The 72,089-nt window shown below is 28.7% G+C and overlaps 3 protein-coding genes across 3 annotated transcripts; all 3 read right to left on the bottom strand.

Moving 5' to 3' along the window:
- Positions 1–32,019: 32,019 nt before the first annotated feature.
- LOC145841080 (uncharacterized) lies at positions 32,020–34,480 on the bottom strand. Its single transcript, XM_082948452.1, has 5 exons — positions 34,439–34,480; positions 33,542–33,684; positions 33,020–33,244; positions 32,632–32,773; positions 32,020–32,319 (listed from the first exon to the last, which is right to left on the bottom strand). Exons 1-5 carry the CDS (start codon positions 34,478–34,480, stop codon positions 32,020–32,022), a joined length of 852 nt encoding a protein of 283 aa, XP_082804578.1.
- Positions 34,481–40,949: 6,469 nt separating this feature from the next.
- LOC145841071 (uncharacterized) lies at positions 40,950–43,553 on the bottom strand. Its single transcript, XM_082948441.1, has 3 exons — positions 41,932–43,553; positions 41,472–41,784; positions 40,950–41,000 (listed from the first exon to the last, which is right to left on the bottom strand). The coding sequence occupies exons 1-3, from the start codon at positions 43,551–43,553 to the stop codon at positions 40,950–40,952; spliced, it is 1,986 nt and encodes a 661-aa protein (XP_082804567.1).
- Positions 43,554–44,692: 1,139 nt separating this feature from the next.
- LOC145841063 (tRNA wybutosine-synthesizing protein 3 homolog) lies at positions 44,693–45,451 on the bottom strand. The gene has a single exon (XM_082948429.1). It carries the CDS (start codon positions 45,443–45,445, stop codon positions 44,693–44,695), a length of 753 nt encoding a protein of 250 aa, XP_082804555.1. The 5' UTR covers positions 45,446–45,451.
- Positions 45,452–72,089: the final 26,638 nt, after the last annotated feature.

The raw sequence follows: 72,089 nt of genomic DNA, 5'->3' as shown, positions 1-72,089 counted from the left end.
TATTTATATAAGTATACCGCTTTTTACTATAATATTAGTTAAAAATAGAAAAAAACATAAAGTTATAACATTTTTATATGCCACTTTAAAATAAAATTCAAGTATAATTTTTTTTATTTTAACATTTCACTGCTTTAAAAGACTCATTTATCATATAAGAAAAAAAATTTTTTCAATAAGAAGTTATTTAAATTATAAAACACCTCTAATGTGATAGTTGTACTGTTGCATTCTACTGTGATGCGATAGTTGTATTATTTCTATCCACTGTGATGTGATAGTTGTATTGTTGAGATTTACTGTGATGTGATAGTTGTATAGTTGCTATCTACTGTGATGTGATAGTTGTATTGTTTAAATCTACTGTGATGTGATAGTTGTATTGTTTAAATCTACTGTGATGTGATAGTTTTATTGTTGTAATCTACTGTGATGTGATAGTTGTATTGTTGAGATTTACTGTGATGTGATAGTTGTATAGTTGCTATCTACTGTGATGTGATAGTTGTATTGTTTAAATCTACTGTGATGTGATAGTTGTATTGTTTAAATCTACTGTGATGTGATAGTTTTATTGTTGTAATCTACTGTGATGTGATAGTTGTATTGTTAAGATTTACTGTGATGTGATAGTTACATTGTTGCAACCTACTGTGATGTGATAGTTGTATTGTTGAGATTTACTGTGATGTGATAGTTGTATTGTTGAGATTTACTGTGATGTGATAGTTGTGTTGTTGCAATCTACTGTGATGTTATAGTTGTATTGTTGTGATCTACTGTGATGTGATAGTTGTATTGTTGCAATCTACTGTGATGTCATAGTTGTATTCTTATAGTGTACTATGATGTGATAGTTGCATTCTTACAATCAACTGTGATGTGATAGTTGCATTGTTGCAATCTACTGTGACGTGATAGTTGTATTGTTGTGATCTACTGTGATGTGATAGTTGTATTGTTACAATCTACTGTGATGTCATAGTTGTATTCTTATAGTGTACTATGATGTGATAGTTGCATTCTTACAATCAACTGTGATGTGATAGTTGCATTGTTGCGATCTACTGTGATGTGGTAGTTTTATTATTGCTATCTACTGTGATGTGATAGTTGTATTGTTGAGACCTACTGTGATGTGATAGTTGTATTATTGCTATCTACTGTGATGTGATAGTTGTATTATTGCTATCTACTGTGATGTGATAGCTGTATTGTTGAGATCTATTGTAATGTGATAGTTGTAATATGATATGATCTACTGTGATGCGATAGTTGTAGTGTTGATATCATAATTTGAAAATTACACTAGATGTTCTGGAGTTCATGGTGAAAGAAAAATAAAGGTCTTAGGCTTATTTAATTGCAGTTTTAAAACACTTGTACAGATATTATCCAAAAACTAAGAAATTTAGAGGCCCGTAAGTTGTAAAAGGGGCCACAATTTGAGACTTGTACTAGATACTCTTTAGTTGATGATGAAGAACAAAAAATAATTTTTAGGCATAACTCATGGTAATTTTCTAGGAAATTATGTCGGAGGAAGCCATAGTTTTTTTTTTTCTTTTAAAAGAGGGCCTTTAAAAAAAGTTGTGGAAGACTTGGTTTGAGTGGTAGTATAGATGGTTTGTAATATTTAGGAAATAAAAAAAGGTAAAATAAAATTAATGTTATAAGAAAGTTTGATCTCTTTTTTATTTACTTGTTGAAAAATTTCGTAAGTACGCAGAAGTTTAACTATTTTATTTATTCAAACATAGATGGATATAAGCAATTTTAGTTATTTTTAAGAATGAATTATTTACCTACTAAAATAGTATATTGCTTTTTACAAAGTAATTATTAGTAACATAGTCAAAATGCTGGTACTTTATTAATCATTAAAGGTAATAATTACTATGCTATGATCTATGTAACTTGGTTGATTATTATTTATAACTTCTCTTGTTTTAAATTTTTTATCTTTAGTTTTCAAGTTTTTAACACAATTAACTTTATATAATTTGCAAGTTTAGCTTAATGTTTTTAATTCGATTCGTTTTATATTTAACATTAACTTCATTTTAATTAAATAAAGTTGGATTTAACCTAAGTTTAAATACATATTTCTATTAAGATAAAATATTATTTTAATTTAGTCTACCCTAAATTTAACTTTGTATCAATAGTAATGCCATATTTTAAAGTTTGCTGCACACAGCAATAACAATAAAAGTTTGTTGAAATTTCAGTTCAACAAACGAGAATTAGTTGTAGCTATAAAATAAATACTTAAAAATTATTAAAAAATTTAATTAAACTAGTACTGTATAAAAAAAAAACCTTTATCAAAATTAACTTGTTAGAAACAAATCAAAATATAAAACATCAGTTTAGAAAAGAAAAAAATAAGAAAAGTTTAAGTAAAATAAAAACAATTAAAAACATAAAGTTTTTAAACGAATGCAAGTCTTATAAAAAAAGTTATAATTTATTAGCTTCCATTTAATAGAAAAAATACTTTTTATAAAACATCTACATATTTTTTCTAAATTTATTTTTCTAGTTTAAACATAAATTTATTAATTTTTAGAACTACTAACGTACCACTTGCAACGAAGTATGTAAACAAAATAATGAAATAAAAACAGCATAATAAATTAAAAATGTGCTTCTTTAATTATGTCTCATGTAAACAATAAAATTTGAAAAATTTAAATCTGTGAAAACAAAATTTAAGCTGTTGAATCAATATATAAACTGTTAAATAAACAATTTACATTTATTTATTTGTATTCGTTGTTAATAAGTTTTAATAAAACAAGTTTTAAACCTTTAGACAGTTTTTGTATACACTTACATTATAAGTTCGAACAATAAGATTTATAAGTTGTATAATATAAAAGAAATATCATAAACAACTACTGCTTTTAATTACATTTTAACCTTACCAAAAGAAAAAAAAAACAACTTATTTATACAAATTACCTTTTTAAAAATAAAGACATTTTTTCAGAAAAAAATAAAAAGGAATTTTATAAAAAAAAAGTAATTTAATTTACCGTTTTTTACTAAAAATTTATTATTAAACCGTAAAACTGCTTTTGAAAAAACAGCATTTAAATTTTTTTCAAGCCTTAAAAATAAATCAATAAAGTAAAAACAATTTCCAAGTTATAACAAAAAATATTCATTATTATAATATTTTTAATTTTTTATATGTTTATAAACATATTATCATGCACTTTGTTAGAGACTTATGTTAGTTGTATGTTATTTTAAATCAAATAGAATTACGCTTTGAATAAAAAATAAAATTTCAATTGGCTTAAAAAGTATACTTTACGTTGAAATATCTTTATGCCACCATTTTACTTATTTTTCTAATAATTAAAATATTATATGCAAATACTACTAGAAACTTATCAAATAAAATTTTAATTGGTTACTACTTTTTAATAAACTTAGTAACAATTAGCATCAATTTAACGTAACATAAGGCCTCAAAGAAACTCAACAATTTATTTTTGGAAACTTTTTTTTTTAAACTATTCAATTGTTTACAAAACAACAAAGCTTTCGGGCAAACCAAAAAATATCCTAGCAATATTAAAACGTTTCGCTCCAACTCTTCTACTCTGTTACGTCACAACCCGTCGGCTTTCTTCTTGGCGTCCTTCCTCATTTGCCTCCTCATCGTGCGAATCGACTCGCTCGAGCTGAACAGGTCCGGATGCCTGGAGTAGAGCACCGTGGAAGGTTCCCCCGAAGCGACCAGCGACCTTCTGTAATCTTTGATCAGCTGACCATGCACGCACGAGCATGGCACCGTGGGCTTGGTCCCGGTGAAAACCGTCAAGCTGTGGTTCATGACGTAATAAGTCACTTTGTTGAAATTTGGCGCGCAACCGCTGCGCTTGACCGCTTCTCTCCTCAGGCGCGCCACCGTGTTCCCGCGCTTTTCGTCGAAGCCGTACCTGGACACGAACTCGTTGAATTCCTCGAATATTTGCACGTCCCTGATTTTCCGACCTTTTTCGCTTGAAAAGTACAAAAAGTTAACATAAAAATTTAGACAAAGCAAAAACTTAAAAATGATAAAACATTTGAAAATATGGTCCTGTAAAAGCAAAAAAAAAATACTTGGGTTTTTTACTTACAATACAATAAAGAAATAAATTAAACTTTAAATGTTTTATTTGTAAAAAACTACGCCTAGGTTTTTAAAGCATCAATAAGCTCTTTAGATTACTTATCTACAATTTATATCTAGAACAGGGTTTCTCAAACTTTTTCATTAACACCCTCCCCCTTTAAAGAAATAAAAAAAGCAATGGTTCTCCTCCAATAAGATTTTTTTTAAATGTACTGTGTTCACTGTTTTATGCACTTTAATCAGTGTTCTACCGTTTGCAAAAAATTGATATCCAGCCAGATACGGATCTGAATACTTTTAATAAAAAACTCCCTAAATATCTAGTGCAGGGTTTCAATTTTTTTTTATAATGCCCCCTTCGATTAGTTTTTTTTTCAATTTATTTTTGTTTGATTTTAAAAACTTTATCTAATTCTTACACTTATTCTAACTTCATTCTAAACACATAAATTAAGTTCAAGTACAAAAAAAGACATTTAAGAAATTGTGACCAAATAAAAGTATGTGGCAAAGAAGTTTGATTAAATACAATTAATCTATCAAACTTATATGTTATTGTTTTATTTCAAATGCATAAATTAAACTAGAAATGAAGATTTTTTACAAAGTTTAAGTTTATTATATAGTAACTTCTTAATTAAAATCAACAATATGTACAACAGAGAAACTATTCATTTTTTAATTTTCTTTTCGAAAAAAAACTTATCAAAATTGTGTAAAAATTAGCAGTATACTCAATTTTTTGAACTACCGATTTTTAAAAATGGTCAAATATATTAAAAACATTCTTTTTTTAACATTTTTATCATGTGTGGTACACCTTCCGGCCTTGGTTTATGACGAAAACACCCAAAGTTCCCCACATTGAACTGAAAAGATAGGTCAAGCTTTTTAACTTAATTTTAATAGAGGGTTAACTTTTTTATCCAAATGTGAAAATTAAATCAAAAATTTTACATAGTTTTTTTAGACGGCATCTTTTTATGTTTGGTTTAATAGTGAAGTGTATTTCAACAATATAAAACTCAAGTACAGTTAAATTTTTCTGTTTTTTAATCCAAATCTTATTCAATATTTTTCATATTTAGCATATTTAGTTTTTGTCAAAAAAAGGCATGTAAAATCTACGCAAAAATACTTGAAACTCTTATTATAAGTATTTTTCACAGTTTTTATTAATTATATTTTTAATTTTATCAAAAAGTATTAAAAAATGTGTTAAAAATTTAAGCTTTAGTTAGAACTTATGATTTATTTTTAAACTGCTACTTTTTCAAAAAAGATTTTAAAATGCTGACATTCTAAAAACCTAAAAAACGTTTTATATGCCACTAATCAGATTTTTATAAAATATTTTATTTGACTTTTCTATCGCATATGCTCTAACCTAGTAATAAAAAGGTGATGTTTCCTAGTTGAATTTGAACTATATGACATTCAATATAACCTTAAATTGCCCTTTTAGCACTTTAGATATAAAAAAGCAAAAGCTGAACATATGAAGTCTCAATTTCGAAAAGCACGAAAGAGGATATGTTTTAAACAAAATTTAAACTTCCAAAAAGTTGACAAGACACTTTATAAAGATGACTAAATCACAAGAAATAATTAAGTTTTTTATATCCTAAAAAACTTGCTTATAGTTCGTACTTTAAGCTTTCATTTAAAAGCCAATGATAAATGTTTTTGGCAAATTTTCTACAGGTTTTTAAAATTTCTTCCAGGTTTCAAAAACTATTTTTTAGGGTTTATTTCAAACTTAAAATTAAGTTTAAGGTAACAAACTATAACGACATTAAAAAGACTAAGTAAAGTTTCTTTAAATATGTTTTAATAAAAAAATTTTTGATGATGACAAAAATTTTTTATTCATACGAAAATTATTTGTATCAATTCGAAGCTTTACTATCTAAAATGTAAAAGTTGTTTAAAATTCCAGGCTTTCCCAGGTTTTTTAGTAATTTTTATTTAAAATTCCAGGTTTTGTAAAAATTTCTGGAATAGGGTTTTCCATATTTTTTAGCCTAAATTGTTAAATTCCATGTTTTTCCGGAGTTCGAGGATTTTTGAAAACCCTGGTGTAAAATTTTTTAATAAAAATAGGTAGGAATCCCAATATATCCTTAATGTAATATTATTACTTAAAAATCTCCAAACCATCTCAAACAAAAGTTTCAAACTTGGGACATTCAGTTTTTATTTTGAACTCTGTGCGACCCTTACCCAAATAACAACACATCGCCACTGGTAAAAAAACACATTACAAGAAACTAAAATTCTTCAACAATGTGTGTTTAATACTATAAACAGGGTTCCGACTAAAATTTCACAAAAAAAAATAACAGAAAATTCATAAAATATAGCAAGTTTATAGGGAGACTATTTAAAAACAATGTTTTTTAAATGTTACAAACATATTTTTAAGGTGCATAAGGTAAAATATGTCATAAAACGTTTAAAAGCACAGTCTTAATAAAAAAAAAACGAAAGTTCGAGGGTTTTTGAGCTCTAATTTTAGTAAAATAAATCAAGTTTAAATAAACTGTATTAAATATAAAAAAGTAAAAACTTTACCCGCTAGGTGGCACAATATAATCACAGCTTTGTTCTAAGATTGCAAAGATTTTGATTTAAAAAAGTAATTTTAACGTGCTTTTACCTTACACGTCGTCCCAGTTTTGGCTTTTTAATTTCACTCACCAAGCAAAACAACGTAATTCACAGGAAGTGTGTATCAAAGCTTAATCTTACTAAAGCTTTTTAAAATACACTTACTAAAAAATCCCCCAAACTATTTCAAAACAAAAGTATCAAGCTTGGGGAATCATTTTTTACTAAGAAATTCTGTTCAACCCTTACCAAACGCATCCCTAAAAGTAAAATGAAATAGTTTACAAATGAACCATGAGGCTTGTTTTTACCAAAGCTTACTCTTACTAAAACTTCAAAAACCAACTTGATGTTCTTCCAATCGCACGACGTGTTGTCGGAACCCGTGTTTCCCGCGCTCGCGAACACCCACCGGCACCTGGGCCTGAACTCGCCCATGCCGAAGTTGAGCAGCATCTCGCAAGCCAGCCGCATCCCCTCCATGGTCTCGTGCACGAACGTTGCCGCCGCCAGCGACATCTGGTGGTTGCCGTCAGGCACGTTCCTGTATACGTACATGACCCTAAAATGATATACTGAAATTTAGCACCTTTTACCATTGCAAATGCAAAAGGCCTACAAACTTGTCCGCAATATGTTGTTTGTTTGCATATAAATTATTAGATATATCACAAAGAAAACTGTAGTAAATAGTTGATTTTAAAATTCTAAAGTTAATTTAAGTAAGAGTTTAAATTTTTGTGGTTAAAATTATTTGAAACATTAGTATCAGAAAAGCACAAATTTAGCTCTAACTATTTTCTTTTACAAAGTAATAAACTAAAACTTATCACTTTTAAAAATTTATGTTTTGTTTCAGGTATCAAAATCATTAAATTGGCACTAAATTACACTAGCTTTTGACTGAACCAAACTTTACAGCAAGAGCTACTAACCTGTCATTTATTCTGTAAGTCGCCTTGGTGCAACTTGGATACAAACAGTTAGATTTGAGCTCATAGTGGCAGACTACACCTGTCAAATTTAATACAACTTTGAAAATAGTTACAATTAAAATTTTGTTTATAGTAAATAAAAATTTTGTTCCCAAGTGTATGCATACATATCTATTTTGTTTCGACCAGGGTTTTCCAAACTCTTGTTCATATGGCCTCCTTCGAAGAGAATAAAAAAGTTATGGCCCCATCAGACAAAATTTACCAAAATATTTCTTTTTAAATACGCCTATGACCTTTTTTTTTTGCTTTTCATCATCAACTCAAGAATGTCTAATGTAAGTTTCATTCAAAGTCTAATAAAAGGGCTGCATGGCCCGGCCCCCCAATGGCTCCTAAACTATTTAAGCCCCTTCCACCTTTGCAGCTTATAGCCTTCTAAATTTCTAAAATGGTCCGATTTTGGAAACTCTGGTTTAGACCAATGTTTCACAAAGGAATCTGTGCACAAAACTATGATGGTACATAAAACCAATACAAAAATAATAAACACCTTTTCAATATTTTACTTCAAAGTTGTTTTTTGAAAATTTACAAGGTATAACTTATTTTACAGCAAAAAATCTTACAATATAAAATACAACACTACTTTTTAAATTATTTTTTTTACAAACATATATGCACATAATTTCTTTGTTATTAGTTTATTCATTATAAAAAGAAAAGTTTATACTATTAATATTTTATTTCTATTTTAAATACTGATTTATTGTTTTTCTAAAACTTAAAACATATATTGATAACTACTGACTCTATAAAATGACAAACCTCTACACACAACGATCTGCCTGCTCTCCACACCATCCCACTTGCCTCCGAAATGCTCGGCAAAGTTAAGCAGGTGGTCGGCAACAAACAGGCAGTCCTCCTCCACGTTAACCATCCTGGACCGCACGTGGTCGCACGCCAGTATGTACTTGAATCTGTCAGCGTCACCGTCAAAATTAATCACACCAGATACTCCGTACGCCTGGCTGTCAACACTGCTGTCAATGCGAACGTCGCCTCTCAGCTCGGAAGCCGTCGCCTCACTAAGATCCAACTGCTCCCAGAGGACTTTGTTTGGCACGAAATGGTCTAGGAGGGGTCGAAAAAAGGTTGCTCCTAATTGGACTTTGTTGGTGATGGAAAGTGGATTTTTCGTTTTGTTTTTCATCTCTTCAAGCCTCTGGAGTTTTTCAATCAGAGTGTTTGGTATTTCGACCTTTCTGACTGTTGGGTCCAAAAACTCAAGTTTAGGTTGAACAAATTTTGCCTTTTCAGCTGGTTCATACTTTAAACACTTAACTGGAATCTGTAAGTCTGAAATTGAGATTGGAACTTTTCTTTTTAAGCTATTAGTTGAATGTCCACTCTGGCCAACTTCTTCACAGCTGTCTGTAAATTTTAGTATGAAAATTGTAACTAGATTTATATATTAAAAAAAAAATTATCATTGTTCACTGGAAGAAACTTTTGGTTAAAAAACAGTACTTATTTTCATTTTGAGCACAAAAATTTTGGCTTATAAGTTTGTAATTCAAAAATAATTCTCATATTCTCAAGCAGAACTTAGCTGTACATGGTTTTAAAAATCAAAAATATCAAAATACAAAAAAAAAAAGATATAAAAAATCAACTTATGTAAGTCAAAAAGTCAAGGGTTAAAAAAAGATCAAAATTTTTGGTAATTTTGTTTAATTCAAGAATTCCTAAACTACTTAAGATTTATAAAAAAGAACTGTAAGTAGAATTCACACATATCATATTTAGTATAAAAGTTTGTTAGTGTTATTTTTAAGCTATAATACTTTTTAAGTAAATAACTGGTTTAATATACAGGGTTTCCAAATATTTTTAGCAAATTTTCTTCATATTTTGAAAATTTTTTCCAGGTCTATAAAACTACATGTTTTTGGGACTATTTTAGTTTAAAATTTAGCTTAAGGTAAAAAACTGAGTTAAATAGTTAACAACATTGAAAAGATATCTTAAAACTTCTTTAAATGTGTTTTTTGTTAAAAAAAGTTTTGATGATGACAATTTTTTTTTATATATACAATAGATTTTTTGTGTGAAATCAAATTTTACTACTTAACATTTAATATTGATTAAAATTCCAGGTTTCTAGTGATTTTCTGTTTTTAACTAAGATTTTTTAGTGATTTTTCCTCAAAGTTCCAGTTTTTTTTCTCTCAAATTTCAGGTTTTTTGGCAAACCAGTATATACTGTTTTTTTCCACAAGATATATAGTAAAACCAGTTTATACAGCAACAAATAAACTTTTGAATTTTGTAAAACTTAATAGACTGGTTTCAACACAGTGTTTGTCAATATCAAAGTTCAAATACAAGTTTAACATAATAAATAATATTATACAAACAGCAAAATGACTACTAGTACTAAATAAATCTTAAGTGCATAGGGGGGTCCACCTTGATTTTTATAAGTTGATCTTATTTTATAGAGTTTTACCAGAGCTATCAGATATTTTTAACTGCTTGAAAAAAGATCGAAACTAATTTTGAGATATGAGTGCTCAAAGTTGGTGACCTCAACAGGTTCCTAATTAAAGGCGCAAACCAAAAAGGCAAAAAAAGGGTATTTCATTACAAACATATTTACTCCTTAATTTATTAACCAATCCTCTTAAAATTTAACAGAAAGTCTATAATTAAGTTTCAAAAAGATTGAACGCAGGATTTTTTTTAATTAAAAAAAAAAATTAAAAAAACCACCTAGTTTTTTTCTTTTTTTTATCTAATTTCTTTTTTTTGATATTTTAAAATCGCAACATTGGAAGTCTGTTAAACTATAAAATGAACATTTCATGAAAATTTGAGGTCTCTAGCTTAAAAAATTTTGGTGATTTTTTTAATTTGAAAGAATTTATAGCAAAATAATTTGCACTCCAGGAAACTTTTTACAAATATCTAAAAAGTTAAAAAAAAAAATATTTAGTTTTTACAAAAACTTGCTTGTAGTATGTACTTAAAGCTTTCTTATAAAAGCCAATGTTATTTTTTAAAAAATGACCTCCTATGCCCTTAACATGAAGTAGTATACTTATATAAATCATTAGTAACAAAATAAAGCTAGCAACTAGTCAATAATTCTTAATGTTTGTATTATTCTTGGTTTTATAAGTTTTTTACTTAAAATAGCATCATACTTTTAAGTTAACATGCTTAGTAAATATATCATATTATCAGGTTTCACTATATCATTTTAATAATTTACAGGTATTAACTGTTATTTTTACATTTATACACTTGTCAAACTTATCATTTGTTCTGATACAGCTCTTTTACATCTAAGCAATTAAGCGTTGTTAGTGTTAATGTTTATTTGTTATTGTATTATTTTATAATAATATTTAAATAACTTAATTCAGTTTGTACTTTGACAGTGACTAATGTCATGTTTAAACCAGTCAATGGAGTTTAATAACATGTAAAACTTATGTGTTTCTGTTTGAACTGGTACCTGAAAGTTAATTTTCACCATAATTACTTTATATAAAAAAAAAATGTAATTTGATCATTTATATCTAGGTTCAGAAAACTTTTTTATTTTTAAGTAACATGTGAAATTAAATTGTTAAAGTGAAAAAAAAAGTCCTAATCAATTTAAAACTTTTGATTCACTAGTGTATTCAAAAATACCAATTTTCAACATCTTTAACAATTTAACCACTCTACTTTTTTCATTCTGAAACTCACAATGATAACTTGCATAAATGTAACAATTAGTAAAAAAATATTTTATTATTAAAAATAGTACTATACTTGCTTTCAGTAAAAGATTCAATTGTGCTATTTCCAAGCATATCAGAAATCTCACGGTGGAAATTCAAGTCATTAGTCTCTCTTTTAATCTCCATTACATCTTTTTTGATAGCATTTTGAACTTTTTTGCTGAAGTTAAAACTTGCAGAGTCTGTAAAATTGATTAAAGTCAAGATCCTGCTGAGTATATTGGTACTGACCAGTTAATTAGCTGTAAGTAAACTTATGTGTATTATAATTTTTATTTTTTCATAATTGATGTTATCTGTATTGGCCAGACGGTGAGTAAAAATGTTTTTTTTTGTTTTACATATATTTGAAGAGTTATTAAAATGCAAAAATAATTAATTTTCCCTTTAAAAAAAACCTTTACAAAATTTTTGTATGGCAAATATATCTGTAAACTTCAGCGTAGATGAATGAAATAAAAAAGCAAACTGAATTAGCTGGATTTCAAGAGTAAATTGTTATAAACAAGTTAAAGACTACTGAAGAAGTATCAGTTATAAATTCAAATACTAGCTACAAATTATATTTTGTAATAAAAAATATAAGGAAGATGTATTACACAAACTTAAATATTTAAAAACAAAAGAAAATTTTCAAAACAATATAGATAGAAAAAAATATAATTAATAACAAAAACCATACTGATATTTTAGTAAGATTCCATATGGCCTGATTTTGCAAAGTACTTCTGTGTAACAAAAATTATCAACAGTTTTTTCAAGACTTCAAACAAGCTTTTAGTAAGTTAAATTGTTTAGAAACTAGCTTGTCAAAACTATTCAATTAACCTTATTCTGTTTATACATTGTAGTCATAAAAAATTGTCAGCTTACTTTTTTTATAAAACTTTTACTTAAAAACTGACTTATAATAAACATTTTGTTCTAACCACATGAAAAGTTCAATATATTAATTTTTATTTTATTTTAACAAATGCAACCTACTAAACCTATGTTTTGCAAAAAAAAAAAGTTGAAAACTTTAATTCATATATTTTATCCAGCTGCACTCAAAAGTTTGATTTTATAAATGTTTCTGTGAACTTTTACTTATACTTAAAACTTTTTGAATCCTCACTGTTTAGTAAATCAAACTTAATTAAATCTTTGTGAACTGTATATGTAACTATATATTTGCTCAATTTGTATCACTAAAAAAATATATAGTATCATTGTAAGTAGTTGCTACTTTTCTTGTGTATAATATTATGTTTGAAAATTTGCAATAATACAAGTATTAAAATTCTTATTTTCAGATGAAAATTTAACTCATTTTGACTAGGATATCAACTTTTTTGGGTAGTTGTAGAACAAATAAAATTGTTGAAATTTTTGTTTTAAACATAATAAATCCCTTAACTTATTTTCTATACCACTTATAGCAGTTAAAACAAAGAATATTTAGTATACTATCAAATCCACATGCGTTCAAAATCCACCCAATTTTGTTTTAGTCTCTTTATTTATTAGTTTATTTTATACTTTTTTTGCATTTTTTTATTTATTTTTCTCTATCACTGTTTTCCCTAACCCTTACTATTGATCCGTAAGCAGTTCTCAAAATTGACTGGGTTCATTTTGATCAGGTGGATTTTGAACAAGGCCCCGAAAAGTTAATTATAAATAATAAATTACTTGTTTTTTGCTCTCCATTTCTGTTACAATGTTGTGATAGTTCAAAACTGTTAGAGGTACCGTCAGTTTGTTCTGAGAAATTTTGACCAATTTCATCTGGTTTTATTTCAACATGACTTTGCTTTTCATCATTATTTTTGAGAGAGTTGAAAGTTTCAGCTAGTAAAATAGTTTAATTCAAAAGATACCTTAAGTCACTAATCAATTTTTTTAACTCATCAGAAAAATATTTTTTCAACTTGAGCATTAAGTACTTCTATTGTGCATCATTTTTTTTTAATTTGCATTGATATGTATATTACAATTAAGGATAAAAATAATTGGCTTTGGCAAGGTCAATAACTTATTTAGGTATTTCTAGAAGTAAAAAGGAATCAATTAATATATATGTTTTCAATGAAACTAAATAAACATTTGATGACTTTATTTGAAATATTCGTAGCATAAAAAAGAAAACTTTATATCAAAAATTACTTGTGTTTTGAACTCCATTTTTGTTAAAACTTTGTAATAATTTTAGACTATTTGAAGTAAGATCAGTTTGTTGTAGTAAATTGTCATTTGGTTCTAACTTTATTTCAGTTTGATGCAAATGATCTTTATTTACTTTGTTTTCTGCTGCCTCTAAAAACAACAGTTTCAAGTTAGAATATAATGCTACAAAATTTTTAACCTTTAGAAAGTTTTAAAAGAACAAACCATTTTCACATTGAACAGTGCTGCTTTTATTTGAAAAGTTTTGACTTGTGTTCACAAATGGCTTGCTAAACTTGGTACTGTACCTAAAACATGATACTAGTATTGATATTGATAGTAATTAAAAACACATCTTACTACTTATTAAAGTATAAACAAATATATGCATTTTAAATAATTATTAAGTTAGTATAATTAACTTCAAATTGAATAAAATTTTGATGATTTCAAACAACAAAACAACTAATAAACTTTAACTTAAAACTAACTTACTTTAAACTATTTTCTTTTTCTTTTGATAACACTTTATTTAATGTCTCATTATGTACCTCAATTAGCAATTTATTTTTTTCTTCTAAAGTTTCAATTTTGTCACACAAATTTGAAAAATCCTTGTTTTGTTTTTCAAAAAGATGGTTTCTCAAACTATAGATTAAATTCTGAACTTGATTTAGATCTGCAAATATCTATTTACATAAGGCTTATAAATATTAACTGAAAAAAAAACTATAAGTGAAACTTTTTTTTTTTTTCTGAAATTCTTAAAAAACCTAGTGATAGTTTATATGCTACAGGGTTGCCACTTGTTTTTTACAAAATTTTTCCAGGTTTTCCAAACTTCTTCCAGGTTTTTAAAACTACGCATTTTGGGTCTTTTTTAGTTTAAAGTAAAGTTAAAGGTAAGAAACTATGTTAAATAGTATATAAACATTGAAAAGATACTGTAAAGCTACTTTAGTTATGTTTTTTAATAGAAAAAAAATTTGATGATGATAAAATTTTTTCATTTGTATAACAGATTTTTTTATTCAAATCGCAATTTTACTACTGAACATGTGAAAATTAACAAAATTCCATGTTTTTCCAGGTTTTTTTAGTGATTTTTGTTCAAAATTCCAGGTTTTCCAGTTTTTTTTTTGCCTAAACTGTCAAATTCTAGGTTTTTCCAGGATTGCAGGTAAATTGGCAACCCTGTTGCTAGTAGAATATAATTAAATAAACTAATGACATACCAGTATTTATTGTATTGTACATTTCCAATTTGTTTTGAAGCTTCAGTAAGTTTTCATCAATTTGTTTTTCTATTAGTTCCTTCAAACCAGTAAAATAAAATTGAAATTGTACTGAATCTAAAATAAATAAAAGTGTATACAAATAAGAAACCTCTTATTTAAAATAACCACAAAAGTAAGTTTGTATGAGTGTTGTGTATATACTTTTAAATAAAAAAAGAAAAACGTGAACTCTCATAACTACAGTCAATGGAATGGACTGGAAAATACTTATAGGTCACAAGCTACACACCATTAACTTTAAAAACACTGGGTTAAATTATTTTATTATTCAGTGATAAGAGAACATTTATTTGAATTAAAAATAAGAAAAAAAATTATATTACTTTGTAGATTAATTAAAACACTTATTTTTATACTTTTAATTTTAATTTGTAACATACATTCTTCTACTTCATGATTTTTCTTGATGAACTCCATGGAATATATTCTGATGATATAGTTGTTAGTTTTGCATTTCAAATGATACATTGGAGAGCATATGCAAAATTTTTCTTTTAAGGGGAAGTTTTTTTTCTAAGCATAATTACCTCATAAATGTTTACTATAGTGAGGTAAATAAATATCTATAAAATTAATTTTAAAATCAAGGATAGATATGTATATATATATATCTGCTCCGGCCCGCAAGAGACTTTTTTTTTTCGGATCCGGCTCGTTGATTGAAAAACAATGCCCTTCCCTACTTTAAATAGATATGTGTATATATTAGTGTAAGTTTCAAATTATGGCCTTATGGCCCCTTTACTAGTCATGCCCTTCAGTCCCTTTGCAGCTAATGGCCCCCAAGTGGGCCATTTGACCAACTTGAAATAATTTTCGTTTAAACTCTTTTTTTTTTTGGTTATAGTTTTGTATGCGCTAATTTTCTAGTAGAAAAGAGTTTTTCCAGTTTAAATCTAAGTCGCACACAACTTTTAGCTTAGAGAACAGGTCAAAATTGCACAAAGACAAAGTTGTACGAGGGCAAAAAATTGCACGAAGACAATTTTGCACCGAGGGTCAATTTTGCATGGCGGGTCATTTTTGCACGAGAGTAAAAATAAATATTTAAAATAGCAGAAAAATAAAACTTAATAATAAACTAATAAACAAAGAAAAAGAAAAAAAATTACTGACCGAATGAAAGGGTTAAGGATAACAGTGATAGTAAAAATAAAAACAAAAAAATAACTCATAAAAGTCATCATTATTAAAAAAATGAATAAATAAAATCAAATTAATTAAAAAGAAAAAAGCTACAGACCGAGGATAAGGGTAAGAGGTAACAGAACAGTTAAAGTAAAAACAAATAAAAAGATAGCTAACAAAAGTATTGTTATTAATAAATAAAAAGAATAAATGACAAAATAAAATAAATAAAGCTACCGACCGAGGGTAAGGGTTCGGGGTAACAGTGATAGTAAATAAATAATAAATAAAATAAAAAGTTCAACCCGTGCAAAAATGTCTCCATACAAAGTTGTCTGCTCGTGCAAAAGTGTCTTCGTGCAATATTATCTGCGTGCAATTTTGTCATGAACAATTTTGTACGCTCATGCAAATTTGACAGCTACCCCTTATTTGGAAAATACTTAAAATTTTAATTTTTTAAACTGCGGTATTAATAAAAAGAATTTAGTTTGCCTTAAATTTTTATTATGTTCTGTTTAACTCTCGTCAAAGTATTCGGCAATAACTTACAAACATTTGGATCATGCGTGCAAATATAGCAGACCGGTTTTTATAAAGAAATGGTTTCACAGATTTAAAGTAGGCACTCATTAAACCATTTTTCATAACTATTGACGCAGAACCATTTAAAAACAAAATGGTTTCTCAATGGAAGCGAATTTTTCCCCTAATCGCCTTTCACTTTGGGAACAGTAAAGTTGTAAAAAAGGTCAAAGTTATAAAAGGACAAAATAGTTTAAGAACTCTAGGCACGCTATGTTCAGGATTATATTTCACAATTAATGAGTATTTTGTTTTCGGAAGACATGAATACGCCTTCAGTTAAATTTGGGTCGATTTGCTAAGATCTCTGTTGGTGAAAAGCAACTGTTAGTCTCATTTGTTTTCTCTTCACATTTTTTTATTTTATTGTTTGCAACCTTGTAGGATCAATTAGTTAAAGAATAAAATGTTGTACTTTTATAGCTGTTTATATAATTCATTAGGGATTTTTGTTAGTATTTTATTGATAGTTAAGTTTTAAGTTTACTGTTTTTATTCATTATTTTTAATTATTGTTCAGAATAACTTTGGAGTAATTAATGTTCATTTTTATTTTGAAAATTAAGTAGTATTCAACCTAAAATCAAAGTAAATTTTGGTCAAATATTATCAAATATTATTCACCTATCTTTAATTTAAGATATTTGATATTTTTAAAAACGTTCAAAAGTATCCGTGGTGTGCGACTCGATAACCGAAAGGTTCTTCGTGCACCAGGTCCTAGGACCAAATATTTGAAGCGTCTTTTTTATCGTTCAACAAACTGATGTGTCTTATGTCTGATATTTGACATTCTCTTACTTGAAATTGTATTTAAGATGAGTAAAAGAGGCGTAAGTAAGCGTAACGTAGGGTACCAGACTGTTAGAGTCGCAAGTGACTCCAAACCTGTTTCTCCGGTGTCACCATGCCCTCCGAGCGGACAGAACCTCTACATTGAAATTATTTCGCAGTGTTTTTTTCTTGAGTTTAGCTTGTTGACATTAAACAACAATCAGCAGCAACGCCACGGATTTAAAATGAAATTAATAAGTTTTGCAACTGTATAAATTAGGTAAGTCAATACTCAATACATTACTTAACATCAATTCATTTAACATATAAAAGTTAGTAAAAATTAAACTTTAATTACTTCTTTTTATTTTAGCTACTACAAAACAAGTTAAGTCAGCTAAGCCTGGTTTTGAAACGCTTGCGGGTCGTTCAATTCAGTTTAGTGAAGAACTTTTATGAGCACATGCATTTTAATTTGAGTGGGAGGTTTGAAGTTTTTTTTTATCGACGACATGCGGAAACCGCAAACGCTAGGTTTCAGTACAAGTCTAGATGATCTAACTCGGAGTAGATGATTTTAACAGTTTTGAAAAGCTGTGCAGGATAAATGTTTAAATATTTTTTTGATTTAAAACATATTTTTTATTACTTAAACTTATATTGTCGAAGTAGTGCATTTTTTATTTTATCATTTAACTTTTTTAGCTAAACATGATAGATCTATGAAAACCCAGCTATATAAAGTCTTAAACAAAGTCTTAAAAAAATGGAAGTTTGTTTGGTACTTATAAATAATTTTGTTAATAAAGAAGAACAAATTTCATGCATACTGTTAAGTAAATATATTGAACCGACTTATTTTATCAATGACGTAATAGTTTTTTTTTACAGCACAATATTCGTTTTGCTAATCAACTTTGTATCATTACTTTTTTCTTCTACCTCTTTTAAAGAAAACTTGGCGAGCTATGGAAAAAATTATATATTTTTATCATAATTTGTTCTTGTAATGATTTCTAAATCATTTAAACAACAAATTAATAAAAACAATCCTTTTTACTTCTTTTTAAGATTTATCCCAGTTTTAACGATTTTTATTAAGCTTGTGTGCCGTAATGTACTTCAATACTTTTTTGCAGCTCAGAACAAATTGATTTGTTTAAAAATTTTATAAGCTTGTTGTATACCCTTATCGAAAGTAATAATTTTAAATTGAAAAATGAACAGAATAAGGAGTGTGATTTAATTCTTAACTAGTATTTATTAATTGAAACATTCTTTAAAAATTTTAGCTTTAAACACTTCAAACATTTTTTACTCTAGCATATACCAATAATGTATTTAAACGAGAGTAATAAAGTTTATATAGTTGAACATTTTATTATGTATCGAAGCTTTACTATAAATGGTTTTTTATTCTTTCAAATTGTTTGTGTTCCAGCAGTTGTTAAACATAAAGTTATAATTCTATAACTCAACATAAAGTATTAAGCTTTTTAAGACTTCTAATTACAAACTTCTTTGAACTAATTGCAATAATACTTTTTGATATCTCTTTTTAAACCAAGGTAGTAGCATTACTTTTAATAATGGGTCGGAAATTGTTTACGAAAATTTGTACTAGCAATAAACGCCTAAACTTTGTGGACTTTTCTATTTTTCGAACTAGATTGTAGCTATAACATTACATCATTTGATACTGTTCAACTAATTGGTTTCAGGTTCCGATATAACGTTATAATAGCTGTTTTTCGACCGTGCACCAAACGTGTCCATTATGTTAAACTATCATACACCAGTTGCAGTTGTTTATAATGTTTCACGCACAGAGCATAAGGCAACAGGCCTTATTTTAATAAAGCAATACATTTAATAACAAGGTACTTTTAATATTTTAAGTCGACAAACTTTTGTAAAGTATATGGGAACCACAGTTGCCGTCGTGTTAGTTTAGGCTTGGAAATTAAGTTTCAAAAGCATAAGTTTTAGGACCACTAGACTTGAGAAAATTTTATTTACATCATTTCTCCTATCAAGAATCGATGAGGATAACATGAAGGTAAAATTAGTTTTAACAAGTACGGGAATGTAGTGAAACGAAAGGTACAAGATTATTGTAAAAATACTTAAACTAGAAATTATTGTAAAATCTAAATTTTGTGCGGCTTGAATTAAAATTTGTTAAAAAATTTTTAAGTAAAGCTGATTGGTAACTCCTTTAAACTAAAAACTAAACAACTTAAACCACTGACATTAACTAACGATTGTTTTTTTTTTAAGATTTCTATAAAACTTGACCTTTATCACTCAAATGAAACATTAATAATAAAGCTTATACTAAAAAAAACAACAAATCACACAAGCTGCATTTATCATTTATTTATCGTTTCCCTCCTCAGCAGTCCTCCACCACCTCGCAGATGGCGGCCAGCGGCGTCTGCGAGACCTTGTCCACCTTCTGCTTGCACGCCCTGTCGTCCAGGCACGGCTTTCCCTCGGCGCTCGACGGCCGGTTTCCCGCCACCACCGTGCACTCCTCCCGAAAACCGCCTCCGAGGTTGTTCGGCTCGCCCTCGCACCACACAAAGTCCCCGCCGACGAACTTCTCCCCCGTGCTCGGCCACGAGAACGACCTCCTGGCGCCCGTCGCCTTCGCCTTCTTGTTCGCCTCCAAGTCCTCCTTCAGCTCCGTCCACGCGTAGTTTTCTCCCAGCAGCGCCGTGAACTGGCTGCGAAAGTCAAAAGTTTATTTTCCGAGCGGTCTGTTGTTTCGCAAAAAAAAAAAAATTTCCCTCACTCGAAAATTCCCTTCTCCTGCAACACTTTTCCTATCAGGTTGCCGCCGAGGTCGGCACATGCCTTGATCGCCTCGTCCCTCGACACGCCTTCCGCCGCCTTCGACACCCTGATGCACTTTCCGTCGTCTTAAAAACGAAACGTTGGTTTTATTGATTAACGTCTAATGTTGTCAAAAAAAAAAATATTATTTTTGAGAAAAAATTGTTTATTCTCAAAAATAATAAATTAATAACTATCAATCTCCTATTAGTGGATAGATTACTGTGTCCTGTTTATTTGTTCTAAACTCTCTAGTTATAAAAAAAAAAATATGCAAAAAACAAGATTTTACTTTGAAAGGGATATGTTTATTTACAAGATTTGAACTACCTGTTGTAAAGAGGCCTCTTTTATCGCCGCCTTCGCTGCTTTCACCTCCCGAAAGGACGACCGCCGCGGCTCCCACGCCTCCGACCACGAGCAGAGCCGCGACTATTCCTCCGATCACGGCGGGGCTCATGCCCGCCTTTTTAGCTCCACCCCCGCCCGAATAATTCGAATAACCCGAGTAGTCAGACATTTTGAAACTTCAGTTCACCTGGGTTCGTCTGCGTTTTGCTTTTGAAATATTTGTTTTTTGCCGATACTTATAGTTTTTAAATATTTGTTTTTTACCGATACATATAGTTTTTCAATGTACGTCATAATAGAGATTATGTAAATTTTTATCCGGTTTAAACGTGCAATTTTTCAAACTTTAGCGGTTTTGATAAACTATTACAAGTTTTTCTCAAGTAAATGATTTAGAACAATTGGTTAACATTATCTAAGTTTTTGTTTTGCTACTTAAAAAAATATTTATTGACAGTGTCCCGTTTTTTTTGCTACGGTTTTTAGATAAGCTTCAGTTCGATCAGTAAAAATGTTGTTTAGAATATTTTTTAGGTTTTTCATCTAAAATCTGCTGCTTGGGTTACTTTTTTAAAAGTTCTTTTTTTTTCAAGATAAACTAATAGGGATATATTCTGCAATTTAATACAAAATACATAAATATTAAAACCCTTGGAAAATTATAATAAAAACTTGAATTGTTTAAAGTTATCATTAAAACTTTTTGTTTATTTCTACTTAACTTTGATAATATTTATTGTATACAAACTTTTTAAGTTAGTGTCAGCAATTGAAAATTATCAACAACAACAATTAAAACTTAAAAACTTAAAGACGAGTGACATGTTGTAGTTGAACAATTAAAACAAAACTCTTACTTAGGTTTAAATCTACAACATCAGAATACGGAATCTATGTTTTCCAAAGCGGGCATTTCTTTAGGGCGCCATTAGATATGTAGGGGTGTTAATTTGTAAGGCGGCAAAAAAAACGATAAATCATTGCAAGTAAAGGGCGACGTTTAATAACGTGGGGCCAAAATTTCAGTTCAGTCGACCTTCTTGTCTGCTTTTTTATTTTAAAATGTTTATTTTTTTTATATGTAGTTTTTTGAGACACGTCATTATGTATATATGCAAAATTTACAGTTTTTAATGTTTTACCTGTTTAAAGCCGCGGGCTGCACAATACAGAAAAAAGTTTTACAAGGGCCACAGTTATTTTATAAATAAAATAACAATATAAAAAACAGTTTTAAGCCAAAAAATGTGATATGATAAGCAATATAACGCACCAGTAGATAGTAGTTATTAAATTAAAGATCCTTAGTGTAAATGTATAAAAAAAAAATTTCAATCTTTAAAAAAGTATGATAAGAGTTGAAAAGTACGTCGCTTTCAAAAGGTTATTTGGTAATTTTTTGTGCTTTATTATTATTTGTGATCACATTTTTGTTTTAAAATATTTATACTTTTTGATAACTAATTTTTTTAATAAATAAATGTTTTTTGGCAGTGTCTAACTTTTCGTTATGATTGCTAAACAAGCTCAACCTCGATAAGTAAAAACTAAGTTCAAATTTAATTTAAAAGTTAGAGCAACTAAAGTAAACTGCTTAGTTGTAAACTATTAACAGTTTAACCTCAGATTTCTTTATCTAATATTTTGATTTATAGTTCCCGGCCTTAATTTAAGGGACTACTTTTATATAGAAAATATAAATTAGTGTTTACTGCCCAATATAAATAACACTATAGTAGTATTTGAGTTCAATAATGTTTATTTAACAAGGCAATGCAAAACATACAGTACCTAAACTTGTTGCAACTTAACACAAAATTCAAGATAAATTTTTGCCGCCAAATTTATAAATTAATGTGGTATAAATCAAAATCTAAAATAACAAAATCATTTTGTTACATATTAATCTTGTGTTTAATTTTTTTTCGACCAGTTTATAAAAAGGATTTTGGAAAAATATTGTGATAAAAGTACAAAATATGTTTACAATTAAGTACATGAATAAATAGGTTAAAAGAACATGCTTATACGTTACTTTTTGATTAAAACTGTTGCTTTTATGACTAGCTAGCTTTAACACTATTTAGTATATATTTGCTATTAAGCTAGTTAAAGATGAAAATTAATAATAAATAGCAAATGTTAAAATTATTAAACATGAACGATATCAGAAAAAAATTGGCAACTAACCAGTACAAAACTATTAGTTAGATCCAAATCTACAAAACTAGCAAAACTTACTTTCTAAAGATTATACAGAATAAAAAAGACGTAAAAGTTTATTTATGTATTTAAAATACTATGAGTGCCTTAAGTAATAACTTATTCTACAAAAAATATTTAAGATATGTGTAGAAACATTAAACTTTTCTCACTTTTTTTTCTATTTCTATTAACCTCAAAGTTTAAGTGATACAGTTTTAAATAACAGTATTTGATGTTGATAGCTAAAACACTGATTTAAAAACTTGCATAAAGTGTTTTCTAAAAAAAAAAAAAAAGTAGTTTACTGATAAAAAATTCTTGATCGTACCAAGCCTTGTCGAAGCAAATAATTTTAAGTGCTCTAAATTCTCTTAATCAAATCACTTAACTTTTTTTTTGCTCATTTTAAGCAAAGAAAAATATAAATGAGGTTTGAAGTTTTGTAACGAAGGGCGGAACGATAGTTTCACTCATAAAAAATTAAATCATTTTTTAAAAACAATAAAATAATCTTTTCATATAGTTAGTTTAAATAATCTAATAATTTTAAAAAATGAAAAAAATAATGCAATTTTTATTTTATAGAACCTTCTATACCATCTTTAGTGTATTACAATTTTTCTAAAGTTTTAATTTTCAAACATAGTTTGAATACTTTAGATATTAAATACGTTTTTAAAATCTATTAAAGTTTTAACTTTAGATTTCCTGATACATTCAGTTCTACATTTTTTTAAAGGTTTTTGCTTACTTGAATTATTTTGTTTAAAGTATAAGTATAACGAGTTTGTTATACAAATTTTAATTTAAAGTATTTTAGAATTAAAGTCTCTTTTGAATAAAGATTTTGACTTTTATTTTTTAAACTTTCAAAAGACTTTTTTTTAGCGTTTTCCGCGAAGGACGTTTTTCAGTAAACATGACCCGTTCACATAAAAGGCTGCCGACCCCTGACTTAAGCTTTATTTTAATTCTGCAGTGTCAGTTTGAGACACATTGAAAAAACGGCAAGTATCGTAACACTAGTTAGCACAGCACATATATACGTTATTTAGTGTAAGGTAAGTAAAAAACTATACAGAATAAAAGTAGGTAGTAGTTTATTATTTTTATCAAAACTTTCTTCCTCTTTAGATTTCGCATCAAGGGCTTGGTTGAAAGCTAAACTGTAAAAACAAAAGTGTGTATTACATCTTGGGTATTGTTTACTTTAAGTTTCTAGTACCTTTGCTTAATTTAAGGTAGTAGTGTATCAAGTTTTCTTTAAAAGCGTTACCTTTTTGTGATGTTTAGCTAGTATTTTAAATTGATTGGTACAAAAAAAAACTTTGATTAAGATAAGTAATAGTGTTTACAAACTAAAAAGCTAAAACTAATTTAAACTAAGGGTAATAGTTTGCAAGCTAATTTATTAAAATTAAATAAGAAAAAAAATGTTTGTTCAGTCTAGTACGTAGGAAATTAAAACCTTACTATATTTACTGACTATAATAATTATAATTTAAAAAAATAAGAACAACTTTAAAAGTACTTAGTTTACTTTAGCTAAGGACGATTTTTTGTTAATTTGATAAAAAATAAATTTGAAAAAATAGCTTGAAAAAAACTGCTAGCAACAAAAGAAAAATAACTTTCTAATACATATTTTTAAACAAATTTTCGTTTGAACATTTTTTAAAATTTTTAAAGCTTTTTTTTTTTACAACCAACGGCTTATCTGTTCTTTTTTTTATATTAATCAAAATCTTAACTACTACTTCTAACAACATTTTACACAAGAAACCATGATATCACGGCTAGCTAAAAACTTTTTACAATACCAAAAACATCAATCAACAACTAAAAGTATCTTCATAATAGTATTAAAAATTTGAACGATTAGTCAAAATTTTAAGTATAATTTCCATATGCTTAACTATACTATATACTTTCGTTACACAAGATTTTTTTAACCAACCACTTGCAGTATCTCCATGCAGCTGTTCAGGGTGTTATCGTGTCCCTCCAGCTCGTTGATTCCCTTCAGCTTGCTCAGCTGCTTGATGATGGCGTGCACGAAGTCGTAGTAGTCCTCCTTGGAGTAGTAGCAGCAGGGTACTTCCCCTCCGCTGCAATCACTGCAAAAATTGAAAGTTTTGATATAGGCTATATAGTATTTTTTACTAAATTTTTGGAGTGATTTCATATAAAATAAGACTTGGTGATTGCGAGAACTAGGTAAAATGACTTTCACTGGTTAAGTTTATATAATATTAGGAATTAGTTTTTGGAATAGCAGCAAGGAACAGCCCCTCTACTGCAATCACTGTGGTGTTTTGGGTTGTTCAAGTTTATATTTTAACGTATTACGAAAACTAACTGAATCAATGAAACATTTGGATTTTTTTTTGTAACTATAACAAAAAATAATCCATTTTAATTTCCAATCTCTCTCGCAGTGCATCAGTAGTTTCTAAAAACTTAAAGACACAAAAAAAATTTTAGCAACATTAGTTGACAAGGTTGAGTGCAAGTAAAAAAAAATCCCCAAACCTGAAAAATTTGGAGTGGGTGTCCATCATGGAACACATAATCTATTTCTTCAGTATCTTTGTAAACACAAAAATATTTTTCCTAACCCGAAAAAGATGTCGTGTATGTTCATCATTAAATGAAAGAAAAACTATATTCTAAATTTTGAATAACATCAAGGTGACCAATTAATAAAACACAAAAAAATCCCCAAAACCGAAAAAGTTGCCGTGTAAACCCATCAAGATGCAAGCCAGGTAAAAATTTAAAAAAAAAACTTAGCAAAATTACAAACTTCTATTATTAGTCGCTATAAAACGATATAAGTATAAAGCTCAATCACATTTACAAAAAATCCCCCAACCCGAAAAAGTTGGCGTGTATGTCCATGATGGTGCACGCCAGTTTGTCCCTGGCCTGCTGGTCCGACTTCTTGTCCACGTTCAGGTTGGCGTAGCAGTGCACGTACCCTAAGACGTCTCTCGAGAACGACATCTGGCGGAAGTTTTTCTCCTCCAGCGTTTGCAGGGAGGGTTTTTCGTTTTGCAGCTGGAAATTTTGGGTTTGATAGATAAGTTTTAAGTTTAAAAGAGCGAAATCAAAAATACTCTAGAGAATTAAAAACTATAATAAAACTCTCGTTAAAAGTTCTAAAACATAAGCTGGAGTTTTTATAAGAGCTTACAAAGACTTTACTTTTATTTTCTCTTGAGGTCTGTTTAAGAAATGAAAAAAATTTAACAAAACAAAAAAAAATGATTACATCATATTATGTAAAACATTAAAATTGATAAATGTTAGGGTTACATTTCAATATTGAACTTAAACCTATTTATTCTTTTAATTATATTTCTAAAGAACTAAAGGCTTAACAAGTACTATTTAATTTTAGTTTTTTAATAAACAAGTTTCCTTTAAAAAAAACAAACTTTTTTAATGTTGCCCAGATGGAACAGGTAGGGTTAAATGTTTGGGGTTACATTTTAATGTTAAACATAAATCAATTTTTTCTTTCAAATATGTTCTTAAAGAAATTAGGGAATTAATTTAAATAAAGAAATCAATTTTTTAATAAATAAGTTTTATCTAAAAAAAGTTCCAAAAAAGCAAACTTTTTTAATGTTGCCCAGATGGAACAGGTACGGTGTGCTCGGGCTGCCGTACTTGTGCAGCACCCTGTCGTCAAGGTGACGGTGCTTGGTGGGGAACTGCTTGAGGTGGGCGGCGAACTCCAGGTACAGCCGGATCCACTCGGAGACGAACGAGGCGCGGTACTGGTCGGGGACGGTGAGCAAGTGGTGGGTGGAGTTGACGATCTGGCGCAGGTCGTTCTTGGCCTCGGTCACCTGCCACGTGTCCTTCTTGCGCGGCTTCGGCAGCTCCTCCTTCATCAGGTCGCTGTTGAGGTGACGAGGGTTGGTTGTTAGAAGGGAGTTCAAAAAAGTTAATGCTGTGTAACCATGTCATGTACTTGTATGTGTTTTAGTTTGCTTTAATAAAAAAGTGTAAACTGTATTACAACTAAGATTAAAAACTGTACAGTTTCATTTTTAAACTAAGCCAACTTTATGTTTAAATTTACTTTAAAAAGTATTGCACAATTAACTTTTTATTATAATAATTTTGTGAAATAAACTACATTTATCAAAGTTATATAAGATAATATAAATTAATGAAATACTCATGTCATTTTGTAAATAAAACGTTACACTAAAGTTTCTTTAAAAATTATTGACATATTACTACTCAAACTTTTAAAGAAAGTATTTCCAACCTTACTTAAAACTTATCTTTTTTCACATTGATACATAAAAACTTATTATATATTTTCTAAAATACGCTGTACAATCAGTTACTCAATATACGTTGCTTAAGATAAAGTAAATTAAAACACTTTTACCATACTGTAAAATAAGTATTGTTTAAAATATTTTCTCACTGCACTAATTTCTGGATGGTGTAGCTGAGCTGCTCCTCGGATCCGTGCTGCTCCAGCTCGTTGATTATGACGTCACAGAGCGACTGGAACTTGTTCATTTCTCCGCTCATCAGCTGGTCCATCTTGCTCAGAAGAATCCTGGAAATTAAAATTTAAATGAAAATTATTATAATAAAAAAATAGTTTGTTAAATGTTTGGATAGATTAAAGATTCATAGAAAATCGGCTAAAACTTTAATTGTTTTTGTTATATAGTTAAAGTGTTTAAATTGCAATTAAAACTTTTTATGAATTTGGTAAGCCTTTTATTGAAGTATACCATACTTGTATGTATGAAACATCAATAATGTATTGTGTTTTAAACTTACTTGTAAAAAACTTATTGAGAAGGTTAGAAAAAAACTTAATATGCAACAAAAAGTTTCCAACATAAGTTTGAATCAGACAAAAACTTTTTCTAAAGTAAATTTTACTTAATTTTTTTGAAATACCAATTTAAAGTAATTAATAATTCTAATTTAAATTTTCAATTTAGTACCTCATCATAAACGAAACCCTCAGTAGGTAAACAAAATTCGGATTCCATTCGTCCATTACTGCTAAGACTGTTGAAAAAAATATAAATACAACTATAAGAACTGCTAAAACTGTTCATAAAACTGTTTATTTATTAATTTGTTACACTTATAGTTTATACAAACCTAATTAAAGTTTAACCTGAGTGTTTTAACTTTATCCATTTTAGCTAAATACATTTCAAACAAATAAAGCAGTTTTAATTTTAGTAAAAAACTGGCTGCTAAATTTATGACATATTTGCCAATAAGCTAAAAATATAAAGTTAATTTTTTTGAACAAACTTAGTCATACTTAATCTGTTTGATTCTAAAAATACAAGTATTTCTTAAGTTTATAATCAAAAACTTTTGAAAACTTAAAATCAACGTTAAAAATATGCTCAATATACTCAAACCCTTAAAGCAAAACACAAAAATCAGACAAATACCAAACTACATAGAAACAGCGTACAAACTTTTGCTTCCATCAGGGAGGTCGTGCGAGTTCGCTTCAACGTCGTCGTAGGTGTGCTCAAAGTTGAACTTGAACCCGGTTTCGCTCGGGTCCGCCAGCCCCAGCTGGAAGTACAGGTCGTTCTCGTGGTCTTGGGGATTTTTCTGTGTTTCTTTCAATATTTTAGTTTTAAGAAAATTGAAGTGCAATTGGGTTTTTATGTTGACTCAGATATATTCGTTTGGAAAATTTAATCAAATTTTATGGTTTACTTTTTAATTATAAAAATAAAGCTTTTGAGTAAACTATTATAGTTTTTTCGGCACAGTTGGAATTTTTATGCATTGCAACTAATTGAGTATAACTGGTCATGCATTCTATGAAAATACTTTGTTTAAGCTTTGTAATCAGGCTTCTTTGTAAAAAGCTGTTGGTTTACACCATATACATAAAACTAATAGCATAAATAAACCTTGAAAAAACAAACAATTGCTTGTGTGAGTCAGACAAGAAAGTTTATAAAGCGTAATGATAAATAGAATGTGAACTTAATTAATCAATATTTGTAACATACGGCTACAAAATGTATAACATTTTAACTGTTTTTAGAAAAATTTTGGAAAAAACTGAAGGTAGTACCTAGATGTTTGCTAATAAGCTATAAAATATATTAGTAGTTGTTTTTAAAACTAGTACTTTTGTGTTAAACTTTTACTTAAAAGAATTAGTCTAAACTTATTAAAAGTTTATACATTTAACTTTTTAAAGTACCATCATAATTTGCTCTTTTTTTTTTTTTTAGAAAGTTTGTTACTAAAAACACAATGAAGCTTTAAATTCTTTGTTGAAACTTTGTAATAAAGCTTCTTTGTAAAAAGCTGTTGGTGTATACCACAAATACAAAAACTAAAAGCATGAAAAATAAAACTTGCTTGTGTAAGTCAGATAAAAAAAAAGTTTATTAAAGTTAAAATGATAAAAGGAATGTAAACTTCATAAAAAATGTGTAAATCACTATTTTGAAACAACTAGCTGCAAAGAAAATAAAATTATAGCTGTTTTTAAGAAGGTTTTGTAAAAAACTAAAAACAGAAACTAGATGTTTGTTGATAAGTTATTAAAAATGTTATTAGTTGTTGTCAAAACTATTACTTTTGTGTTAAACTTTTACATATACTAAAAAAGTACTCTAATGTACATAAAGTTTAACTAAACTTTGAAAAGTATCATTATACTTCGCTCTTTTTTTTTTTGATTTTTACAAAGTTTGCTACTAAAAACACTTTATATTTTTAACCAACGATAAAATTTTAAAATCTCATCTTCTAGTTTAAAAATATTACATTTTGTACTTCGCTAAACTCTAAGAAAACAAACAATGCAAAAATTTATATACCTTGAACTTAAATTTGGTGTCTAGTTTAAGAGTTTCATTGTAACTTGACAAGTAGTTGTCCAATGAGCTCAGTTCCTGATTGAAGTTTCGTTGGCAACCTGTTCATATGTAACTTTTTAACTTGCTGTATTTGCTTGAAAAATTATATGTAAGTTATATGCACTTATGATAGCTAATAATTAAATTGTGTTAAACAAAAATCAAGCTTGTGTCTATAAACTTTGTAAAATTTTAGCTTTAAACAACTGTTTATTAGTTTAAAAACTAAAACTTTGATTACTTGTAGCAAAATCCTATAACACTAAAGCTGATAAATAAGATAAACATTCACTACAATTCTCTATAATAATAAAATCGCAGTTTACAGTTTCACATAAAAATTCAAGTAATACTTTTGTAGTAATTAAATAATATTTTTTACCTGTGTTTCTTGGCTGGTACACTGCAAGCAGTTTAGTTGAACTTCTTACAACTTTATTTAAGTTGCATTTGTTTATGCAACGGGATAACATTTTGTTGATGTTTCAAAACATTACTAAATAGTTTGTAAATATTTATACAAAACAATTTGTTTACAGAAATGTTTAAAATGTTTCCTAGTAACAAGCTTTAATTTTATACTAGCTTTATGCGGCTTTAAATTTGTTGGATTTTGTTTATTATTGACATTTGATTAACAGGTTCTAAATTATAAACCTTGTTAGACTCTCTGTTACAATTTAAATAAGAAAAATGTAAGTTGAACAAACAAGTGGGAGGTATCATTACTGGGCGGTAAGGGGGCGTAAATAGTATGGCAACAACAGCTAGCGTATATTAGATATTCTATAGTTTTTATAAAAAGAAAAAATTGGTTAGAGGGACAATTAATTAGACTTTAGAAACTTATACTACATATTCAAAAGTTTGCCTACCGATCGTTGAATAGGAGGGCGATTACATTTTATTTTTCTACAAAAGAAGAAATTAAAGACTTGAGTTTTGGAAACCCTGCTTTAAAGCATAATACTTTTTTTGAACTTAAAAAACTAGACAGTAAACTCAAAGTTTTTAATTATTAATTATTAACTTTATGACAAAGTTGTTTGGAACTTTACAAACATCACTGCATATGATCATAGCATTGTTCTACTTTTATTTCTAATTATTCAACTAAATACATAAGAAAAAGTATAGAGCTTAAATCAGTTTAAAAGCTTTGCTACTTTATGTGTCATAACATTTATACTTGATGATTTATTTTATAACTCACTAACTTTAAGGTGGGTAAAATATTTATAAAGAAAGGTTCTATATTTCATAATAATTAATACTAAAGTCAAGCAAAGTATAAATTTCAAACATCGAAAAGTACTTTACTTTTATAACCGAGTTTAGTGTAGTAAAAGTGAGTAAGTTTAAAACTCGTTATTGAAACTTTTTATAATAACAAGAGAAAGAAACTTCGTTTAAAAATGTTTATTATTTATACTATCCAAATGATTAAGTTAGACTTTTAATTGTTTTAGTTTGACTTAAAGAAAGGAATAACAAAAACACCTTTATTTATAATTTGTTTTCAAGCCGTAACAACCTTTAAATGGAAGATTTCGTTAAAAAATTTTAAAGTTTCTGTTTACAAATAAAAAGTAGCCTTAACAAGGGAGAACAGATTAAAACTCAAGACAGTTTAGTAAAAGCTAAAACTTGTAGACTTTATAATTTACTTTAAAAACCAGAAAATGCTGTAAGAATTATTGAATTTATCAAAAACGATTATATAAATAGAAAAAAACAATAAGTAACAATATTATGGCAGGTAATTTTTATTAAAAATGAGTAAAAAAAATCACATTGTAATGTTCGACAAGTTCTAGTTAGAAAAAAGAACTTTAATGAGTATTGAAGACATCAGAAATGTAGTAAAAAATAGTTAATTTAAACAAGGCAGGCTTGGTAAACAACAATTTTAACTATAAACATAAACACTTAAATGTGTAATAAACCAAAATTAAAAGCAAAAAATTTCAATTTTTTTTTTTAAGTTATCAAAATAAATTTTATAATAATGAAAAATAAAATTTAAGCGGAAAAAAAGGTTAAATTTAACACAAACTAAAATTTTTAAATTAAACTACATTAAAAAAATAAAAGTTTCACGAAGACGGCAGATAGATGGAAAGTTTTCAATGTTCAATAAGTTGTTAATTAAAGCTTAAACGTTTATAAGAGTTATTGAAGGTACAAAAATCCTCTATCAAATAAAAAGCGACAAGTTACCTTAACAAAGCAGAATAGGTAAAACTTTAAAACAAATTAAAAAAACTGGGACACTTAAAATTCCAAACAAAAATTAACAGACTTCAATGTTCAAAAAAACTAAAAGCAGAAAACTTTCACGAAGGTGGCCGACAGGTGCGAGTAGAGAATTTTCCCGCCGAAAACAACTTGCGCGTCATGGCAGTCGAAAACCCCCTCGTTCGAAAACTCGCTCAGCACCGCGCCCTGGTACTCCCCCTGCTTGGAGAACTTGACCACTCGGTGGTGACCGAGGTCGCACACGTACACGTTGTCATGGCGATCGCAGCACACGCCCGCCGGGTACTTGAACGCGTGGGGGCTCCGGTGGTGGGGCGAGATGATCATGGCCCTCGCCCCGTTCGGGTTGAATATGTGCACCTTTGAGGATAAGATTTTCAAAGTAAAAAAAGTATTTTTTAATTATATTTTTATTCAAACTAAAAAAAGTTGCTTCAAAACTATTTTATTATTTGCTCAAACGTTACAAACATTACCACGTTTGGTTATAAAAAAGCTCGAAATTTAAACATACTAAAATATTTTGCTTACAATCCAACTTAATGCTTAAAACAAAAAATAAAGCTTAACAGTCAGAACGTCTTAAAATTTGATGTTATATTATCAATTTTTTACCTATTTATTATTTTTAGCAAGTCACCCAACAATGAAATTAGTACAAACATAAAAAACCTTGTTGTCAAGGTGTTCGGGGATGATTATCCTTCCCATTGAATCTGCTGCCATCCTCAAGATGTCCCCGTTGAGGTCATCAAGCGCAAACTCGTTCAATTGGCACCCATCTGCGGTCCACCTGCTCACCGACGTGTTTCTTCTGTGACGTCATAGTAGGAGTGATAGTAACTTAAATAAATTTTAAACACCGTATAACTTTAATACTTGACTTGATAACTATGTTTAAAAGTTTGTAAAAAGCTGATTGTTTTCAAATGAAACTTTAAAGTTTTTGATTATTGATGTTTATTAGCTTATTAACACTTTTATCATAAATTATAACTGTATATTAATAGTAGATAACAATCTTTTACTCATTCAACACTTTATTAATTTAAAATCAAACTTGTTATACACGATGACAATGTCGCTGGGATCAACGGTCATCGCCGAAGGGTACCCGATCGATCCCTCACCGAAAGAACTCAGTAAATTCCCCTCGGGAGAGAAAATTGCGATGCGGGACTCGTGGTCGAGGCCCACGCAGCAGACGCAAATGTTTCCGTTCTTCAGAACGTTGATGCCCCTCGGTTGGTAGGAATGACGCCCGACAGTCACCGGTATTGTGAACCTTTTGGAAAGTTATAGGAAGTTCGAAGTATTTAATAAGGTGTGTTTTTTTTTTGATAAGTTTTATGACTACCAATCATTAAGTGCAGAGTCAGTTATATATTTTAACTAAAACCAAAATTGTTGTATTTCAATTTTTTTCCTAAGAATACTTTGTTGTAAGAGAATACATAAGAGTTCGTTGAAATAGAATTTCCAATTATTTTTTTTTTCATTATGCAAATTTCTTTTAAACAAATTTTAACAACAAAACGTATGTTTTATTTTTTAAATATCAGTTTAAACTGAAAGTTCTCACTTGAATTTTCTCATTTTCAGGTCGAAAACGTGAATTCTCTTGTTGACGGCATCGCAAGCGTACATGATGCTTCCATCTTTATTTGCAGTGAAGTGCTGAACCCACAAGTTGAACTCCCCATCCCCGTTCCCTTTCTTACCCAGCTGAGTCAAATATTGTTTACTTGATACTTTGAAAGACGTTTTAATTACCAAGATGATAAGATATTATAAAAAAATTAACATCGTTCCAGTTTGTAATTTTTACTATTAGTCTTTACATATCGATTAATCGAAATTGATATAAATTGCTAGTTAATTTTAACAATCCATTTTTTTCTTGAATTGCGATTAAAACGCTACAAACTTTGGTCAAACAAGTTATTTTGATTAAGTTTTATAGCATCTAACCATTTTAGATGCTTTTGATAATATACAAAGCACTGCCCAAAATTAAAAAAATAATAATAAAACCAAAAAAAAGTAAACTTAGTAGTTTGAATCATATAAGTTGCTTAAATTAAACTTATAATGTTTTATACACCATTACTTTATTAAATGAATTTATAAGTTTTAATTCATAGAATTTAACAACTACTAATTTTTTTTAAGCACACAAATCATAAATTAGTCGAACATAAACTTAAAATTAAGTCTGTTAAAAAAAAATTAATGCTATAAATGTGTGTTTTTTGTCAGAAATTTTAAAACATTTTTTTAAACTTTTTCAAAAAGTTAAGAACAGGACATATTCTTAACAAAAATTGTACTAAAATCAATATTTTGGTAGTTTTTAAATCAATTAAAATTTATTAATTTGATGATAACTACTAAACCAATATAAAAAAAGCTTTATTATCAAAAGTTAAATTTTATTTCTAGTAAAATAATCTAGAACAATAGTTTACGGTAAACTCACATCAAAACTGTATTCAACAGACCCCGTTATTTCTTCTACCATTACTTAAATCTGAATTAAATTAAATAATACTTGACTGAAGTAGAATTTGATGTCTACAAGAAAGCACAGTTTGAGTAAATGCATAACTGAATAGATAATACTCAAACACATTAAACCACTAATATTATAGTACCGATAACAAAAAAAAAGGTTTTTTTTGCGGATGCTGCATGATGTTTGCTGTATAAATAAAAATTAAAAAAACCAAGATCAAAACAATACACAAAACTTGACTGTTGCTTTTGTAATATAGGAAAACGTGTAAAATCTAGTTACAGTTTTTAATGCAAAAAATAGTTGAATTTAATTATTACATAAAAACAAAACATTAAATTTTTCTTTTGCTTAATTTACGCCTTTCATCTCAATAGTAATAATAAGTACTTTATAAAGTAAAATAAAAATACAAAACAACACTTACTTTCTTAAAACTATCATACTTTGCCTTAAAAAAACTTATATGAAAAATTATATGTAACAATTAAACTACTGAAGTAAGACTCACAAAAACCTTTAAGCTGTTTATGCAAAACCATACTGCTTGTTTAGCGGTAAAGGAAATCATTTGTTGTGTATGTAATCGCAAAACGCAATATATGACGTATGCTACACGCTTTCTATTGTCTATTTGTTGACGCTTAATTAATAATTTTGAATACAAAATTGATTACAATATTGCGCATTTGAAATTACTTAAAGTTTAACTTTTTCCGTGTTTTTATAAATTTTACTAATTTTTTATGAGTGAATAAACTTGCATACAAGCAACTTGAAGCTTTCTTATAATTTTGTGATAAAACTAATGCAACAACAGAAAACGTTTTAAATAACATAACATACTTAGCTTATAATGACATTTTATGAACAATAGAAAATTGTTTACAGTGCAAAACCTTTTTTTTTTAAGTTTAAAAAGTTTTTATTCACAAAACAATAGGATTGACTTAGTAAATTTTTACATTTTATCACCATCCAAAAAAAAAAAGTAAATAGTCAGCTTTTTTTACAAATAGAAATTAATTACCTAGTTTTTCTAAAAAAATACTTTGACTGCATTTTATTCTTGCAGAACAAAGCGTTTAATTGTTGTGAAACTAAAATTTACAAACTTAAGAAGTAGCTAAAAGAAACAAACTTCATTACTTAAATAGAATCTTAAAACTAGAGACTGTTAATATTTTTTTATAGTAAAAATTAACTAAGAGTACTAATTTATAATCGATGTAAGTATAAATTAAAAACTCATAAGTTATTTAAATGAAAACCAGTGCTGTTCTGAATAATAAGATATTTGTATGTCTTAAAATGGTATATATTTTTTTATTTAATTATATTTATCTTTAATAAGTTTACTAAAGTAGTTTTAAAAATACTTTCAGTATAAAAACTATATCTACAACTATATAAAAACTATTATTTGTAATATAAAAGTGGTACGTTTAAAATGCTGAGTAAACAAAAAAAAATACATTTTATAAAATTAGCATAGCTAAATTATTAAAAACAAACATGACTAAGACAGTTATGCATTGTTTAATGTGTTAAATTTTGTATTAGTACTTTATATACTTATTTGCAGTTTTGTGTTATATTATTTATAAATTAGTAGTTTGTGTAAAAAATTACATGGCTTTAATTCTTTTGATTTTTAGGTTTTAATTCAAAATGCTTACTTAAAGCTTTAAATTAAGTCAGACAACTTCTAGAAATTATTTTTTAGAACTGTGTAAACATTAATCCATAACTGTTTTTATTTTCGGTAATTTTTTATATATTTGTTAATTACAAACTGATACTACTTATTTTCCTAAACAACATAATCTGATACTAAAATTATTCTATGAAACAAAAACTACTTACTTTAAAGACGAAGTTTATTTTATAGCCAAGTTTAATATACCTTTACTTAAATTTATTTATACATATGTTTTTTTTTTTCAAGACAAAGTGAGACACTTAAACATAAAACTTGATATAGAAATTAAAAAAATATATGTCTAAATTTTAATACTGATCTTTAGTTGTATTTATTTAAAAAAAAATATTGTTAAAGAAAGCAGAAAAATGCTTTGTAAAAAATATTACAAATAGTTTTTTGATGAAGTTCAGACCGCTGTTAGAAACTTTGTAGGTACTGAAATATCATACGGGTCTTTATGTTCTGATTCTGACGTCACAAAGTCATCTTTCGACGCTATCATATTCTCATAATGCTGAATTGCTTCAGGAGACAACTTGCATACACTTGTTTTATTTTCGTACGAAACTGCTACGCTACCAGTTGACGGTGTGAAGTAGAAATCGAGCATGGTTTTTATCAACATGAACCATACCACAGCTCCTGTGAGAAACACGATAGAAATTCCCACTACCGTGTACGCACTGTCGCCTTGCAAGTAGAGAAATGTCACCACGAATGGCCAGCTGACGATAACTGTCATCATGAGAATCAGAGATACGTAGCAGTTAGCTGCTGCACAAAAACCCTTCTTGAGTAAAAGTAGGGCAACCAAGCGTTTGTAATAACTTAATTGAATCAAAACACGTTCTTGATCTGACATATTTTTGAATATTTTCCGGTGAATGTAAAGCTAGTCTTTTGCTGATATTACTTTTTAGTCTATAACTACTCAAGTTTAATTAATACTTTGCTAACTTGTAAGCTGCTTATATACTAGAAGTGTTTTTGTTTTCTATAACTCGATATGCATTGCAAAAGAACATCTTTAAAAACTTTTTGTTTTCTGTAAACAAATATAATGTTGTTGTTTTCTATTTTTGAAAATTGTTGACGCAGTTATGTTATTTTGACACTGATGTTTTACAAATTGAGCTTGTTATTTTCACAAACTTGCTCCAAAGCAGAAAAAAAGTAGTAAGTTTAAAATTCTATTTATTTTGTTAAATTTTCTGAATTACAAGGAAATAACACCTAGTTGTGAAAACACGGATGTTTTAAATAATATTGCGTAAATAGATTGTTTTGACGATAATTTATAACACGATTTTGTTTATAATAATACTTTATCCATGTTTTGAATTTTGTTGCGTATGTTAAGTATTAGTTTTTTTGTTCAATAGTTTAAAGTTTATTTCTGGTATTATCTCTTTTTTGTTTGTTTATAGTTGTTTTAATAAACTATATTATAAACTTACATTTATAAATTATACATCTAATTTGCTTACATTTTAAAATGTTACATGTTTGATTTTAAGCAATCTAGTTTTGATCAAAAACTTATAAACTATCACTATACTTTTAAATATGTTATGTTAGAAATGGTATATTTACAATTATGGATTTTAAGTAAACATTTTTAACACTAGGTAATACGTGTTTTAAATATTGGCAGTATTTGTTGGATTTTAATATTTTATAAGGTGCATGAAGCATTTGTATCTAAGCGGCTTATGTAGTAACAAACGACACTTTTGAGCTATATCTTTAAGTTTAAATATTGTCTACATAAACTTTTCAAGTGATTTTTTGTTTAAAGATAGAACAAAAACTAAAATTCTTACGTTTACAGTTAATAAATAAAAATTTATACCAAAATATGTTCAATGTTGTTAAATTTTGTTTTTTATTTTTAGCAACTGTGCCAATGGTACAACTATGGTTTATTTTCAAAACTTATAAGTTGTTAATGAGTTTTGATTATTCAAATATAATATTTTTAAGTTCCAATGTCAAAACTGTAATTATTTTTTAATCGTTTAGCTTATCAGTTGAGGGAATATATTCACAACAAACTTATAATTTAGCTCTATTTTTATTGTACTAATTAAATTAAAGCTAAATTAATTTTTGATAGATGTTGTAATACTTGAAAAGTAATCGTAATATTTTACTACTTTAAATTTTTATTTTACACAGTTACTGTTTCTTGTAAAGTTACAAACAAAATTTATTTTGCATTTTGTCTTTTAAAGCGTTGGCAGTTGACTTTTAAATTAGTTTTAAGCTAAAGCTGAAGTAAAAAAAATTGATTCAATTCAAAAATAAAGTATCTTTAGTAAACTGTGCAAACAAATGAATAAAGATACTATTCGCTTTTGAAAAATAAAATTAGTGTTTTTAATCAGAATCAAGGTAAAATTTTTTATTTTTTAATTGATATAAGGTTTCAACACAGTTGTAAATTGCCTCTCGTGACACTATTTTAAAAGTTTTACTTTGTTAATAGTAGTACAAAGATAATACTTCATTTTCTTCAACTAATCAATGAATAAACTTAAGATATGGCTTCTCATTTACTTGAAGCAGTTGTTTTACTTGGTTTAAAATTGCTAGAACTTATAAAATTGAAAACATAAAAAAATACGAAGTCAGTGGTCTAAGTTTATAACAAATTTAAAATTTTGTAGTTAATTAATAACTTTTCTATTTACATATTTACTTACATAATATCATACATTTTTAAGATGCCTCTAGTTCAGGATGTTATGTAGATTAAAGCTTAGTTATTTTTTTTACAATACTTAAATGAAAATCAAGCATAAATAAGGTTTCAGATACGTTCCATTTACATTTGAATCTGTTTTATTACAAAATAAGCGTTTAAAACTAACAAAATCTTCTAAATAATCAAGACAAAAAGTTCTGTTTACGTTTTTAAAAGTACAACATTTTACTAGAATAGAAATTTGTTATACTATTTTGTTTAATTTTCATAGTCTGGACCAGGGTTTTACAAACTTGTTTTCATAATCGCCCCTGTTCATTACAAAAACTTATTTAGTGTATATTAGTTGTTGCCTCATTACTATTCAATTCCCAAAGTTCCAAAACTGTCCCCCTTGCTAGTTAAAGCCACTCTAATTACTAAAATTGCAAACCGCCAAAAAAGGGACTAGAGACGAATAAACTGTGCTCTCCAAATGAGTACAAAAAGTAATTTAAAATTTTTTGATAAAATAACTTATTAAAGTGTTTACCTATAAACGTTATTAATTGAACTTAAAGGTTATATTAATGTAAAAACTCAATACAAACGTTTTCATATTTAGTTTGTACCACTTTTATACACTTTTTTTAAACATAAAAAATATGACCTTATACAAATTACTTTTAATCTTATTGAACAGGTATAAAAAAATTGCAATAGTTTAACAAAGTTTTATTTAAAACAGATACATGATAAATTTAGTTTTAAAATTAATAGCTAAAAACAATATCTAAGTTTAAGGCTATTTACTTTTAATTAGCAGGCATATAAAGCACAATACTTATTTTTCCGTAGGATTTTAATAATAAACATTAAAAAAGGAATCAACACAACTTTTATTATCAATTGTATCAAAACATGAAAATATCAAAACTTTTAAAATACAAATATCTAATAAATTTATACAACTTAATTAACAAGCGGTTAAATAAAAATTTAGCTTCTGGTAAAAAAAAACTTTTAAAACAATTCTACTGCAGTCATGTTTGACAATATATGAAACGGCAAAAATGTTTTGGTAAAACAAGCTTTAGGATGTCTTGAAGTTAAAAGTTAAGTTGTTCAACAAAAATCATGTGACACATACTTTACTTAAAAAGTTTTTGTAAGACACGTCAGCTAATAGTGAATGTCATTCAAGTTAATTTCACCGACATGATTGAAAAAAAAAACATAATTTCCAAGTAAACGATTAAACTGCGATAATTTTTTCCGAGAAACTTTACTAACTGTGTAAGTTGAGTAGTATAAACTAAAGTAATCAAAAAAAAAAAACTAGTATTACATAAGAATTGAAGTGTGTAGTAAAATTTGAAAACAGTAGCATTTACAACTAAAATAAACAACTGTTTATCGAAAAAGTTTATTAAAATGTTCTGTGTCATAATTTGTCATAGCAGCTTGGTAAACGAAACTACTATGCATAAGTTTAAATAAAAAACTAGAGGAAAAAAATTGTAAACTTTTCTACTAATGATACATTTAATTTGTTACATCATATTTTTTCTTTTGTTTTACTCTCGCATGCAGCTAAACTTAAAAACAATCTTTTATAGTAACAAACCAAAAACTTATTTGTCTTTTTTGAATTCCAACTAATTAACTTTTCTAATTTTGAAAGATTTTAAAAGGTATATCAAAAAAAAAATCTATGAATATTTTAAACTAACATAAAGATCAATCTTAAATTATAGCAAAACTGAATAGCAAAAAATTAAATTTTCAAAATTTAAAGCTTAATTAATAAAATAATTTTGTCATTTTTGTCCGACTTTAAGAAGATCAACATAAAACATTAAAAAACATTTTAAATCTGCAACTTAAACTTTAGAAACTTTATCAGCAAAGGTATCAGAACATCAGTAATAAATTTAAAAACAAATTAAACTTATTTCCTAAAACACCAATCAAATAAAACTCAGCTGCATTATCTCAATTTTGAGAGTTTTATAAAAGATCAACACTGGAGTACATTTGTATATCGTACTTAATCCAAAAAACTTAATCTTATTTCCACCATCCTACTTCTCCTGCTTCACCGATCCATTGTACTCGTACATCTCCTCCTCGTCCTAAAAACATAAAATTCATTAATAAACCAATTATCTCAACTTTAGCACATTTATTTAAGGCAAAAACTAAAAGAAACCACTTGAAAATATTTTAATTTCTTCAAGACTTGCGTACTTTACCATCTGTGTAAGTTGAGTAATGTAATCAAAAGTAATCAAAGCAAATCAAAAAACAACAAAATTAGTATTACATAAGAATTTAAGTGTTTAGCAAAATCCAAAAAAAAAACAGCATTTACAAATTAAATAAACATCCCTACAACAATATTAACTGTAATATAAAATGTACAATAAAAAATTTTATTTGAAAAACTTTATTTCATTTTAACATCCTATTATTATCCATATAACATTTTAACTTTCCTATTAAATTATAAATCCGTTATAAATTTGAAAAAAAAACAGCATTTAAAATTTAAATTAACAACTGTTAATCGAAAAACTTTATTTCAACTCCACTTCCAAACTAACGTCTTCCTCGTCGTCGTCGCTGATCTCCACGTAGCTCACCTTCCCCCTCCCTGTTGACCCCCTCCTCTCCTTGGCGAACGCGATCCCCTCCTGCTCGATGCGCATCGACGTGTACGGCTCCAGCTTCTTCCAGTCGGGCACGAACGCCCCCGGCTCCCTGAACTCCGGGTTCCGCGCGTTCCTCCGCTCCATCTCCGTCCGCTTCTTCCTCCTCGGAGTGCTCTGGTTGCTGCCGCTCGTGGTCGGCGGGCTCCTCACGTGCACCGAGGGGCTGGAGTGGTGGGAGGAAGGGCTTGGCTTGCTGGCGGAAGGCCTGTAATATTTATGTTTAATAAAAATGTTAAGTTTATTTTAGTTACAACTTAAACAAAATTTTAGAAGACCAACATAGTAGAAATATTTTGAAGCATATTTAATACATCATGATAATTTCAATCTTATTTATAAAAAAATTGCCAACCTCCTTGTTACTGGACTTGCCATGTGAGCTTGCGGGCTGGAACTGCTTACCGAAGACCCCCTCCTTGCCGGCGGGCTGCTGAGAGCCTGGCTGCAGGGAAAAGTGAAGCTGGCCGGAAACTTGTTTTCCACCTTGAGGGAGTTCGGACTGATCCCGCTGAACAGCATCGGGTTGAAGCCGTAGTAGTTCGGCGGTTCCTGCTTCACGGCGGGCACGGTTTCATCCGCGCTTTTAGCTTGCGGGTTCTCTGAATCCGGCTCCAGCTTGACCACTTTGACGACGGAAGGACTGCCCACAATATTGGCGGGAATCTTAGCTTTCAAGGCCTCCGTTTTGTCAGCGTACGTCATCCTTCTCTTGGTTGCCTTTTTGGTTTGGTTCTTGCATTTCTGGGAAACTATTGTAGAAGGAGACTTTGGTAAGCTTGCGGTTTTGGCACTTGACTGCTGGTTTGCATTTGGTTTTGTTGAAGAAACAGAAGGACCTTGCATTCCTATTTTGACAGGTGACAGGAATATTTTCACAGGTGATTTCAGAGGGCCTTTTGACACGAATTTAAGTGCTGGGCTTTTGCTTTTAATTTTTTGCATTTCAGGTTGGGTTGTTTTAATTGGTACTTTTAAAAAGTCCAATGATGCTCTCTGCTTTTGACTTGGAGCTTTTGCTTTCATCGAGCAATCAGCTGACAGGCTTGAAATCATTTGAAAAAGTTCGTTTGCCTTGCAGCTCTTTTCAACCAGCCCCGTCTTGAACTGCACGCTGGAAGTTGCTGTTGAACTTGTGCTGACTACTTTTTCACTCGCGTCATCTTCCTTCGCAGGCCCATCTGTGCTTTGATTGGAGTTGAGCGAGTCCTTCTTGTTGGCAAGGTGCAAGACTTTTATCCTTTCAGTGTACAAAATCTTTTTAAACTTCGAACTTTCAACGCCAGCTTCAGGCTGCTTGACAATCTGAGGACAGTTTGCTGAGCTGTTGGATTGAGACAAAGCTTTTATTTTGTCCACATACACGTACTTGCGCCCTTTCTTCTTTTTTGGCGCTTCAACTTTTTCAGGTGGTTTAGCATCTTTTTCCTTTTTAATCGCCACCTTCCTCTTCCCAAGGCGCTTCAGTGAAGGTTTTTTTGACGCGTTGTTACCTTGTGGTTCAGTTTTCACAACAACATCACCGTTCTGCTTGCTGGCTTTTTTGCTGCCGGGCGGCTTCGGCGCTTTCAGCATGTTCTGAGCTCTCTTCTGCATCTGCAACAGGTAGTTCCTCTTGTCCACTATCTGCTTCATCTCCGCCGGCGCCCAATCCACATCGTCCTCGGGGCAATCCTCCGGAGCCTTGAACCAGTCGTCTCTGGGCGCCGGGGTGTTCAGTGCCCCCTTCACCTGCCCCTTGCTCAGCAGCCACATCCTGCACACGTTGTTGCCGGAGCGGCCCCAGCAGGTCCAGCCCAGTTTCTCCAGCTGCTGTATGACGAGCTTGGGGCGCTCCACGGAAGTGTTCGGCTCGTCCTCGTGCCACATTATCTTCGTTTTCTCTTTTATCTCGGCCGGCATCGCCTGGTTGTTGGGGATGTTTAAAAGGCAGGGGGCGGAAAGGATGGGGTGACATGACGTCAGTAGTATTATCATGGCACGGAACTTTTTGTGAACCGTCTACTTTGATTAAGCTATTCTGAAATAAAAAGTTTACGTAAGTGTTCATCATAGCTAAAAAGTAGAGTTTTAAGTTTAAGATTGACCAAAACTAAAAATGTAAAAAATAATAATTGATAAAAATGTCTATATTTATCTGAAGCTTTTGTTAAAAATTGAAGCATAAAACCAACGGGAAGATAAAACTTAACACTTGAAAGTATAAATTGTTGAACACAACACTGAAATATTAAGAGTTATAAATACTTGTGTACTTTTAATTTTTTAAAATTAATAAACATAAGTGTAAAGTAAAAAATATTTTAACCAAACTTTCTATTTAATATCAAATACTACGGGAGTATATTTTTAAATATTGCATTAATTACACAGATTTTACCTAGTATACAACTTAAGTATATTAATATTTCCTGTATATTACTTAACAATATTTCTGTAAAAAGTATAAGTTAAAATTTTGACATAAAAACACTGTATAAAAACTTGTCTAAGGGAAATTTCCTATAAGAAAAAGTTAATTCACAAAAAAAAAATGAACACAACACTACTGCAAAATGGAAATAAACCTTGAAATTGTTACTTACAACTTAGTTATAAATATTTAATTATTAAGTTAGCAAGTTTAAAAAATTTAAAGAATTTAATAAATTCTTCCTAAATTAAAAAAACAATTCAAATTATTGTGATCATAATTTTTAAGCTTTGAATCTTAAATAATACTCCATAAAACTAAATAATATAAAAGATAACTGTGGTTTTTTTTATTTTTTTGGTTGACTATCTTTTTTCTTAATAATTTATAGTATGATGAGAAATGTGTAAAATATTTCTAAAGCTATTATTGCCATTATAAAATAAAATAACATTATATTTTTTATAACTGACTTTTAAAAGTATGATAACAAAATAAAATACTTCGTGTATTGAAAATATTAAATCCAAATTATAGTTCAAGTGTTTTTAAACAATAAAACATAAAAAATTTAAATCAATTCACTGAAATAAAATTCATATACTAGGTACATAAAAAAATTATCATTGTATAACACTACATAAAGAGTACATAATTTTTAAATATAAGTGGATACTGCAAAATATTATTAATACAATATGTATTAAGCAAAAAGGGATTGAAAGTCATCTAAACACTCATCAACTTTATTAGTGTTCTTTTCAGTCTTTTCTATAGGAGATATATTATACTTTTCTTTCAAAGCACGCTTCTTCTCTTTCCTTTGAAGTCTCTTAATTGTTTTCTCATCATTTTTATACTCATCAATGCATTTGACTAGCGTTGTTTGAAACCGCTCTATCTTCTGGAAGTTCTCCGTCATTTTTTCATTGGCAATCTTGACAATGTATCCAACGTAGTCATCTGAAACCATCTTGTTTCCCTTGTGATCCGTCAGCGGAACGTCGATGGAGGAGGGAGCTCTCACTGCGCACATGATGTGCTTGCCCCTGTGACCGAAAGTGATCCCGGAGTTTTTGAAGCCAGAAGAGAAAGCCGCCTTCTGCAGCATCTGAGCGTCTTCAACCGTTTCGCACTTCACGTGCAGAATGAACGGCTCAAACTTGATCTTGAAGCTCTCAGTGGCTTTTTCCAGCCCGAGCAGGACCTCTTCTGTGGAGACCACGTCATGTGAGTTCAGCAGCCACTTCAAGTTTTTCTTGGCTGAACCGTCCTCCATTGGACAGGAAACAACTGTGATTCTGCCCGAGCAAGAGCTGGTGGTGTACAGGGCTTTTTCATTATTGATTAGATTTATTAATTCCAGTATTGGCCTGTCAAAAGAACCCTTGTTGCTGAAGTCAACTTTCTTCAAGGCGTTCTGCTTTGCAACGTAAAAGTTAGTTTTTTTGTCCATTATACAAAGAGTCTGTGAAATAAAAAGTTATGTTCAACACTTTTGTTTTTAAAACATTTTTGTATATTTTAAGTGATATTTAATTAACTTTCATTCATTATTTTTTTAACTAAATTAAACTGATATAAGTCCATTATTTAAAACTGTCAATATTATTTAAACTTACGAGCAATTAATTAGAGCCTCAAAATTTAAACTAGGTTTGTGTGATAAAAGTAATAATCAGTTTTATAAAATAATCTTCTAGGTTTTTTATACTCAGTAAACTCAACTTTTAAGTGTGTGTAAAATCTTGTAGAAAGAATCAAGGAATTTAAAATAGAAATTGATCTTTCTAATGAAACTTTTTTTTTACTTTGAAATGTTGCAACATAAAATAATTCTATTTTAGTTAAGGATTTTTTAATTTATACAAACGTTTTATTATTGAATTAAAGTTTTTAGTAAAAACAATAAGTTTGTAAAAAGTAAAATTTTGATCAAACTTTTTTATCATAACAAAAACGCAAGTTTCAGAAAACTCAAACTTTCTTTTACAAAACTAGATTTACAACTATTTTTTCTGTGTAGAAAAAGCTTTAATCCAAACCTAAAAAGTCCATATAAAAGTCAATATAAACTTTTAGCAAATAAAAAATTGCTTTTACAACACTAAGTTCATTTAACTATACTTTTTAAAGGTCTTCTTATAAGCTCATAAAAGTAAACGAAAACAAAAAAGCAATTACTGTTAGAAACTAAATCATAAATTATAAAAGACCCTTTTATTTCCATAGTGTGTAAAAGTGTGTTTTATATTGTCTATAAAACAAATAATTAATATTTTTCTGTAATAGAGTTCTAAATGATTTAATAATTAACTTTAAACAATATTTTTTTGGTATAGAATTGCTAGTGTATTACTTAAAACTACTTTTTTTCAATTTATCAATACAAATATTTAAGTTGTTGTATCTGTAAAAAATTAAAGCCAGATTTCAAATCAATAGTTACTAATATCTTTTTATACTATTTACTCAACTTTTAGTTATCGACTAAAATTTTCAGGTAAAATAAACAATGAAACATAAACAAATTATTAAATATTAAAGTACCCAAACTGTTAGTAAATAAGAATACAAAAACTAATACAACTCTTAAAACAATAATTTTTTTAATTAAAATAGCTACAAGAAAAAATAAAATAGAAAAAATACACTAAAAGTAGAATTTCAGATCAGAAAACAATTCAAAAAACTTTATACTTGTGAGTTTTCAAAGTATAAGAAATTCGATGAACTTTTGAGTAACTTATATAAAAAAAATTACATCTTTAATTTAGTAAAAATGAACTTTTTTATATTGTTTAAAAAAATGTAAGAGAGATTGAAAAATTATTTTAGCAAGAAGTTAAGCTTTAAACAAAATAGAAAGCTACTGTGCATTAAAAAATATGGGTCACACTATTTTTATTATACATAGCTAAGGAAATGGCTATTTTAAATAACTTAATAAAAAACTTCTTAAGATTCTTTAAAAAGTCTAGCTATCACCAAGTTATTCATAATTTTTAAAACAGCAACTTTATGACTATAAACTTAATGTTAAATCAAAAAAGATTTTTTACCATTGATTAACTCACTAGATACAAATATTTGCAAAAACTTAAGTAATCTAAAATATTACTCTTTTTAGCAAAAAGGCAACCTGAGTGATAAAAACTAGTCTGAATTTAGTTGAAAACATAATAACAAATTGCTAAAAAATTCAAAAAAAAAGTTTACCAAGTTTAAAGACCTAAAAATACCAAAATAATAATAAAACGAGCTGATATAAAGATATTTTTCAATAAAAAAAAATTTAAGTCAAAAAACCTAGTTTGAGATTGAAAAAAAATATCCAAGCTAGCTCAAGTTTTTAAGAAAAAAATTCAAACAAGCCTGAGTCAACCTGTGTTTTTCAAAAACTTTAAACTTGTCTGTGTTATCCTTAGTGTGGGAGCCCCCTGTTTAATTTTGCTAGTGCTAATTATGCATTATTTAACTTAAATATTTAAAAAATAATTTGTCAGTTTTGTGATGCCTCATGTAACTAAATTAAGTTGCAAGTGGTACCCACCTAAAAAAAAAAAAGATTGTTTACCTAAAAAAGCTATTGAAGCAGTAAGACAGTTAAAAAATTAACAAATTAACATGCTAACTCACTACTTTACAGTTACAAATTTTAAAAACCATTGTATTTCAGACTTTAAAAGTTTAAACATTAATAAAAAGACATTAATTAAATAGATTTTTGTAATCTTAAAGCTGCTTGTGCAAACAAAAACTATTTTTACAAACACTGACAGTCTTGCACTGAACGTTTATAAAAAGTAAACTAAAAAAACTTCAAGAAAAAGAAAATATGTACAGAATAAGTTAAAAACTTAACTAAATTTGAATACTTTGTAGAGGAAGTCATCTTTTTATTCTTAAATTATTTATATTACTTGTACTTAAGGCCATAGGGTGGGGGGTCCAACATTTTTTTTTACAAAAATTAATTTTAGCTTTTTTATGAAAGCTTTAAGTACAAACTACAAGCCAGTTTTTATAGAATTCAAAAATATCATTTAACTTTTGAGATATTTAATTTATTGTAAAAAATTTCCTATATAAACGTATGGACTGCAAATATTTTGGAGTCAATTTTCTTGGAAATTTAAGATTTACTAAAAATCTATTTCCTCCTTCATTTTTCAAGCAATCTTCTTCAAATTTTTCAGAAACGTTCCTTGTAATAAAAAGAAAAAACTTTACTTTAGAATTTTAGTAATTTAAAAAAATAAAAATTTTATCACAAAAATTAAAAAAAATAGTGTTTTTTTTTTCAAAAAAAAATATTTTAGCTAAAAATTTATTTAATTCCAAAGTAACGTTTTTTTGTTGTTGTATAAAGATTAGACTGTGAAAGTTTGAAGAAGATTGCTAGAAAAATGTAGGAGGAGATATATTTTAAATGAAAAAGTCTTTTCTTGCTGTTTTAGTTTTCCCTTCCTATAGGGAACCTATTATGCGGGCCGACTTTGACTGGTCATATCTCAAAAAATAATTTGAACTTTTTAAAACAATAAAAAGCATCTTGAAGCTTAGAAAAAACTCTATAAAATAATATCTACTTGTAAAAAACATGGTTTACCCCCTATGGCCTTAATATAACATTTTCTAATTATACACTACAAAAAAATGTAAAGTCTGTATAATATAAAAGTGTCATTAAGTATCAGAAACTTAAAGTTGCTAATTTTCAATCTAAGAATCAATACAGAAACTTTAAATATTCAAAAAACATTTGTAATCAAAATTACTTATTTTTTTAAATTTCATTTTGAACATTATAATTTAAATTTATTTAAGTTGAAAAAGAATAAGTAGCAACTAAAGTAGAACATTTTAACACATTTACTAGTAAAAGTTTTTAAAGGATTGTAAAACAGCAAATAGTTTGTACTATAATATCTTAATGTAAAACCTTTATTTTACATTATGAAGAAGCACTACTTGAAAAAATCTACATTTTATTTGTAAAATAAAAACTATAGATTTTACTATGCTATCTAGCATAGTACTTACACACTTTTCCGGACTTCATTTATCCAGACACTCACTTATTTGTACACTTTCAGTTGAGAATAAAATTCGAAAAAATTAATATTTATCAAACATTTATGTGTGATAGATGCTTTCAGGTTGTAAGCAAGTTTAATTGATTTTATAAGTTCTTCAATTTAATTCATTATTATGACATAATATCACTACTAAAGCTTACATTCAAACTTTGCTTAAAACTTGTTTAGTTATCAAAAACCCTTGTACGTAAAGTAAGTCAGTTTTTAAGTTTTTTTAAACAATGTTATCTACTTTATTATTAATAATATTATTTTTTCTAATAGTACTATAAAACTTTTAAACTTTTTTGATGGTTGATTATATTCTGATATTTTTTTGAAGATAAATGTATAACAGTTCTTTTATGTTTTATTTTCAATTCAAATTACAATATAAAAGTTGTTAATTTAAACACTTTTTTATAAAGAAGAGGTTCATGACATTTTCTTGACTTTTATTCCTAAGTTTATCATATAAGTTTGACACACTCAACATATCAGGTTTTGGAAATAGACAAAACATCAAAAAAAAAATAATATGAGTTGCATTAATATTGAAAAATAGTTTGTAAAATAGTAAAAAATATGCTAAAGTCTTTTATAATTAAGCAGTTTAGCATAGGCAGGTGGACTGTGTACAACATTTTGAAAACTGAAGAAAAATTAAAAAAATTTAGCAGAAAAAGATGAGCTGAAATTTTATTATTTTTTATGCATAATACAAGCAGTTGTATCATTTTATGAAGAAAATGTTTTTTTTTCCTTATCCAGAATTGTGTATAGAAAAATTTTGCCCAACATGTCCAGATAAGTAAATAAACACTGTATGCTAGTAATAATAATTATTTTAATGTTTATAGTACTTAATTTCTTATTCAATATTGGTTAACTTTTTTGGTATCAATTCAAAAGTTTTTAGAAATTTAGGCCATAGGGGTCTAGCATTTATTCATTTTTTACAAAAATTTACATTAGCTGTTATATAAAACTTTCAAGTACAAATTTCAAGCCAATTTTTAAGGAACTTAAAAATTTTAATTAAGTTTTGCAAGTTTTGAATGTTGTTAAAAGCTTTTTGATACAGAAGTATACACAACAAATTTTTTTATTGTCAATTTTCTCTCAAATTTAAAAACTTACAAAATATATATTTTCTCTTTTTTTTTGCTAGATAGCTCAAATTTTTGGCAAGCATTCTTTAGGTAAATATATAAGTATTTTAAATTATTAAAAATTTGAATCTATACATAAAAAAAAAAACATAAATATTTTATTTTTTTAAACATTTTCATTAAAAAAAATCGTTAAAAAGATATAAATGTTACCTAATTAACTACTGTAAAAAATTGAAGAATGTGTTTAAAAAATGAAGGAGAAGATAAAATTTTAGTGGTCATTTTGGTTTGCCCCTTTAAAAGAAACCTTTTGAGCTCACCAACCTTGACCCTTTTAAATTTTCACTCGAGGGTTGGAAAACTGCAGCTTATGAAGGGCATAACCTGTGGCCTGTCAGCATGCAAATGTGGCCCAAAAAATTAAACTTAACTGGTATTCTGAGGTTGGAAGTGATGGGCAAAAGAATAGGTTTTTAAATTAACAGAAAATTTGAAACTCACACAGGATAGTTCGGATCTGCTATGAAGAGCAAAAACTAAAACTACGACTGCAACCAACAAATAACTTGATTTTTTAAATCTGGCTCTTGACTACCTTTCAACCCATATGGTTATAAATGTCTGATAGCTGAGATAAAACTCTACCAAACAAGTTCTTTATAAGTAAATATAAACTTAAGATATTAGATATTTTAGATATTATAAAAACTATAAAAAATGTTTTATAAAAACAAATTATACAGTAATCTTCCTTTATTCTACCAACATATGTTTCTGTGTGTCAACGAATCAACACACTTCAACTGGGTTCTGTAAAAAAATAATTACTGTAATGAGAGAATAGAAGCATAGATCTTTTGTTAGCAAACAATTAAACCTGAATTTTGAACAGTTAAAAAATGTTTTAGTGAGTTGTGAAATTTTTTTTATCACATTGCAACCTTTACAATTCTTGTAAAAATTTTTTTATAAAGAAACAAAAATATTAATGTATAAAAAAATTGTAGTAGACAGGTTTGCCAAATGTTTTTGGCAAATTTTCTCCAGTCTTTCAAAATTTTCTAGAGGTTTTTGAAAGTACATATTTTTGGGTTTATTTTTAGTTTAAGTTCAGTTTAAGGTAAAACACAGTGTTAAATAGTATAAAAACATTGAATATATACTGTAAAGCTACTTTAAATGTTTTTTGACAAAAAAATACCTTTAGGATAGATTTATTGTGTCAAATTGAAATTTTACTACATGAAATGTTAAAGTTGTAAAAAATTCTAGGTTTTTCTAGACTATTTTCAGGTGTTCAGTTTTTTTTTCAACCCTGAATAGATTGATTTTTCATATTTTATCAATATTTCATTGTAAAACATATAAAAATGTTTTAAATTTCAGGTTTTTCAGTAACTTTTGCTCAAAATTTTAGGCAATAATTTTTTTTTCTAATTCCAGGTTTAACCCAGATTTTTGCATAAATACTTAAGTTCAAAGTTTACCATGACTCCAGGTTTTTTGTCAACCCTGCTGTTTACTTTTATTTAATTTATCCAGTCTTTCAGGAAAAATAAAAAAACCTAATTATACCAAAACTTAGCATTTATTACACGATGCTAGACCATGGCTTTGCATACTTTTTTTTTATATGGGCCCTTTAAAGAAATAAAAAATGTTATCAACCCACCAGAACAATTTCTCATAAAACTACCTTTAAATACTCTTTAAACCATTTCTTATGCTTTTCATCATCAACTCCAGAATACCTAAATTAAGTTTCAGATTATGGTTTTATGGCTTCCTTTTTACTGCTTATGGCCTCCTAATTTTATTTTTTTTTTAATAATATTTAGTATAAGTTTAAAAGGTATCCTTAAACACTCCTAAGACCTTTTTATTTTGCTTTTAATCTTCAACTCTAGCGTAAGTTTTAAATTATAGTTTAATGGCCCCACTTCGGCTCTTAACTACTTTTTATTAGATTAAGATTTTATTATTTATTGAGATTTTTTAGTAAGTTTTAGCTACAAACAGATAGCTTGTGATTTTTTGTCAACTTTCTTGTAAATATAGTACTAATTTATCCCAGGTTGCCACTCTTTGAATCAATAAGTCAGCCCAAATATTCTTTTATTTTTATTTTTATAATTTAATTGAAAACATGATTTTTTTTCCTTTACTTGATTCATATTTTATTCTAACATAATGAGACCCATAAGCTTAAATTTTGTTAAATATAAAAAAAAATAGTTTTATTACAGTCAAAAATCAGTTTAATATTTTTCGATAACTTACTTTCTTTAAAGGGTAATGTATTAAGTAACATACCAGTTTAGTGTGCTTTGTATACAAGTGATTGTGGGTTCACTTTAATTACATGATTGGGTTGTTAGTGTGATTTTATGTAATGTTGATAAACACTTGCTTAAGGTTGTAATTATAACTATTTACAGATAGAGATGAAGACAAGCTTTTTAGAGCAATGATAGACTACTGCAACTTCTGCTGACCTTTTAACTATATTTGACATTTCATCTACATGCAAAACTTTATAGAGACACAAATAAAAAAAAATATTATGAAAGCTTCATGTTTTTTTGAAATTTCAACATTGTAAGTTATCTCAAAATAGAACTTTACCAAGGTTTTTTAGTTTAAAATATATGTAATACTTTATATCTAGATAAAAGAAAGTTAAATATTCAATGGGCAGGCAAAATTAACTATAGTGTAACACTTTTGATTTTGCCAAGAAAAGTTTATCAATTTATAGGTAGAGTTTATGACTTTTTTTTTTAAGTATTAGCCCAGGTTAATAAAAATTTGAGTATTTAGGTTCAAAAACTTTTTAAAAATACTGATATAGTAAAGCTAAAACATCTAAAAGTACTATAATAAAACCAAACCGACAACAGTATAAAAAATAAAAACACTATAAGATATAGGAAAATATCAAAACTAGACTGAGATTTGCAAAAGCTTTTAACTGTTCAGGAGTCAGCCTAAGTTTTTAAAAAAAGTTTTAACTTGCCTTAGTTATCTCAAGGCAAACCTGTAAAAATATTGTTTAAATTTTTAAAAGCATAGTATTAGTGGAAATTAAAACTACTAATAATCAATTTTTAGATAAAAAATTATTAACCAAATTTCATTTTTTCAAAATTCTAATTTTTATAATTAAATTATAACTTGAACTAAGGTAGAAACTTTTAAACAATTGAAAAAAAAGGAAAGTATACTTCAAATGAACTAGTTTTTTATTTCCTTTTTGTTTAAATTAACTGAGTCCCTTTGAATACCAAAAGTTAATTTAAAGTTTAGCAATTAATTTTTTTTACGTTGTTAACTAGAATTATGTTGCACCAATATCAAACTGAAATCATATTAATATTCATTTAATTTAGTATAATTTTAGAATTTACTTTCAAGAAAAAAATACATCAATAAGGTACACCAAAAATTAATAAAACATTTATCTATTATAAATTAAGGTTCTCTTTAAGAAGAATGATAAGATTTTATTTATGAGAGGTTTTAATAATGCACACACTAGGGGCATGTTTTGACTGGTTTCCTGTTTCCTGTGAACCCCCTGAAAAAAAAGAAAACAAAAAAGAAATAAAGATTCATAGAATATCACTAAAAACGTTGTTTATTGACTTTTTTTGGTTATTTGATGAACTTTAAATAATGAATGTTGAATTCACAACACTGATTAGTATTTTTGATTACTTTTAAAATTTAAAATAGCTCAAAAGCTTAGAATATTTATGGTTTGAAGCTTACAAAGTCATTTTCCTAACCAAATTAAAAGACTATATTAATGTGTTTGCCTTCTCATGTCTCCTATATCATTATTATAAATATTAAAATATATTCCTTAAGGATTGCAGTAATATTATAAAATATTGAGTAAGCTTAAAATTCCCTAAAATAAGACAACTAATGTAAAGTATACTAATCTTAGAAAAAATGTTACTGAATAAAGCGTAATTTTTTTTGTAATAAAATAACAAAGTTTGAATTTGAATAATGATAAAACGTATTAAAGTGTACATTTTAAGAATTTGAATTTGAGATAAAAACGCGTACTTTTGAATTGAGGTTAAGTTATAAAAGTGGTAAAATTATTAAACGATAGAAGAGTTTAATCTGATTATAAAATAACTAAAAAAATAATAAAAAAAATAAAGAGATATTCAAAAATTTATTACAAACTTTTTAATACAAAAACCTTGACAAAAGAGTAAATTAATTAAGAAATTTATTCAATTAAAATATTTAAAAAAACTGTTATCATGGTTGTCAAGACTCGAGATGTTTGTTTAAGATCGTCATTTATTGAGTGTGTTGTGTTGTGTACAATATTTTTACAAACAAAAAACTTATGATTTTATTTTAGTTTTGTAAGCTTAAAATTTATGCGAAAAACTATAAAAGTAAAATTCTAAAAATATAAGCATGTAATTTTAGTATCACAAAAGTTTGAACTTATACTTATAAAAATGTGTTTTAAAAGAAATTTTGTTGAAACCGTATTAGAATTTAGATAAATTCCTATTAATTATGGTTTATAATATAAAAAAAAACGAAAGTAAACAGCCACATGTGTAAAAAGCAAGAGTTATAATATAACACTTAGCTTAAAAAAAGGGTATACGTCAAAATCTAAATAAGCTTTAAAGTAATGGAGAACACTTAATCAACCTTTGTGAAACTTTTAAAAAGTTTTTATGCAGTTTTTATAGTGTTTAAAAAGCATTCAATGCATAAAATAAACAAAGTAACACTTATTTCAAACTGAAGTTTGATCATACTCACTCGATTACCAGTGACGAGACTATAAGGTTTCAGTAGACTGAAACCCGGATTTTGTTTTCATTGAAACTCGTCAGTCAGCCGTAACCAAAAAAATTGTAGTCGTTAATCTACAAACGGTTTGTTATGTCTTACTATAATTTTATTTCGCATTGTTATTTTTTAATAAGCTCTGCGGAACTAAAAAAAATTAATTATGTATGACAATAAGTTCCATTTTTTTAAATTCTTATAATTAATAGTAAGAACTAATCTAATAAATTTAAAAAAAGAATGGTTTCATTTACTTAATAGTCAAACATTAAGCAACTATGAGTACTTAAACCACAAATAAAGTTGATAGTTTTTTTTTCTTAGAAAGTATATTGCTATTTGTCTAAATTAAAAAAAAAAGCTCGATTTACTGAAATTTTAAAAGCATATTTAGATAAAAGTTTGCAAATTAAATTTCTTTTTTATTAAAGTTGTTTTTTTTATAAATATTAAAAATATTTAACAATTTTTTAAAAGTACAATAATTCTGAAGTAGTAATCTGTTTACTAGTTTATTATACTTAAAAAGTTCATAAACTTTTTGCCAACGAAAGGTGGTAGTAAATAAAACATTAAACTTGCATATTTTTATTTAGAAACTTTGAAAAATTTAAATCACTTTAAAAAACTAAGATTTGTACTATTCCGTAAAAATACGTTATACTTGAACTTTGTAAAACATTTAAACTCATTTTTTTGTCTCATTAAATAAACATAGAGAGATATTTTTATTGCTTATTAGTAACCCTTTTTTTATTTAAATATAAATTACACGGGCATTAATTTATGTTTTATAATTAAAACATAATTCCTGGAAAAAAAAACAGCTTATTCAAACTCAGGAATTTAACATACATCAATTAAAAACAAAACTGTCAAAAGTAACAAATAACTAAAAGACTTTTCAATTTAACAAAATACTCAAAATAACCTTCACTAAGACAATTAAGATAGTGTCATACAAAATGCAAACCCGTTTCGTTAAATGAGAGATTCAAAATAATGTCAAATAAATTTCCTTCGAATTTTTTAGTTAAAACCTATTATTGTATTATAAAAAAATCTGCTTGGTTTAAGCAATCAGCGTGAGTTCGTTTTATGTTTAGTATTTTTTATGGTAGTAGATAATATTTATTTTATCAATCGTATTGTTCTATCAATATTAAACCAGTATTATTTAACTCAATTACTACTACTAGAAATATTTATATGCGTTGCTGAACATTTTTCTATTAACTAACTATCAACTATGTTATTCTAAAGAAAAAAAAACATTTATTGAATTTATTAATACAAACCTTTTATACACAAACATAAAAACAGTAGACTGTTCGAAAAAATTATCATCAAAAGCGTTAACATAACGGCTAAACATAAACATAAATAAAAACTTGAAATTCATAAAATCTCAAATTTAAATTTCTTACTAAGCGTTATATTAAACTTATAAAAGAACATATCAGGTCAATTTTCACACAAGACTTATACATATCATATTTAAAACACTATCACAACAACACGCCAAATTTTACAACTTCAGCATTTTCCCATCATCGAAGTCACGAGTGCTGCCGGGAGTCAGTTTTTATTTCTATTAATCGGCTGCAGAGCCCTCTGGCGGATGTTTCTTCTGCTCACTATCTGCCGCATCTCCGCCGGCGCCCAATCAACGTCGTCCCCGGGACAGTCCTCGGGAGCTTTGAACCAATCATCTCTCGGCGCCGGAGAGTTCACGACGCCCCTGAGCCGTCCCTTGCTCAGCTGCCACATCCTGCAGACGTTGTTGCCGGAACGTCCCCAACACGTCCAACCGAGCCCCTCCATCTTTTCCACGACCTTCTCGGGGCGCTCGCTCGATGTGTTCGGCTCGCTTCCGTGCCACGTTATTGCTTCTCGCACTTCGGCCGGTAGCTCTTCTCCGTTGGGGACGTGGAACGTGCAGGGAGCGTCGAGGATCGGGTGGCAGGAAACCAGGAGGAGTATGGCCATGGTTTCACGTACAAAGTTCTGAAAAAAATTGAGTTTTTAGTTAGTGCTGTGTTAAGTTTTTTGTAACTTTAGATTTTAAGTATCGGCCAAATATGCTAAGTTTTTTTTTGCAAACTTAATGATAAAATAACAGCCTACTTTGTTTAATAACAAAACTTTGTTGTAAAAATATTTTCTATAGATTTGAATCAAATTTATAATTAAAACAAAGTTACTAATAGAATACTTTACTAAAGTTAAACTTTAAAATTTGTTTCTTAAAACACAGCGATAACAACAATTTTCATAATTTTAGTTGTCATAAATACAGTTAATACTTTTAGTTTATTATGCACTTAATGTATATATTTCAAATATTGTGCATCAGAGCTTCCCAAGCGTTTTTTTTCTTAAAGCTCCCTTTAAAGAAATTAAAAAAGCTATGACCCCCTCCAACAAAATTTCTCAAAAATCTATTACTTTAAATGCGACTTTTTTTTTGCTATTCATCATCAAATCCAGAATATCTAGTGAAAACGTTAAATTATGACCTAATGGCCTCCCTGTGGCCCCTTTAGTGCCTCTTTGGCCACTTTGCTGCTCATGGCCTCCTAAATTTCTGCAACTTGGCCCACTAGAAAGTGCGTACCTTAGTTATATTTTTAGTTTGTATGTCTATTACAACTTATGATACAAGTTAGTTTACTGCTGCAACTAATTTTTAGAGCTTTTAAAACATAAAAATAATTAAGCTCATAGTAAAGGTGCCCAACATAAGAATTGTAAATCTTTAGTCCAGTTAATTTGTTTAATGTGAAGAAACTATTGTTCGATAAAAACATTCAAGTGTAGAGTAAAAAAGTTATTTTCAAAGGAAAACATAGAACTTGACACTTATAAAAGGAAATTAGTTCTTTTCATACTAAAGTAATAATCTATAATTACTTTAAAAGTTGAAAAGTATTAAAAATTTTTCAAGAAAACTTGAGGCTAATTAGTTAATGAAAGAAATAGCAACGTTAGAATAATTAAAATTATGATCAATGTAATGCTTTGATTGCTTTTAGCAAATTGTTCTATCGTAATACAGTAAACTGGTTTACTTATTATTTTTAATTGTAAGTTTGAATAGAATAAAACAGGTAAGTATTAACTAAAAATTATGTTACAACTATTTATTTTGTAAAAGCATTCAGTTTATTAATAATAATATTAATGCATGAACCAAATTATTTAAACTAAATTGACATTAAACGTAAAAGAATCTATTTTTATTATGAAACGTTGTGTACGTAGAACGAAATTACTATGTGATATAGAATAAAATGTTTATCATATATTTGAAGTTTAACAACTAAAAACTTTACAAAATGTTAAAAAGTATACTTCTGAAAGTTTACAATCGTTATTTTTTTAAGTGTAAAAATGTCTTCTGTATATCTTAACTCATAGTATTAAAACAAATATATTTCTTGTAAGGTGAAGTTTCGCAGACATTCACAGTCAAATAATTTTTGATTTTTAACTTCAAGCTTGATAACTTTTTTAGAAGTTCGTTGTATTTTAAAATAGGGCAATCACACTTACGATCATGTTTAAATAAATAAAAAACATAATAAACATTTTGCATAGTTACAAAGTTCCAAATTTTAAAGTTAGATTTTCTATGAAAACAAAACAGATACTTTTGTTTTACCTTAACATGGAGTTTTGTTGTTTCGTTGTTTGTTTTAAGTGAAAGTAAGTATTTCAAAATAAAAATCATATTTATACTTCTAGCTCAATTTACTTAATAAACATTTAAAACCATCGGTAAACCCTTGTAGCTGTAAAACTTTCTTCTTAGATTGTATATGAACATAAAAACAGAACAACGCAAACAAATGATTGTTTGCGTTGTTCTGTTTTTCGATGTTTTCTGCTGTCGGATTTAAATCCTTACTCGTCTCATCAACCATTTCTACTTTTCGCCAAAAGGTGAAAACATTTTGATTCCTGAGAAGACTTTGTGCCAGTCGACGTCTGAATTTACAATTTTTTAACACTTTGTAATTTTAAACAAATTTATATTTCAGTTGTGCTAAGAATAAATCCTCAACCTTTTAAAATTAATACCTTAAATTTAATCAATCTTTAGTTTTTCTTAGTTTTTAGCGCATAATGCTTAATTTATTTTGATACATTCAACAAATTTACTTTTATAAATAATAAATTATCTTACTAGCAAAAGTACAACTAACATCATTTTTTGTTGATTAATCAACTACATTATAACTTTTTTTGAAACAAAGTTGATAGGTGAAAGTTTTGAAGGTAAAGTTTCGCAGACATTCACAATCAAATAATTTTGGATTTTTAACTTCAAGCTTGATAATTTTTTTAGAAGTTCGTTGTATTTTTAAATAGGGCAATCACACTTACGATAATCTTTGAATAAAGAAAAATATCTTAAATAATTTGCAGAGTTACTAAGTTCCAAACTTTGAAAACTAGATTGCCTATGAAAATAAAACAGATACTTTTATTTTGCTTATAACATGGAGTTTTTGTTGTTTCGTTGTTTGTTTTAAGTAAAAGTAAGTATTTCAAAATAACAATCATACTTACACTTCTAGCTCAATTTACTTAATAAACATCTAATGCGATCGGTAGACCCTGTAAAGCTTTCTTCTTAGATTTGGCATGAACGTAAAAACTAAGAATGATTGTTTGCGTTGTTCTGTTTTTCGATTTTTTCTGCTGCCGGAACTAAATGAAGTATTCTCCTCACTCGCCTCACCACCCATTTCTACTTTTCGCCCAACGCGTGAAAGCTTTTTTATTTTTCCTGAGAAAACTTTGTGCCAGTTGACGTCTAAATTTACAATTTTTTAGCACTTTGTTATTTTAAGTTAAGTCATATTTCAGTTGTGCAAACAAGTAATCCTCAACTTTTAAATTTAAAGTTTTAACTTTAAACAGTCTATAATTTTTATTTATGTTTCTAGCCCAAAATACATAATTTATTTTACTACGTTCAACAAACTACTTTTATAAATAATAAAGTAAGCACTTTACTAGCAAAAGTACAATAAGCATCAGTTTTTGTTGATTAATCAACTACATTATAACTTTTTTTGTAACAAAAACATCGGCGAAAGTCAGCAGAGCAGAAGTCCGGACTTTCGTTTGCCGTGAGAGAAGCTCAAGTTTAACAAAAGGGTAGATCATGCCAATTCGATCATCAAACCACAAGAAACCGGTCTACCGAAAGTTTGCGGTTTGATTATCGAATTGGCTCGAAAAAACTCTTTGTTTTTTTGAAACAGTATTGTCAGTTAAAAGGTAAAAATAAGTGAAAGTTTTGCGTGGAAAAAAAAATTAATTTGTAAGCAAAAATTCAAAAAAATAACTGTTAGTGTGGCTCAGTAGTCTAAATGAATTTTAATTACGTGTTTTAAAAAACAGTATCTTAACGATAGAACAATGTTTTAAAGATACCTAAAAATTTTAAGAATCAGGAACAAAAAAATCTGTCTCAACTCTTAAAACAAAAAACTTAGAAAAAGACCTTTTGTGTATTGAAAATGACTAAACTTTTTCAATTCGAGTTACCTAAAGGAATTTTAATTGATGTTTTGTTCTTTATTTAAATTATTATTGAATTAAATAACTTTTACGATTGTTTTGACTCATCTATTTTATTGAAACTTTATTTTAAAAATGTTTTGTATTGATACCATATTAAAAAAATTGTATGAAAATATGAATACTTGTTTAAATTTACTATTAACAATTGCTGTACCTGTATGAAGTATCTGTTATAGCTTCATATAGCCAAAAGTGGTGCATGCCTAGAAATAATATCTGACCGATGATGTGCTTTTAGGCTAACTAATATTTATTTTATTTATAATAAAACTTAACTTTTTTGCTTATAAATTGTGCTGTCTTTTCCCTCTTAACTACGTTACACATTTGTTCTTACGTACATGATGCTTTTAAATAAACCTTTAAGATATACTTTGATCCGCGAGGGAATTTTGTAGTAAAACTAGTTTGTTACTTCTGACTCCTGGTTTACATGGATGTCGAAAATTAACTACTTTTTGCTAAACAGATGTGTATTTTTTGTTGACCCTTGTCTGGAAATTGTTTTCTAAAAGTAAGCTTAGATTACTAAAGGTATTTATCAGTATTTATAGCTAGTTTTTTTTTTATTTATTTAAATAATTTTGGCTACAATGTAAAGTTTAGTTGTTTATTTGTACAAAAATATATATTTCAAGTTGTATGTATTTATTTTGACAATTTATACTTGAGCTACTGCCAGGGGCGTAGCGTGGGGAGGTGCACTGGAGCATGTGTGCCACCTGAAAAAAAAAAAAAAACTATTTATCTTTATTCTGTAAGTATTTAATTTTCCTGCTTAAATTGTTTTTTTTTAGCTATGTTTATGTAGTTTTCAAAAAATTAAACAAGTTTTTGAATACCAAATACATATAGCCGGGTTCCGGTGCGTAGAGACAATTATGTACCAGCTTTGATGAAAAACTCCGTAATTTTTTTTTAAATTCATAAACTTCATAAGAGTTTACCCTCAAAAAGTGCACAGATAATGTAGTGCACCGATTTAGTATAACAGTTATGATTGATTTCTTACAAGGAAAAATTCTAACATTTTGTAAACAAGCATTCAAGCTAAGACTATTCTATGATAAAAACTGATAATGATTCAAGAACAAACAAATTTTAATAAATTTAATAATAAAAAACAACTAATAAAGTAAAATTTATCTTGTTATAAAAATAAACAGTAGTAGTGATATAATTGAAATTATGTAAAATAAATTTTAAAAAGCAAAAAACATTTATAAATAAAATAATAATAACATAAATAAAATAAAATAAATAAATAGTTCTAAATTAGTGATTACAGTATTAACCTCATTATCAAAAATTTTTATTTAAATCTGAGTAAATTTAAAATTTAAAGAAAAGAAGTTTCTAATTTACTAACACATTGAAGAAAAAAGACTGTTATTCTATCAACCACTATAGTTAAAAAGTTTATTAGTTTTTGAAGAAAGTTAGTCTAATAACTTTTTTTACCTATCTATATAGAAATATTTCCTATGACGCTCAATTTTCATGAGTTAGTTTATTTTCATTTTATGAAGTTATGTATTACAAAACTAAATAAAAGTTAAACATTTTATTGGTTGCTTAAGGATTAAAATTTTACTAAGTTTGAACTAAAACTTGAAGCTTTTTTTCATATTTAAATAAGTATTTGATTATAAAGTCCACTTTTACAAAAGAAAGATCTCTGAGTTCTCTTGAAAAAATATATATTTTAATAAAGGAAAATAAAAATTTAGCAATAATTAAATTTTAAACAATTTGAAACAACGAAACTTTTATTTTTTATTAAGTAGTTTTGATCTAAATAGAATGATTTGTTTAAATTTAGGTCATAAACTATCAAAATGTCACTTATCACAGTTTGCTTTTTAAAAACTGTTTATTATGTTAAAAAGATATGTTAAATTAATTTTCTTAATAATAAACAAAAAACAAATTATTTTGTACCTTTAAAGGAGTTCCTTTATAAAAAACATTTAAAAATTTGATTTATATACACTGCTTAGTATCACATTTTTAGTATCAGATACTTTTATAAAACTGCTATCTGAGGGTTGCCACACACTCAAGATTCTCAGGGGACTCAGAATATAATAAAGTTTTAGAAAATGTCTGTATGACTCAGTACAGCTCATGATGCTTAAAACTTTTTTTAAACTTAAGCTGACTCAGGATAGTTTTGTTTAATATAAAATACTCAGGATAGTTTAATATAAAGAACTGTTTTCATTAGACTTTGAATGAGGTTTAGTCAGTTCAGTTGCAATTTTGTTGTTTTATGACCAATTTTGTCAAAGAAATTAATTCTTAGTTTTGAAAAAAAAAATTAAGAAACTATAAAAACCTAATAATGATTAAGCACTGTTTAAGGTCATTTAGGACTGTTTTTAATTACCTCTCAAGACACCTTTTTTGTCATAAAAAGTGGCAACCTAGACAACTTCAAGTTAAATTGATATTTTTTGCTTTAAAAAAGTATATAGTAGCTTATTTCGAAATGGTTAATGATATTTTTTAGTTATCATTTATATTTTTGATAAAACAAATATGAAAAGAAGTATCAGTGACTTTGTAAAAAACGTTGCAAAATCAAAAAAAAAATTTGCTGATTGTAGAAGTTAAAAAGATCAAGTTGTAAAAAAGAAGACCAACATCTAAAGTTTTAAGTTATGGAATTTTTTTTAATGAGTAGTTTTTGCGCATCCCCTAACAAAAACACCACGCTACGCCACTGGTATATATTACAAAAAAATTAAAAGAAATTTAACTAAGGAAGTAAAAAAAAAACTTTTTTGAGTTAAAAACGACTTTAAAACTGTTAAAACTATTTATAACTGAAATTAGACGCAAAAAGTCATTCGTCATTACTAGCATAAAAAGCAATATCATTAAAGTTAATTTTAAGTACTTAAGGCTCTCTAATATGCAAAGCAGAGGCGTGTTATAACTGGTTTCTTGTTTCTGTGCGACCCCTGAAAATAACTGGAATCTTGTAATAAAAAATCGATTGAATATGGTTTTATTTAAAAGTAGTTTACTTAAAGTTCACACATTTATAATAACTTTTGAATATCAAGTAAAATTCTTTTGTTTTTTTAAAGAGCCACTTAAAACATGACGTAGTTTTATAGGCTTTATAGAAGAAAAATATATATACTATACAAAAAATTGTAATTAAGAACAGAGCACATTTGAGAAAATAAACTTTTCATTTAAAATAATGCTTTCAAAAACGTTTTGAAAAGATTAACTTTTTAGTTAATTTACAACTTAAAGGGATACATTTATCACTAAAAATACTTTTTACCAAATTACATCTTGTTTATATTTTGCAAAAATAAGAAACACGTAGTTTTACGATTCTTTTTTTTTCATCATGTTTTAAAACAATTGTTTATGTCTGCAAATGTTTTATTTTCATAAACATAATAGTTTTTGGACTAAATATTTATTTTTAGCTAAACTATTTTAACTTAAAATGTTTGACTAAATAACTTAATTGCTTATTTAAAAAAATGTGTTTGTTACTATTAAGAAAGGTTATTTATTAGTTTTGATTAGTACTTTGTTGTAAGTTTCTTATCTGTAAAATATTTCATTATACATGTTAACTTTACAATGTAAGACAAAGTTTTCGCATTGTCAATAATAACAAGACTTAGGTTTTTATCTAACCTACTTTACTGGATTGCTTTATAAAATTTTGTACTACATTTTTCAAGTTGTTTAAGTTTTACATTTATATGTACCTGAGGAATTTTAGACAGTTTTGTGACTTTCTTATTATTAACATTAAAAGCTACGATAAAGAAATACCATATTATTGAACAGAAAAAAATTGCAACCCTATTGAAAAAAAGTCTAGACACCCCCCGGATGCAAAGTAATCCAATAAAAAAAAACCTTTTATGTGTTTTTTTTAACACAACATCCTTTGTTTTTTAATTGAGGTAAAAGTTTAATATAGCAATGAGTGTTTAAAAAAACTTGAGGAAAATTTAAAAAGTACTATACGCGAAAAGCTTAACTCAAGTACACGGTTTCAGTTTAAAAATGTTTTAGTGTACTAAAGTTCTAAAATTTAACCAAAGTATCGCTTCATAACACATAAAATTAAATGAAGAAAATATAGTTGGTAAAACACATTTAACTTGTTTAATGTTAAAAGGGAATTATAATTTTTTTATTGGCGGCTGCATAAACGCAGGAATAAACTCGTACTGAAGACCTGAAGAGTTTAAATAAATATGCAGCTGTTAACCAGACAACAAAAAGTTATTCACTTTTGAATATAAAGCTAATTCGAGCTTTAGCATAACATTTTTTAATGCTAATCAAACCAGACTCGTAAATAAGATTGTAACTGAAAATAATTTCAGATTAAACTAATTTGTTGTTTATAGATCTTTTACAGTTTCAGCATGCTGTAATTTATTAAATCAACTTATCAGTATCAGTAACTTTACAGTAATTTTTTAAAGAGTTTACAGTTTCTGAGCTTATCTATAAGTTTTAGATTAATATTATCTCGCTATATTTCTTTGGAATCATACCTTTAAACTTGTTGAAAAAACGTCTAAAGATCATATCGTAGAACAAATTAAACTAAATATAAAAAAATTAGTTGGAATTACTAATATCGAAATTAAAACTACTAACTAGCTAATAAATTAGAATTATAAAAAATGATTAACTTAAGATAATCTAAATTCAATTAGAACAGCTAATCTATTTATGTTTCTTATCTTACAGTTATTAGGACTATCTTTCAAAAATAAATAAACATTAATCTTTTAAAAATGACAAAAAGCAGTGTTGAGTGATTAATAAAATGATTATTTATCTTTTTGGAAATCTTTAGCTAGTTTTAAGTAGCTGCACTAGTTTAAAAGTATTTAAGCCCAAAATTTTTTAAGTACTTGTGCATTCTAAGCAATGCTTGAAGTAAAGAAAGGCGGTCTATATGTATTTTAGAGTTACGTTGAAAAGCTGAGTACAAGTCCGAAAAACTGTTAACTGTTCTTAGTTTATATTTTGATCAAGGTTTTAACTAAAACACAGAATTTTAATTTAGACCTCAAGCATATAGCTGTAAGCAAAATTTTTTTTTATTTAAGAGCAAAAAAAATATAAAAGTTATTTCTGATTTTAAAAATAAAGTAAGTTTTTTCGCTTAATGAAATCAAAACTTTAAAAATTATTCAAAATTTCACGATGGCAACTTTCAATTAAAGTTTGTTAGGCGTTTTTTAGTACATGAGCTTAAAAAAAGGAGAAATGCATAGAACTGTAAGAACGACTAATCATTTAAGATCTGGTAACACTTATCAATAAGCTCATAGTTAAAGATTTAAATCTTATTTCAAACCTGAAGTTTAATTGCAATCAGGGGTGTCGCGTCGGGTGGAACGCAGAAACCGTTGCTCCACCTAAGAAAAAAAAACAAAAAGAAAGTTTGCAAAAAGTTTCAGACTTAGAGTTGTAGCTTTTAAAGAATGCTTTGATTAGGGACCTGCTTCAGTTGTTCCACCCCAAACTAAATTAGAACAATTTTATTCCAAAGCTTAGGAAACAAGCTTTTAAATGGTATATAAAAAAATTTATGTTAGGTTGTATTGGGTTTGTCCTGGGCATGACATTTAAGTGACTGGACAACTCGGTATCCTGGTGTATGAATTGATAACCGAAAAGATTGTTTCGTACACCAGGTCCTTAAATTAAATTTTTCAGCGCTTTTTTTTCGTTCAACAAGCATGTTTGTTTTATGTTAGGTTATAAAATAAGGAAGCTTTGTAGTCATGAGGTTGTGCAGAAAGTAGAGCCATATGTACGCATGAGCGTCTTTAATTTTGCGGCTATTTAATTTTTTTTACAAATGAAAGTCGAAATTTTCTTAATATTAAAGCTGCAAACCTGTATCAGCTGCGTTTAAAACATATAGAAATTTCCAAAAAAATTTTTATTTGATTAGCTAATGCTGGAGCTGCATGAATTACAGCACGATCTGAATTAAAATTAATGATCTTGCGTTATTGAAAGTTCACTACAATGTAAGAACAATAAAAAAAGTTGAGATCGATCAAGGACAACTCTAGCAGGACAGCTCGAGCAGCGACAATTTAAGCAATCAATCATGTACAATTTAATTAGGGACAACTCTAGCAGGACAGCTTGATCAGGGACAACTCTAGAAGGACAACTTGATCAGGACAACACGATCAGGGACAACTCTAGCAGGACAACTCGATCAGGACAACTCAAGCAGGACGATTCGATCAGGGACAACTCGATCAGGGGCAACTCGAGCAGGTCAATTTGATCAGGGACAACTCGATTAGGACAACTCAAGCAGGACAACACGGTCAGGAACAACTCGAGTAGGACAACTTGATCAGGTACAATTCAATTAGGGGAAACTCGAGCAGGACAACTTGATCAGGGACAACTCGATTAGGACAACTCAAGCAGGACAACACGGTCAGGAACTACTCGAGTAGGACAACTTGATCACGTACAATTCAATTAGGGACAACTCTAGCAGGACAACTGGATCAGGGACAACTCTAGAAGGACAGCTTGATCAGGTTCAACTCTAGCACGACAACTTGATCAGGTACAACTCAATCAGGTACATTTCAATCAGAAACAACTCGATCAGGGGCAACTCGAGGAGTACCAAATAGTTTTTACTTGATAAAGATTATAATTATTTAGAAATTGAAAGTTTTTACATGAAATATACATTTTTATAGTGAATTTTTTTTTAAACAAAAGGTTTGTTACATTTACAAAGTAATGTAGTTGTAAAAAAAAGATCTTGGGTTAGTTCAAAGAAAAAATTAAAAGTTTGGAAATTTTTGTACTTCTCTCGAGTGCCTAACAAAATACCACATGACGCCACTGATCGCTATAAATAACACTTACAAAACTAAAAACACTTTTAAAGCTTCACTTAAGGCCATAGGGGGGGGGGGGGGTAGAAGCCATTTTTTGACCAAAAATAACATATAGACTTATATTATAGAAAATTTCATAATCTTTCAGATGCTTTTTTTAGATTTCAAAAATATTAAGTAACTTTTTTTTTATGACCGGTTATATAAAGCGTTGTCATTATAAAGGGTATATAAAGGGTAACTTTAAAGCCGTTTTTCTCGAGTTTTTAAAAACGGGCTTTAAAATCTATCTTCTCCTTCATTTTTCAAGCAACCTTCTTCAAATTTTCAGGAAATGTTCCTTACATTATGAGAAAAAAACGTTATTTGTGAATTTTAATAATTTAAAAAAATAAAAATTTTATGACAAAAAAAAAAAAAAAAAAGTGATTTTTTATCAATTTTTTTTTTTATTTTTCAAAAAAAAGGTATTTTTACTTGAAATTTTTTAAAGTCACAAATAAAGTTTTTTTGTTATTGTATAAAGAATAGACTGTAAAAGTTTGAAGAAGATTGCTTAAAAAATGAAGGAGGAGATAGATTTTGAATGCATTAGTCTTTTTTTGCCGTTTTAGTTTTTCCTTCCCCATAAGGAACCTGTTATGCGGCCCGACTTTGGCCGGGCATATCTCAAAAACTAATTCGAATTTTTAAAAACGGTAAAAAGCAACTTGAAGCTTAGTAAAAACTCTATAAAATAAAATCAACTTGTAAAAAACATGGTCTACCCCCCCCTATGGCCTTAAGCGTTTTCTGGATAAAATAATAATATTATCTAAATAAACTAATAAGGGAACAAAGTTAAAAACATAAAGCAAAAAAACTAATTTAATATTAAAAAAAACAAACTTGTAACAGCAGACACGTAAACTAGTTAACTTTGAACCACGATGCTTTGGAAAGGAGCGATTTTGTTAGCAGCGGCGCTTCTGCTGCCAACTTCCGCCGGCTCGGATTCAGCTGAAACCGTGCGCTTCGACAAGTTCGCACTTTGCGACCCGACCAAGTTCAACAACGACCACTTGATCAGGAACCCGGTGCGGTGCGACAAGGTGCAGTGGAGGACGGAGAAGAAGCACACGTTCGAGCTGTTCACGCCGAAGGACCAGAACGTGCTGAAGAACGCCTACATCTGCAAAAAAATCACGCAAACAGGGACAAAAAAGACAGGCTATTTTTGGAACGGCGCGTCCGCCATCGATCCGGAGATCTCGACAAAACCCTCTGTTGATGAATGCATGCAGTGGAGCACCACAATGGAGGCCAACTTGACAATAAAAATCGAACCGGCCCCCGAGGGTCACAAGGAAGTGCAACAGTGGGATCTGATGAGCTATTCCAACTCGGGGTACAACAAACTTGGCCTGCAGAGCACCACGGAGCCCAACGCGGCGGACTGGGCGGTGAAGTACCCGGACACCACGGTGACGATCGAAACGGCGTGGATGGTCCTGGCCAAGATCTGGTTCAACGTTCACACGAAGATGGGAAGGTCCGTTTACGACGGCAAAGACCTGCCATGCAAGCAAAGCAGCAGGGGCTTCTACTGCAAAGGCGACGAGCACGTGTACGTTCTGCCCAGCGAGACGGCGGAGAAGTTCAACAAGCTCAAGCGCGACTTCGACGGCTGCCACGGCTTCGACAAGGCGATGGAAGTCGAAGGGCTGGTGTACGAGGCGGAGGACGACGACGGCGCGAGCAAGGAGATGGGCTACATTTCCGTCGCCAGCCTCGGCCTGCACTTCAGCGAGTTTGTCAGCTGCGGCGACGAGATTGAAAGGTGCGTCAGGGAGTATTACGAAGATGCGGACAAGCAGGTTTACTGCACCGGCACCGGCTACGTGCTGGTCAACATGGAAGAGAAGCTGGCGGACGCGGAAGAGACGGAAGTGAGCTTGGAAGGCCTCAGCTGGTTGGACGCGCAAGACCGGATGGTCATCGAGTCGGTGCAGGGGCTGGAAAGGAGGATGAACGATCAGGCCGAGAAGCTGCGAAAGAGCCTCAAGTACCAGGAGTGCCTGCTCAACCGCAAGGACACGGTGGCGCTGAAGGCGGTGCAGAAGCTGAACCCGAGCAAGGTGCTGAGGTACTTCATGCCGAACTCGGAGCGACCGGTGCACGCCATCAACAACGGCGAGGCGCTGCAGGACATGAGGTGCGAGTGGGCCGAGGCGACCATGATGAAGAGCCTCTGGTACGACAAGAAAAAGAGAATTGCCAGCAGGCCGTGGTTCCGGGTGGAGATAACCAACGAAAAGAATAAAAAAGAAAAGTTCGACGCGCAACTGACCAAGGACGGATACTTGAAAAGGGGCGTCGACCTCTTTTACCCGGACAACCACGATATACCGGAAAGGTATTACGACGTGCAGGGCGAGTTGTACTGGTTCGATGCCCGCGGAAGGTACACGGGCCGCAAGATCAAGCCGCAGATGCTGCCGAAGGCGCCGGAAAAGGACATGAAGCAAGACAGCACGGCCGCGATGACCTTCAAGAACCTTTACGCCCACTTGCTCGCCTCCATGCCCTCTTTGGACTACAGCGGAGTGGCGCAGCTGAAACAAATGATGAGGTCGACACTTTTCGACATATCTCTCCAGGACGAGAACACGAAGAAAAAGCTCGACGACCAGCTGAGACACATGGTCATGACTGGAAGTAGGGAGGCAACGAAGATAACGGACTTTTTAGACTTCGAAGTGTTCTTCGTCGTGTGCATGATCGTGTGCGCGGTGTTCACCGTGTGCATGCTCGGCCTGTCCGTTCTCGCCCTGCTCAACCGCTACTACGAGTCTCGGAACGGCGAGCTGACGTTTTACAAGAAGCTGAGCAAGAACCTGAAGAAGATGAGCAACAGGAACCTGATCATGAAGATGCTGAAAATTCAGTTCGACACCAAAACGAAAAGAAAGTGAACGTTTCTAAATTCGATTGAAAAGTTTTTTTTTTAGCTTTCATGCAACTCGTATAGTTCTTTTACTTCATAAACTCTTAAAATTTCAACTAAACTAACTGCATGAAGCCCAATTTTCTTTTATTCTCAATAAACAATTCGCAACTATATCATCATACTATAAACTGGCAATTATTTGCACAAAACGTTTGCGTATTTTGTACTTTTTTATTTTTAACAACTTTTTTAATACTTCAGTTTGATAATTTATTGTTATTTATAAAAGCAAAACACAAAAAACCTAAATCACAGGTTTAAATTTTTTGCTTGAAAGTTTCAAGTAAAAAGTTTAAAAAATAAAAGAAAGTGAATGTTTCTTAATTTGTATAATTGTTTCTGTTTTTAATCTTGCATGTAAGTCGTTTTTTTTTTACAATAAACTCACAGTGTTTAAATTTTATCTGTTCTTAGTTAAAAAAACTTACAATAAGACATCTAATGTGCTATTATGGCCAAGTACGCCAAGTCGCTAAGTCGCAATTGTCTGTTGATTTTACCTTTGTATATAAATATATTAATCACATAAGAAATCAATGCGTTTCGTCACTGTTTGGAGGCCGTGTATTTATCGCTAATGCTGAACGCCTCTTCTTTTCTTATCAAGGTCTCCATGCAGAAGCTCGTATATATACGCGTCAGTTCGGTTGGAGGTGTGAATTTTTGTGCAAAAATTAAGAAGGAGAGAGCGAAGTTATTCGAAAAGAAGAGATTTATGCAAATTTGCGGAAACAATTTTTTAATGATTTTGGTAAACGCAATATCAAGCCGAAGTTGCAGCGGAGTGGCGCAGCTGAAACAAATGATGAGGTCGACACTTTTCGACATATCTCTCCAGGACGAGAACACGAAGAAAAAGCTCGACGACCAGCTGAGACACATGGTCATGACTGAAAGCAGGGAGGCGACGAAGATAACGGACTTTTTAGACTTCGAAGTGTTCTTCGTCGCGTGTATGATCGTGTGCGTGGTGTTCACCGTGTGCATGCTCGGCCTGTCCGTTCTCGCCCTGCTCAACCGCTACTACGAGTCTCGGAACGGCGAGCTGACGTTTTACAAGAAGCTGAGCAAGAACCTGAAGAAGATGAGCAACAGGAACCTGATCATGAAGATGCTGAAAATTCAGTTCGACACCAAAACGAAAAGAAAGTGAACGTTTCTAAATTTAATCAGTATTTTTTGTTTTTTCAGCTTCCATGCAACTCTTTTTGTTATTTTACTTCATAGACTCTTAATATTTAACTAAACTAATTGCATGAAGCTCAATTACCTTTTATTCTCAATAAACAACTGGCAACTTTATCATCATACTATAAACTGGCAATTAATTGCTCAAAACGTTTGCGTATTTTATAATTTATTATTTTTAACAACCTTTTTAATACTTCAGTTTAACAATTTGTTGTTATTTATAAATACAAAACACAAAAAACCTAAATCACAGGTTTAAATTTTTTGCTTGAAAGTTTCAAGTTTAAAGTTTGAAAAAAATAAAAAAAAGTAAATGTTTCTAAATTTGTATAACTGTTTCTTGTTTTTTTATTTTGCATGTAAGTCGTATTTTCTTTTCAATAAACTCACAGTGTTTAAA

Source organism: Thalia democratica, chromosome 1 (assembly GCF_965202585.1).
Source record: "Thalia democratica chromosome 1, ktThaDemo2.hap1.1, whole genome shotgun sequence".
Taxonomy (NCBI): Eukaryota; Metazoa; Chordata; class Thaliacea; order Salpida; family Salpidae; genus Thalia; species Thalia democratica.
The sequence above is the reverse complement of the archived record's forward strand: the minus strand, read 5'-3'. Positions and strand labels throughout refer to the sequence as shown.

Bases quoted from the DNA above. Each gene is read 5' to 3' on its own strand.
- LOC145841080 (XM_082948452.1), bottom strand. From the start codon at position 34,480: ATGGTAGAAGAAATAACGGGGTCTGTTGAATACAGTTTTGAT. The intron at 33,685-34,438 runs GTGAGTTTACCG...TATTTGACTCAG, and splicing joins CTGTTGAATACAGTTTTGAT to CTGGGTAAGAAAGGGAACGG. The intron at 32,774-33,019 runs GTTTGATTTTAA...ATGACGTCACAG, and splicing joins ATTGTCATCGTGTATAACAA to AAGAAACACGTCGGTGAGCA.
- LOC145841071 (XM_082948441.1), bottom strand. From the start codon at position 43,553: ATGATAATACTACTGACGTCATGTCACCCCATCCTTTCCGCCCCCTGC. The intron at 41,785-41,931 runs GTTGGCAATTTT...TAAATATTACAG, and splicing joins GCAAGTCCAGTAACAAGGAG to GCCTTCCGCCAGCAAGCCAA. The intron at 41,001-41,471 runs GTTAGTTTGGAA...TTATGTTTTTAG, and splicing joins GCGACGACGACGAGGAAGAC to GACGAGGAGGAGATGTACGA.
- LOC145841063 (XM_082948429.1), bottom strand. From the start codon at position 45,445: ATGGACAAAAAAACTAACTTTTACGTTGCAAAGCAGAACGCCTTGAAG.